The sequence below is a fragment of the Desmodus rotundus genome, chromosome 9 (genome assembly GCF_022682495.2).
Source record: "Desmodus rotundus isolate HL8 chromosome 9, HLdesRot8A.1, whole genome shotgun sequence".
NCBI lineage: Eukaryota > Metazoa > Chordata > Mammalia > Chiroptera > Phyllostomidae > Desmodus > Desmodus rotundus.
The window spans coordinates 116,465-177,412 of NC_071395.1; the positions used below are offsets into that span (position 1 = coordinate 116,465).

The following is a 60,948-nucleotide window of genomic DNA, read 5'->3' on the forward strand; positions in this document are numbered from 1 at the left end:
CCGGTGAGGAGAGTTCCAACACCCGGCTGCCCGCGGCCTGCATGGGGACAGACGGACACGGTATTAACCATGGTGATTACGGGAGTTTGGGGGAGGCCCCGGGTAGGGAGGGTTGGTCACTGTATCGTTTCCTGGTGTCGGCCCTGGTGCCATTCTGTCTAGCATCACGAGTGCTCGCTTGGTAGGGCCAGTCCACTTCCATGGGTCTGGGGTTGAAACACAGCTGAAGTCAAGGTCCGATCTTTCACTTGACTGGAATTCTCTGTTTCTGTGGTCAGCAGACTGTGGGTGCTGACCAGAGTCTAATGATTAAGGAAGGGCGGGGACGGCCAGTATGTGCCCAGGTGGGAGGGGACCAGAGAAAGGAGGCGAGGTGGCCGTGGTGCCGTAGCCCGGACAAGGCCAGTTTGAATGAAGAAAGCAGGACGGAGGAAGGGTTGTGTTAAAGACAGGGAGTTTCTGTGCAGTCACTTTTACTACATTTTTGTCAGGAGAGGCCCATTTATTTCTAATAAATGTAATAGATGCTGTATGAACATAGGATGAAGTGTGGATGACACTCTGTCTATTTTCTTTATCTTTCTAATGAAATTAGTTGATGGCTCCAACAGAAGCCTAAGCCTTATGATACCTCAGAAAACCTTTTCTAATCACCCTTGGATTGTTCTTGGACTATTCTCATTCAGAATTCTGTGTCCTTAATAAGAACCTCCAGATTTTGGAAACATTTACCAACCAAAACACTGATTTCTCACCATCTTTCAGTGAAACCTTGGGTGACCTTCAGAAGGGAACGGAGTAAGCACCAGAAGGTGAGTATTTCCCAAATCCTGTTGACAAGAAAATTTTCCTCATAGATAGAAATGCAGGTAGGAGTAGGAAAATGCAGAAAGTACCCTGGGAACTTCTGCCTTCCTTTCCTGGTCTGTTCAACACATTGTCCAACATTATCCTTTTTTAAAGATTTTTTTAATTGATTTGTTTAGAGAGGGGAATGGAGGCAGAAAGAAGGAGAGAAACATGTGCGAAAGAAACATGAATAGGTTGCCTCTTGCACGTCGCCAACTGGGGGGCCTGGTCCGCAACCCAGGCATGTGCCCTGACGGGGAATGGAACTGGTGACCTTTCAGTCTGCAGGCAGCGCTCGATCCACTGAGCCACACCAGCCAGGGCTCATCATCAGCTTAACAGTTAACAACGACAGCAACAATAGTAACTGCCAGTTGTTTCATTCTCACAATGTTTCAGACTTTAAACATTCTACGTGAATAAATTCACTTACATTACAACAACCTGAGGAGGTAGGTACTATAACTGTCACCATTTACGATGAGGAAAGTGAGCTTTCAGAGATACAGAAATGTTTGACTATATGTCTAAGATCACGGTATCAGGTAATGCAATCTAATCCATAGTGTCTTCTCTAAACCACTTACACACTCATTACAACGCTCATGGTTTTGCCCTGGCCAGCATGACCAGTTGGGTGTCTTCTTGCAAAGCGAAAGATCACCGGTTTGATTCCTGGTCAGGGCACATGCCTGGGTTGTGGGCCAGGTTCCCGGTTGGGGGGCATGTGAAAGGTGACTGATCGATGTTTCTCTCTCACATCAATGTTTCTCTCCCTCTCTTTCTCCCTCCCTTCCCCTCTCTCAAGAAGATAAAATCTTTTTTAAAAACTAGAAAAATAAACTCTCATAGTTTCTAGAGTTTACATTGTCTTATCCATATGTCATTACATCATTCATCTGACTGATGGTTTCAACCGAAGTTCTTTTCTGCTCCAGTGAGAGGTGCACTGAGACCCTCTGAGTAAGGAAAGCGTATGATATGTAGGCAGTTTGTACAGTGTATGCCCAGATGAAGAAGAATGTAAAATGTCCAGGATCACAGCCTCCCACTCTAATCAAAGAAAGCATCTCCTACCCCTGAGGAGCTTCAGGTTTGGTGATTGAGAAACAACAAATAATAACATGACTTGAGGACTTCACATAGGTTACACACTCTTCAACAGAAACTCATCCGTCGGGAACTGATTTCAAATGCCGTTTCTTGTAAGGTGAAGTAACAGCTTCTTTCTCTGAATTCTAATGAGGCCACTCTCATCCTATTTAGAATTGTTTGTTCAGCCTGCCTACCTCTGCACCGTGAGCTCTTTGAGAGGCTAGTCCATACCTGAGACTTCTCAGAAGTCACAGGCCCAGATCAGGGCCCCCAAATGTTTGCCGAATGAATGATTTCACAATTACAAATTAAACTAGAAGATGATCAATGAACACGGAAGGTAATTTCTGTGAGATTTGAAATATGGAGAGAGCTGAGGGGTAAATTGATGGCAGGACTGTAACCTCACATTCATACTGTATCACACAATTCACAGAACGCTTCACTGAACATTATTTCATGTTTACTATAACATTAAAAATTAGCTTGTTTTATAGATCATGAAACTGAAGACAACTAGCTACTGATACAGCCTTATCCAAACAGAATTGGTGGGAACCAGCTAATCTAAGTACAAATATTCTTTCCAAGGTATTGCAGATTTTACCACCATTTTATTTACTGCCTAGATGTTTCTGCCAACGATTTCTCTATTCTCTTCCCAATATCCTTCACTCTCAATATCACAGAGACAGTTGAAAGAAAAGAGCCATAAGGCAAGGGTTCTAATCTTGGGTTCACTACCCGCATTGGCCCTGTCCCCTCTAATATTCATACTCCCTAGGTATTTCCAAGGGTTGAAGTTTTAAAGACATGCATGTAAAATGTATCATAGGCCTTAAAAAATTAAATACATGCTATCTTTTAATATGTGACTCTTATATTGAAGGCAACATCCAGGGTGCCGTTAAGCAATGAGTACAGTTTGAAGGAATTGTCAGGAACAGCAAATTTGATAACTGCAAGTGACTCAGAGCAGGCCCAGAATCCAGCGTCCCCTCCTGGAGAAGCGTGTGCCTTTGGACAGCACACTAGACAAAAATCAGGTAAGAGAACATAGTTTGGAAACATTAGTTCCTCTCCGTCCTACAGAAGGGCTGATAACTATGGCCTGGGTCTGGGGGGCGGGCTTCGGATGGACTCGGATTCAAGCTGGGCTGAGCTGAGGCTGAAGTTAGCACTGGAGCTGTGGGCAAATCCTGTAAATGCTCTGAGCTCCTGAATGCTAATGTGTAGAGTGAAGAGAAGGAGACATCGCTCGTGTATTGTTTGAAAGGTTAAGTTAAATTTTTTTTTAATTATATTTTATTGATTATGCTAATACAGTTGTCCCCCCAATTTTTCCCCTTTTGCCCCCCTCCACCCAGCATCCCCCACTCCAGCAGGCAATCCCCACACCATTGTTCATGTTGATGAATCATGCATATAGGTTCTTTGGCTACTCCATTTTCTATACTGTAGCCTACATTCCCGTGACTGTTCTGGAACTACCTTTTTTTTTTTAAAAAATATATGTATTGATTATGCTATTACGGTTGTCCCATTCCCCCTCCACTCCACTCCATCCTGCCCACCCCCATCCCTCCCACATTCCCCCCCCATAGTTCATGTCCATGGGTCATACTTATAAGTTCTTTGGCTTCTACATTTCCTACACTATTTTTGCCCTCCCCCTGTCTATTTTCCACCTATCATCTATGCTACCTATTCTCTGTACCTTTACCCCCCTCTCCCCTTCCCACTCCCTTATTGACAACCCTCATGTTCTAGTTGTTTGCCTAGTTTGCTCTCGTTTTTGTTTTATGTGTGGTCGTTAATAACTGTGAGTTTGCTGTCATTTTTACTGTTCCTATTTTTGATCTTCTTTTTCTTAGGTAACTCCCTTTAACATTTCATATAATAAGGGCTTGGTGATGATGAGCTTCTTTAACTTGACCTTATCTGAGAAGCACTTTATCTTCCCTTCCATTCTAAATGATAGCTTTGCTGGATATAGTAATCTTGAATGTAGGTCCTTGCGTTTAATCTTGGGTAATGTAATTATGATGTGCCTTGTTGTGTTCCTCCTTGGGTCCAGCTTCTTTGGGACTCTCTGAGCTTCCTGGACTTCCCGGAAGTCTATTTCCTTTGCCAGACTGGGGAAGTTCTCCATTATTTGTTCAAATAAGTTTTCAATTTTTTGTTCTTCCTCTTCTCCTTCTGGCACCCCTATAATTCGGATGTTGGAATGTTTCAAGGTGTCCTGGAGGTTCCTAAGCCTCTCCTCATTTTTCCAAGTTCTTGTTTCTTCATTCTTTTCTGGTTGGATGTTTGTTTCTTCCTTCTGGTCCACACCATTGATTTGAGTCCCAGTTTCCTTCGCATCACTATTGGTTCCCTGTACATTTTCCTTTGTTTCTCTTGGCATAGCCTTCATTTTTTCATCTACTTTTCGAACAAATTCAACCAATTCTGTGAGCATCCTGATTAACAATGTTTTGAAGTGTGCATCTAATAGGTTGGCTATCTCTTCCTCGCTTAGTTGTATTTTTTCTGGAGCTTTGAAGTGTTCTGTCATTTGAGCCATTTTTTGTTTGTTTGTTTGTTTGTCTTGGCACGTCTGTTACTTTAAGGGGCGGAGCCTTAGGTGTTCACGGGGCGGGGTAATGCTGGTCGCTGTGCTGTGACGCTGTACGTGGGGGAGGGGCCGAGTGGGAGCAATGGCGCCCGCCTCACTCTCCTCCGGATTTCAATCTCTCACTCCCATACCCACAATCAAACTGGGCCCCTCTGGTGCTGGTTCCCGAGTGGCTGGGCCTGTGCACACTCTAGGCCCCTGTGGGTCTCTCCAACAACCTCTCCTGTGAGGTTGGGAGTCTCTCCTGCTGCCGCCCCAACCCCCAGGGGCGCTTTCAGTCAGAGGTTTGAGGCTTTATTTCCCGGAGCTGGAGCCCTGGGTTGCGCGGTCTGCTTCGCTGCCCACCATTCAACCGGTTTATCTGTGTGCGAATGTGGGGACGTGGGGTGCTACCCGCCACTCTGCCTGCCCCACTCTCCGCCACTCTGAGTCCGGCCCTCTGGGTTTATCTGTGCAAATGTGGGGCCGCAGGGTCTGCTAGTGCTCGGACTGCCTGCGCCATTCGTCCCACACTCCGCCAGTCTCAGTCCCGCCACAGCCACTTGAGTCCTCCACCCCGGTGCCCGTCTGCGCCCCTCCTACCAGTCTGGATGAATGTTTATTTTCTATTTCCTTGGTGTTGGTCCCCCTTGCTGTTCGATTCTCTCTCAGTTCTGGTTGTGCGAGGAGTCGCAGTGTGTCTACCTACGCCGCCATCTTGGTTCCTCTCTAAGTTAAATTTAAAATAATCGATACACGCAAGATGTCCAACAAATGCATCTGTGATAATAGCAACCACACTTTATTGGTGTTGGGTGCCCAGGCCTTTACTCAAGGCCTAACGCATAATGTGCACTCCATGAATACTTTATGAATGGTTACAGGTTGGCAAGTTACACCTGGTAATGGGAAGATCTAGAAACTAAAACTGAAGCAGTCATCTCTAGTTAATGTGGAGTCTTAGTCTTCTGAACCAATAGTTAACAGTAAAATGCCAGAATATGCAAAAGGACGGGTAATAATTTGATGGGAGGAGATTGTGTGTTATATGACAAAATGGGAACTAACACTCCACACCCCACCAACCTCGCTCACCTGGCCTTCTCCAACTTAGAACTCAGGAGAAAGGAGATTGAAGTGAAGATGTACAGCCTACAAGAAGAGATCGGCGAGCCCCAGGATGATGACTACCTCTGTAAGTGACCCTCACTGAGAAGCGTGTTATAATACAGTAATTTCATCCAGTCCTTTGGTCCCCAAATCATTCCCTCCCTCTAGTGACCTGGAGTACAGCATTGAGTCTCAGTGATGTCAGTGCTGGATGCCCTCTGAAGCTCTTTGTGTCCAGGAACATGCGCTGTACCTTTCCTAACCCCTGTTGCTCTCGCCTCCAGATTGTGAGAAGTGTCAGAACTTCTTCATCGACAGCTGTGCTGTGCATGGGCCCCCTGCATTTGTAAAGGACAGTGCAGTGGACAAGGGGCATCCCAACCGCTCGGCCCTCACCCTGCCCCCTGGGTTGAGAATCGGGCCATCGGGCATCCCTGAGGCTGGGCTTGGAGTGTGGAATGAGGCAGCTGATTTGCCAGTGGGTCTGCACTTTGGCCCTTATGAAGGACACATCACAGAAGATGAAGAGGCAGCCAAGAGCAGATACTCCTGGCTGGTGAGAAGTATTTGCCTCTTCCACTGTCCTCTGGCTTCCCACATTCCTTCTGAGGCCTGGAGGGACCTCACCTCCTACATGCTAGACATGGAGGGACAACATGGTTAGCTGTGTGTACTGAAGGGACTTCACATGAACACAGAGCTCCTGTTTAAGGATCAGAGCGTAAGTGGGAGCAAAGTGGTGCAGACACAAAGGAGTGGCTCCTCCCTTGTGGGGCTCCTGCTCTGATTGGACAGCCAGACTCAGATGTGTAGATGATGAGTAAGGAAAATATCGTGTGGTCACAACTGGCAGTGGAATCCCCATGCAGGCTGCAAGAGCTTTGATGACAGTAGAGTAAAATAATTCTGACTATTACCTCCACATGAAAAAAATAAAAGGTCTTTAACTTCTTTTCTGAAATGCAGATCACCAAAGGGAGAAACTGCTATGGGTATGTGGATGGAAAGGACAAATCCTGGGCCAACTGGATGAGGTGAGGTCAACGGGTCTCTGGGTGCCAGAGGGGACACTCATTCCCCCACAAGCCCATATGTCTCTCCCTCTCATCATGCCTCGCTCAGCGGTCTCCCTTAATCCTTTTTCCTCTTTTTCTCCATACAGTATTCTTTCATTTCAGGGGACATTTAGGAAAAAAGTACAGCATATGTCCTCAAAATGTAAAGCTCTCTGCTAGACACAGTCTGGGCACTGGAAAGGACCTTGAAGAGCCTAGATTCACCAGGGACACTGGATTACACTTTAATGTATCAAATGAGCATTAATTAAGCACTCACTATATTCCAGGTTAGATGAAGGAATACATTACTTGAACAGGTCACACAACCCATGTCCTTATGGAGGACTTCTTGCAGACAGACATAAAACATTGCTTTTAGAAACATTTAAGTATAATTTCCAAGAAGTGCACAGTGTCAAGATAGCACAAACCAAGGACGGCCTAAACCTGGGAGGGCAGCAAACCGGCCCAGCCTCACTTCTAACTAGAGCTGGTCTCTGAGGCCTGCAGAGGAGTGGTCACGGGCCCCTTTCCTGAGAGGGGCTCTCTTTTATCATGGATAACAGAATGGGAATCAACTACTATTGTTCTGTTTTATTCTACTAAGACAAAAAGACCTCTAATTTTCTATGGTATCCTTGGGAAGGCAAGTGAATGGTACCCTAAATAAAGTGTAGGGGGGCTGGAGAAAGGCCTCTCAAGAGAAAACACGTGGGCTGAGTACTGAATAATTAGTGAGCTAATTTAGAAGCAGGCCCTAGATCAAGCACCAGGTTCTGTGGTGTGAGACAACTTGATTTAGAGTTTGGAGAAGCCAGAGAGCACTGGATATTATGGCCAGTCAGGGTGCAGGTTAAGTCTGGAACTGGGTTTTACATAATGGTATTAGGCAGCATTAGCACTGCAAGCAGGACTTGGAGGTAGGAGTTCACATGACACGCTGACAGACGCTCAGACGCTGAACAGAAGGTCCCCAGGGGCAGTAGGGGCTGTGAGCAACACCAGAGCCTGAGGGCCGAAAGAGTCAGTGAGGAGCTGGACATGGACTTTGCTTTGCTGGAGGGGACAGTGCGGTGTGGCAGGTGGTCCGGGAAGGGCTTTTCAGGTAGTGGGAATGCATTGCTGTGCTTTTCTTTCCCTTCATCTGCCTCAATCCCAGGTATGTGAACTGCGCCCGGGATGATGAAGAGCAGAACCTGGTGGCCTTTCAATACCACAGGCAGATTTTCTACCGAACATGCCGGGTCGTCAGGCCGGGCTGTGAGCTGCTGGTCTGGTGCGGGGACGAGTATGGCCAGGAGCTGGGCAGCAAGTGGGGCAGCAAGTGGAAGAGAGAGCTCGTAGCCGGGAGAGGTGGGCACCATTGTTCTTCAAAACAGAAAGAGAAGAGAGAATTCTCCATAGAAATATTCCTGATCCAACTCCTAAGTAGAGTAAAATCCAATCTAAAGTCAGTAAAGTTTCAAATCAGATGCTTCAGAAATTCACAATTCATTCATATGCCTTTGACTCTTAGGCAAAATTTTTGTTTTTTATTTTTAAAGTATTTCATGCGCAAAATATACAGCTGCATATAGTGCTGAAAGGCTGAGAGGCAAAAAAAAAAAAAAAAGTTCTCAAGCACTAACCAGCTCTCTCACCAAGGCAGTTTTTCTGATACTTATAGCTGTTTCTTCTTAAATGTCCTCCATACTTCTAAATAAAACGTTTTTGTTTATAGGCATTCATCATTTTTTAAAGATCTTGCCCTGGCTGGGGTGGCTCAGTGGATTCAGCACCGGCCTGGGAACCAAAGGGTCGCCAGTTAGATTCCCGTTTGGGGCACATGCCTGGGTTGTGGGCCAGGTCCCCAGTAGGGGGCGTGTGACAGGCAACCACACATTGATGTTTCTCTCCCTCTCCCTCTCTCCCCCCATTTTCTGAAAATAAATCTTTTTTTAGAGTGGAAAGGAGGGAGAAAAAGATCAGTGTGCAAGGGAAGCATTAATCGGTTGTCTGGCACGCCCCAGCTACCCACAACCCTGGCATGTGCCCTGACGAAATCGAACTTGTAGCCTTTCAGTTTGTGGGACAACACCCAACCCACCGAGCCACACCCTTCAGGCAGGGCACATTCGTCCGTCATTTCAGTGAATCGTCAGGTGAGATCCTACTCTGGCGCACAGGGTCCTGGGACCAGGAAGTACAGCTTAACATGAGGACGAGAATCACTGCTCTGGAGGGGCTGACGGTGGAGGAGGGAAACCCAGGCACACGTGTTTGCATGTACATAACACTGCACAGCGGTTAGTGCTTTGAAGAAAACATCCACGACGAGAGCCTAGGGATCAGTGTGAGGGGAGGTGCGGTGTGGCAGGTGGTCCCAGAAGGGCTCTCTAGGGAGATAACATTTACAACAATACCTGCGGGCAGAGGGAGCAGCTAGTGCAGGGAAGAAAAGAGGTGGGGTCACTCGGGTCTCAGCACAGAGGGTAAGAACGGAGATCAGACAGATGCTCCGCAGCCCGGAAATGCGGCGCCAATGATCCAAGTTGAGACACTGGGGGCTCTCCTGAGTGAAAGCGCGCAGTCGTCAGCTGCAGAGTGCTGTGTTCTCTGTTCTGATTGGGCTTTGTTAATTTGTAGAAAATAAACTCCACGGGGGAATCCCCTCAGAGATTGTTTCATCTCCAAGTGAGAGAGCGTGGCAGTGGGTCAGAGAGGAACAGGAGTCGGGCGTGGAAGAAGTGTGGTCGGAGAAATATTTTGAAACGACTTCTCGGTGTATTTGAAATGGGCTAACACCGAATGAAATGAAGCATAAATGTCTGGTGTGAGGCTTGAGGAAGGATTTTTTTTTTTAAGATTTTATTTATTTATTTTTAGAGGGGAAGAGGGAGAAAGAGGGAAACATCAATGTGTGGTTGCCTCTCGCATGCCCCCTACTGGGGACCTGGCCCACAACCTAGGCATGTGCCCTGACTGGGAGTCAAACTTGCGACTCTTTGCTTCGCAGGCTGGCACTCAACCCACTGAGCCACACAAGCAAGGTCAGGGAGGACATTTTATTTTACTGTTTAGGAAAACAGAGAAGCAATTCCTAGTTGGGGCCTGCGGTTTGCTCTTTAACACGACTTAGAAGATACGTATAGAAGGGAAAGGTCACTGCAGTCCCATCCACACAGAGGAGTGAAATGGCCTCTCGTGCTCCTTGAAAGCCCCTAGTCTGGGCAATATTAGAACAGACCCTCCTGATGGGGGCTTTCTGGATTTCTGAAGAAGGTGCACTGCACAAAACTAAAAAGGAAAATAGGCTGCGAGTGGACACTTTGTGGGAGACGGAGCTTGCGTTGTCACCACAGTAAGAAAGACTCATGGGGCAGGTCTCACCAGCAGCCAAGTCGTGCAGCCCAGGCATTCTCGTCAACATATGCCCTGACCAAACCTTTCTCTTTCAGCGGAACCAAAGCCAGAGATCCACCCATGTCCCTCCTGCCCTCTGGCCTTCTCCAGTCAGAAGTTCCTCAGCCAGCACATGGAACTCAATCATCCCTGTCAGAGTCTCTCAGGAACATCTGCAAGAAAACACCTCCAAGTAGAGGAACCCTGCCCAGAGGATCAGAATCAGCAGCACCGACATACTAATACACACAGCTGGAATGATAAAGCTGAAGGTCAAGAAGTCAAAGAAACGTCCAAACCTTTGCTTAAAAGGATCAGTCAGAGGAGAATCTCAAGACCCTTTTTCCAACCTTCCACAGAATGGATGAGGAGCTCCAGCGAGCATGAGAGAATGATGGAGGAAGAGCCCCGTAGAGGCCAGAAAGAGAGACCAGAGGACACAGGCAAGTTGTTTGTGAAAGTAGGAATGTCAAGAACTGTAACGATCGAGCATGGAGGGTGTTCGCAAAGCTTCAGTGATGGGTCACATCTCATTAGAGGCCAGAGGACACACTCAGGGGAGAAGCCCCATGTTTGCAGGGAATGTGGCCGAGGCTTTACCTGGAAGTCACATCTCATCAAACATCAGAGGACACACTCAGGGGAGAAGCCCTATGTTTGCAGGGAGTGTGGGAGAGGCTTTACACGGCAGTCACATCTCATCACACACCAGAGGACACACTCAGGGGAGAAGCCCTATGTCTGCAGGGAGTGTGGGCGAGGCTTTACACGGAAGTCAGTTCTCATCAGACACCAGAGGACACACTCAGGGGAGAAGCCCTATGTCTGCAGGGAGTGTGGGAGAGGCTTTACCTGGAAGTCAAATCTCATCACACATCAGAGGACACACTCAGGGGAGAAGCCCTATGTTTGCAGGGAGTGTGGGCGAGGCTTTACACGGAAGTCAGTTCTCATCAGACACCAGAGGACACACTCAGGGGAGAAGCCCTATGTCTGCAGGGAGTGTGGGCGAGGCTTTACCTGGAAGTCAAATCTCATCACACACCAGAGGACACACTCAGGGGAGAAGCCCTATGTTTGCAGGGAGTGCAGGCGAGGCTTTACACGCAAGTCAAATCTCATCACACACCAGAGGACACACTCAGGGAAGAAGCCCTATGTCTGCAGGGAATGTGGGCGAGGCTTTACCTGGAAGTCAAATCTCATCACACACCAGAGGACACACTCAGGGGAGAAGCCCTATGTTTGCAGGGAGTGCGGGCGAGGCTTTACACGCAAGTCAAATCTCATCACACACCAGGGGACACACTCAGGGGAGAAGCCCTATGTCTGCAGGGAGTGTGGGCGAGGCTTTACACAGCAGTCATATCTCATCACACACCAGGGGACACACTCAGGGGAGAAGCCCTATGTTTGCAGGGAGTGTGGGCGAGGCTTGACATACAAATCAGTTCTCATCACACACCAAAGGACACACTCAGGGGAGAAGCCCTATGTTTGCAGGGAGTGCGGGCGAGGCTTTACACGCAAGTCAAATCTCATCACACACCAGGGGACACACTCAGGGGAGAAGCCCTATGTCTGCAGGGAGTGTGGGCGAGGCTTTACACAGAAGTCATATCTCATCACACACCAGGGGACACACTCAGGGGAGAAGCCCTATGTTTGTAGGGAGTGTGGGCGAGGCTTTACACGAAAGTCAGTTCTCATAAGACACGAGAGGATACACTCAGGGGAGAAGCCCTATGTTTGCAGGGAGTGTGGGCGAGGCTTTACATACAAATCAGTTCTCATCACACACCAAAGGACACACTCAGGGGAGAAGCCCTATGTTTGCAGGGAGTGTGGGAGAGGCTTTACACGAAAGTCAGTTCTCATAAGACACGAGAGGATACACTCAGGGGAGAAGCCCTATGTTTGCAGGGAGTGTGGGAGAGGCTTTACACGTAAGTCACATCTCATCACACACCAGGGGACACACTCAGGGGAGAAGGCCTATGTTTGCAGGTGGACTGAGTGAGTCATTAGCAGTAAGTTGCATATCAATAGCCATAGGAAGTCTACGGCCCCTTACTATCCCCAAGATTGTAATTAGTACAGAAGTAACTGGTTAAACAAACCCTCCAGTTTCATGACAAAAGACGAGATGGACAAACAGTTCCATAGTGATATGGGGATGTCAGCACCAATCTCATTCATAGTTTTTGATGTCCTATTCTAACAAGTTTTGTCTCCATACAAATATGAAGCCCACATCCCTCACTCCCCTCACCACTGAAAGCAGAGAGTTTGGGAAGAGTCACAAAGAACTCATACTCTCAGCTACAGAAATTCAACTCCTGCAAATGCATAAGTCTTTAGTCAATCTACTTTGGTTACTGCCCAGAGAGCTAGAGGGATTTGAGACAGACTCACCAGGGAAGGGAATTCCCCAGACTCCTGGGAAGGGGGCCTTTTCTCCTAATCATCCCCCTACCCTCCTCACTTGGCTTCTCTGGGCTCTTCTCCGGTTTCCTACAACATCTGAAGCCTCAGAGGTGATTGGTAGGGAGGAACATACACTTGTGCACAGATGTGAGCCTGGCTCAGTCTGGGCACCTGGTCTTCCTCACTCTCCTTGCTGCCCCTTCAGGGTCAGCGTTTCCTGGTTGGTGCACAGCATACAGATTCCATATCAGTCTGTAGTGGGTGTGAGTCTCAGCTCTGTCTTCTCCAGCTGTGTGATGTAAGGCAAGATTCTCAGCTTCTCTCTGCCTGCTTCCTAGTCTGTACAGTGGAAATGGGAACTCCAGCCTTTCGGGTTGACATTCAAAGTTGAGTCAGTACAGAGAATCGCTGAGATCACAAGTCCTGCTGAACAGCCTTCAGTGCCCATGTCTCCCGGGTCTTTAGTGCTGGACAGAGGAAGATAAGGACAGTGTAGGGGTCTGTAGACAAATTCAGACTTTGAGCAGACCCCACTGCTTTCCTCACATAGACTCAGCGGCCCTGAGGTGGGGGATGCACTTCCCTCCGGGTCACCACCCTCCCACTGAGCCCACGCACCCTCAGAGCCTCCTCAACACAGGCAGGTGCTACTGCGTGATCTGTGAAGCAAGACCCTTGCCCACCCCCTGCTGAGGACTGACACTGGGAAGAGCATGTCCCTGCACTGGTGTGTTAGGTGGGATAGATGGTAAGCCAGGGCAGGGAGGCCGAGGAAGACATGTCTCCCACTAACTCAGCAGTCCTGAGCCTGGTCCAGTTCTATTGCCAGATGTTCCAGCGTCACAAGAAACACCATGCTAACACGCTGAGATTCTAGGTATCGTTTCCACTATTTGGCAAAGGCTTTCAAACTATTCATCCCAAGGCCTAGAAGATGGGAGGGCGTCCACAGCGCTCAAGGGAAGGACCCAGAAAACAAACTTGGCTAATCGCTTTCCTCTGGCCACTATCTGCTTTACGAGAGGGTCCCCAGTGCTTACAGAAAGAGCCCTTAGGTAACTGGGTAACTGCCTCAACTTTAACTCTCATGTATCTGCTTTACAAGATGACCAACGGGGGTCTGAAGCGAGATAAGGATTCAGGCTAACAGACCCCCCACACACATACCTAGGTGTGGGTAGGCACGGCCCCTGTGGAGGCTGGCCCCGCTTTTACCCACCAGTCAATATGTGATTTCTTTGCCCCCATCCCACCAAATACATGAGTCTTCAGGACGAAGGACCTGGTGCTCTTGCCTTTCACCCCCACCTCGGCAAGGCCTGTCCTCGTCCATGAGAGCGTATCACGAACACACCCTGCTTGCACGCTAGTACACTTGCTGATCTGTGATCCTTTACTGCATCGGCAAGAAGAACCGAGTTTCTCCTGTGGCAGGTGCGCCCCATCTGCGTATGGCGTTCATGAAGCCCACACATGGCAGCTTCTGTGATGCACTTTCCTCGTACCTGGGCCCCACAGGGCTTCATGCACCACTGACACCATCTCGAAATTAGTACTTACTGCATCTTTAAGCTTTTGTTTGTGAAGTGAAGTCTGATGGGATAATGGACATGCACAATGGTGGTCATTCCTGGCCACCCATTCCTAGATGATGTCCACAATGGTCCAAGAGCACAAAATTCCCGTGAACCCAATGGCTGGGAGTCCAGCAAGACTCAGGGTGAGAACAGGGTAAACATCCCCATCTGCATAATCATAGCGAGGGTGCTAACAGCTCCCAGAGGTCACACTTTTCTTAGAACCAGAGCCGAGTTCAATACAGAGAGATGGCGAACAATCAGTGAGGACCCCATCACACCCTCTCCTGCATGAGGGAGACCTAAGCACAACCCACCCTGTTCCTGCTGGGGTGGGTTCCCCAAAGGAGGACACCCAAGTCCCATGACCTGGACGATGACCTTTCTGTCCTCCCAGTGCCAGGCTTGTGAAGAGTGTCTACATGAACTGTGTGGATTCCAGTAATAGCCACTATTATTTTCTTTTATGCTTTTTTAAAGGAAGGTGTGTGTCTTGGGTTTTGTTTCCCTTCCCTGTTTCTCCCCCCACCAGCACAGCCCAGAGAGAACACCATAAACTCAATATTCTGTGGCTTTCAGCATGGGCATGGGAGAGGGGCAGAGTCCTGGTGTGACGCTGGCAGAGGGGCCGCACTGCAAAAGGCATTCACCTGAGGTGAACCTGGGCCCAGGCGAGCAGGACCAGGCCCCATGGCAGGAGCCTGGGGAGGCAACAGGAGCCTCTGCACCAGGGCTCGGGCTTTCCTGGGGGGCTCTCTTGGGGCCCTGGCACCCTCTCTCGCCTGGAGAGTGCCCATGCCATCCCTTGATCCCCCGAAGGACACCTGTAGACCTCGGGGAGTGGTCCTCTGCCTCCCCAGAGCTCGGACCCCGAGGCCAGGGTGCACGACACTCACCTAACTTGCGGGAAACGTGTGGGCTCCTACAGTTCAGGCCTCCCCACTGTGAAGATCCCCCTGTCTTTCCATCCATAAGGGGATCCCCCCTTAGGGATGGAGAAACAGAGGAGCATCCAGGAGATGGCTTATTCAGAGACTTGGCTAGCTCATTTCAGGGCAGGCCTGGGGCCAGGTATGTGCAGGGACCCTCGTTCCAGAAGCCTCCCCAGAGGCAATGCCTCCCTTCTCCAGGGCAATGCCCCCCACTCCTGAGTCATCATCACAGGGTCACTGTGACTGTGTTCATAGAACTGTATGTGGGGTAGCTTTGCTCACAGATACCCCATTCTGCCAGGGATAAAAATAAGTCTACCAAGACATGATCTGCTGGGGGAGGAAAAGTGGTTTATCTATCAAAGGGGAAGGGTAAGAGCCTTTTCCTCAATGGGCTTTTATTGGGTTCAATTTGCACAGGAATATAGGTAAAGCTCATCAGTCATTGTCAGGCAGTCAGGATCAAACAATAGATAACATACAAAGAACTTTGAGGGCTTATTCTCAGTCAGGGTCAGTAGCTAAAGGGCTGTAAAACTTTGGGAAACAAACTCATCTCATGCTTGGACCCTTATGAGAAACCTGAGGGCATTCTTAGCAAAGCAGGTCACAGGGTTTTGTGTATTCTCTCTTAGGCCTGATCAGGCCACCAGGGAACCACCCTTTCCAGCACAGGGTTGCACCGCCCTCTGTCATTGTTTCAGGCTTCAGTCAGGCAGGGGAAGTAAGGCAGCCAAGAGATTAGGAGACTTCTTGCAGACAGAATGAGCGCTCAGTCTATGTCAAAGCTGAGGGGCGAGGGTCCATCCCCCTTTTTCTATAGCCCCCCAAGTCCTTCCCTGAGGACCTCTTCCTGACCATGCCTGTCTTAGGTCATCCCTCCCTTGAGGAATCTTACCCGTCATTGGCTAACTGGTCAGGCTCAGGGCCAAGCAGGGTAAAGTAAATAGGGCAGGGGCTGTGCCCCTGCCAGGGAGATAAGCTTTGTCTCCTTAATGGCTCATGGTCCCAAGGTCTTTCATTCAGCCTTAGCCATAGGGGTTTACAGCTTCTGAAACTAGGCAGGGTGCTTCCTGCCACGTCCAGTTCCAGTACGGTCAACCGTGTTGTTTGACAAAGTCCAGACATGGGGGATATGTCTTCAAAGAAGCGTATCCTGGCCTGGAGGACGTGGCATTACTTGGGATTTGCGTGTGATTTTGTTCTTTCTCTTTAATGGAATCTGCATTTTTACTGGTTTAATCATCTGGAACCTCCTGGAAATGATCACCACTCTTAGAATTTACCAGCAGCTGACACAAACAGGATATAATCAGACCAATACGTTTCTAGTCAACAAGCCCCTCCTTTACCTTAAATAAGAATATATATCAATTAGACAGCCATAGAAATAAGAAAAGCTGGTTAGCTATTAGGTATACAGAAACAGTTACTATGAAGCTAAAGTTTATAGTACACAGAGAAACATTTTAGACAGAAAAGATAGATAGCTAAGTTAGATATCACAAAAGCCTTATTGCCTCTGCTCAATCTACTGTATACTTTTGCCCTATGAACAATTTCTGAAAATGTCTAATCGTCTGATTTATAACTCTCCTAGTTAAAATAATCTTTGTTCACTATAACTGAATCTATGGAAACTTTGGTCAAAACAATCTTTGTTTAATATACTTAAATCCATGGAAACTTTCGTACTTTTCCTGGTTACCTTTGTATTGATGTTTCTGCTTAACTGATCATGTTATGCACTTGCAAATGTTAATCTATGCCAAAAAGGAAAATATAAAAATCCATTTGTGCTTGCAATAAACGGAACAGAGCTTCACTGTCCTCTGAGGCGTGATGTCGTCTGTCTCCCATGGCTGACGCCTCATAGCACCTTCGGGACCCCCTGGACTCTGCTGCGGCTGGACCGCGGCAGCTTCCCAACAAATGCATGCTTTCCCTACTGTCCAGAGGACCACACATTTTTCTGGAGACCACATTTCCAAGCATGTCTCCCACCCACATAAAGGCAGAGTGCAAAAGGGTAGAACCAGGGACTGCCGGCCAAGATGGAGTATAGGGAACTGTTCCACGTGGGGGAAATGTAGCCCAGCTCCCACTCGGAAAAGCCAGTGGGAATGAGGTCCGGCAGGCAGGACCCACACCCATGGACAGCTACTTCTGTGGGGAATCAGGCCTGCCCTGTACCTAGGTTCCTCTGAGACTTGCTTTTCCTGAAACTCCCTCACCCTGGATTGAGGCAGCAAATGTTTACTGAGTATCTTTAACTTCCTAAAGCCTGTGCTAAACCACCCAAGTATGGAGTGTAACCAGTTCAACCACTTTCCCCATGGAACTGTAACATTCTTCTCTTTGGTGTAATAAGCAGCATTCTGTCCTTAGTTGTGTGTAAAAGGTAATCACCTACAGTGAACATGGGCACAGTAAATGTGGACCATCCTCTATGTAAACTGCCCAGAAAAGCAGTAAAAGCCTGTCCAGGCAGGGATCGGGCTTTCTCAGGGGCTCTCTCTGGCCCTCACACCCTCTCTCACTTTGAGAGTGGCCATGCCATCCCTTTTTCCCCACAGGATTTTTGTAGTCTGTGTGAATTTGTCTATTCCTGCCACAGCACACAGATCCCGTGGGCTGGGATCTGCATCAAGTTCACAGAGACCCTATACCAAAACATACACAGGCCCTGGAGTCTAGAACCTGGACCCTGGAGAAGAGCCAGAACCAATAGCTGAATGCCAGATCTCCGCCCCAATCCTAAAACTGTCCCCACGACCCAGGACAGACCATGTACACTGAATGCCAGTCACTGGACACCAGAGACTGACAGAGAACCCTGGACACCAGATTCCATCCATCAGACCCTAGAGCCAGAGCTGCCTGTGGATCCCACACACCAACCCAGCATGCAAAGCCACACTAAAGAGACTCCACATCCCAGACACACAGCCCCAGGCCACAGACCCTGGAGACAGAACCTAGATCTGTAACCAGGACCCCACAGCCACACTCCAGAGTCGGAGCTGGGCAATGGAGCCCAGTTGCCAGATGCCAATGCAGGAGCAGAACCGAGTCCTCCCAATGTAAACAGAGCCAGCGGTCAATGAAGAACTTTCCTAAGTCCAAGCAACTGGCCTCACAAATACTTTTCATGCCAGTGTAAACGTACAAGAGAAGAAAGTGACTCTCAGCACTACTAAATTGTACCAAGCCCTGCAGAAATAGACCATAAAGGCTGACAGAGCAAAATATAATATTAATGCTTACTTTTGCCAGGAGATGTCCATACTCTCTCAGAGGCTGCACTTTCTAGAAGTTAGTGTCCCAGCCATGCTTGTCACACGGCCAGCTCACCAACACTGTGGAGTTTAAAACATTATTTTTGCCATACCTTCTAAATTCTGAGAACTGGGATAACAATCAAATTAACATAATCTAATTAACGGGAGGTATTCAATGGCAAGGGGAATTCATATTCAAATGAATACCAAACATAAGGAGGTGATATTGGGTATATAGGGTACTTTGGAGAATGGAAGAACAGAGTCTTAGATTTCAAAGGTAAATGGGGAACATGCAGGTAATTTAGAAAAAAGGGCAGCATACCTGGCAGGTTGATTTCTGTTGGGCAACTCCCAAAACTTTAACACACAAGGAGACAGTAAGAGGGTCAACAAGCTCTTGCTAGGAGTGTCACTGTCTGAAGCTGAGGTGATTGTCCTGAAGCTCTCTTCCTAAACCAAACTGTGGCAACTAAACCTCTTAGGAAGAAATGAGATGACAATCCTATATAATTTCTCAGTCTTCCCTTTCTTAACAGCCAGTTTAAAATCAACGTGCCAAGTGCAAAATGTTGTCCATCTTCATTGCCACCTTGGAAACATTAAATAGAAGTTTTATATCCACAAGCTACATTAGTACATTGTTCCACATTTCACTGACATAATCGTTCAGTTTTGAGAATAAGTTACTTTACTTAAGTTGTTAAACCTTCCTTAAGTGAGTGGTGACGTACATGTACTCTCCAAATTCACCTCATATTAAACATCTGACTGCTTGCTTACATGGTGGGGAAACAACCTTTCCTGTGACCTCAGGAATCTTTGGGCTGGTCTAATAATCCAACAGGTATGACACAGATTAGCAAATGAAAATGGCCAAATGTAAAATATGCATAGGCGGGAGAACCTAACTCACAGGAGAGAGTCAGAAACCCCACGCGCAGAAGAGCATAAATGAGACAGTGATGTGAGGTGCCATGGTTATTTTCTAGGATAAAGATATCTCTTTACATATGTGGGAAAATATTTGTGATAAATAAAAGGTGTTAGAACAACCAAATGGGAAAAATATTGGGCCCCCTACATGACATCCTCCACCCAAATCAATTCTTTAATTGATTTTGATAGCCACTCATAACGAACATAAAACACTGAGAGCTATCTGAAACATACCAAGAGATCTAAAGTGAAAGAATGGAGAGAACCAAGATGGCGGTGTAGGTAGACACACTGCGCCGCCTCGCACAACCAGAACTGACGGAAAATCGAACAGCAAGGGGGACCAACACCAAGTAAATAAAAAATAAACATTCATCCAGACCGGTAGGAGGGGCGGAGAGGACTCACGTTGCTGTGGCGGGACCGAGACTGGCGGAGTGTGGGACGAACAGGGCAGGCAGTCTGACCACTAGCAGACCCTGCATCCCCACATTCGCCCACAGATAAACCGAGAGGGCCGGACTCAGAGTAGCGGAGAACGGGGCAGGCAGAGCGGCGGGTAGTACCCCTCGGCCCCACACTCGAGCACAGATAAACCTGGACGAACGGCGGGAGCGAAGCAGACCTCGTAACCCAGGGCTCCAGTGCGGGGAAATAAAGCCTCAAACCTCTGATTGAAAACACCCGTGGGGGTTGGGGCGGCAGCAGGAGAGACTCCCAGCCTCACAGGAGAGGTCGCTGGAGAGACCCACCCACTCGGGAACCAGCACCAGGGGGACCCAATTTGATTGTGGGTAGCGAAGGTGGTGACGAGGTCCGGTGGAGAGTGGAGCAGGCGCCATTGATCCCTCTCGGACCCTCCCACATACAGCGTCACAGCACAGCGACCAGCGTTACTCCGCCCCAGTGAACACCTAAGACTCCACCCCTTAAAGTAACAGACGCGCCAAGACAAAAAAAAAAAAAAAAATGGCCCAAATGACAGAACACTTCAAAGCTCCAGAAAAAATACAACTAAGCGAGGAAGAGATAGCCAACCTATCGGATGCACAGTTCAAAACACTGGTTATTAAGACACTCACAGAATTGGTTGAATTTGTTCGAAAAGTAGATGAAAAAATGAAGGCTATGCCAAGAGAAACAAAGGAAAATGTACAGGGAACCAATAGTGATGCGAAGGAAACTGGGACTCAAATCAATGGTGTGGACCAGAAGGAAAAAGAAACATCCAACCAGAAAAGAATGAAGAAACAAGAATTCGGAAAAATGAGGAGAGGCTTAGGAACCTCCAGGACATCTTGAAACATTCCAACATCCGAATTCTAGGGGTGCCAGAAGGAGAAGAGGAAGAACAACAAATTGAAAACTTATTTGAACAAATAATGAAGGAGAACTTCCCCAGTCTGGCTAGACTTCCAGGAAGTCCAGGAAGCTCAGACAGTCCCAAAGAAGCTGGACCCAAGGAAGAACACACCAAGGCACATCATAATTACATTACCCAAGATGAAACAGAAGGAGAGAATCTTAGAAGCAGCAAGAGAAAAGGAGACAGTTACCTACAAAGGGGTTCCCATAAGACTGTCAGCTGATTTCTCAAAAGAGACCTTACAGGCAAGAAGGGACTGGCAAGAAGTATTCCAAGTCATGAAAGGCAAGGACCTACATCCAAGATTACTGTATCCAGCAAAGCTATCATTTAGAATGGAAGGGCAGATAAAGTGCTTCTCAGATAAGGTCAAGTTAAAGGAGTTCATCATCATCAAGCCATTATTAAATGAAACGTCAAAGGGACTTACCTAAGAAAAAGAAGATAAAAAATATGAACAGTAAAAATGACAGCAAACTCACAGTTATTAACAACCACACCTAAAACCAAAACAAAAGAAAACTAAGCAAACAACTAGAACAGAAACAGAACCACAGAAATGGAGATCACATGGAGGGTTATCAATAGGGGATTGGGAGGGGGAGAGAGGGGGGAAAGGTACAGAGAACAAATAGCATAAATGATAGGTGGAAAATAGACAGGGGGAGGGTAAGAATAGTGTAGGAAATGTAGAAGCCAAAGAACTTATAAGTATGACCCATGGACATGAACTATAGGGTGGGGAATGTGGGAGGGAGGGGGTGGGCAGGATGGAGTTGTGTGAAGGGGCAGAAATGGGACAACTAATAGCATAATAAATATATCAAAAAAAAATAAAGTGAAAGAATGGGAAAAATATACTACACGAACATTAACCAAATGAAAATTACATAACCTATAGTAGACTTGAAGGCAAAAAAAAAAAAAACCCACTACTACAAATAAAGAGGAGTATTTCATATCGGCAAATTCAATTTACCAGATAGTTCCAAATTTTTATTCACTTAATAACATAAATTCAAAATTATATAGAACAGAGCTATATGGAAAAATACACAAAATAATAATCACAATAGGAGATTTAACAAACCTCTATCATTCAGGTTCTGTTTCAATACAGCCCACAAAAATTGGTAAAAATACAACAAAAATAACATGAGAAACAAATTGCATTCAATGTGCATAAGTACTTCACTACACCACAAAACTGCAAATACGCCTCAGATGCTTTCCAAGCACCCTGGGAACTTTTAAAAAAAGTGACCATATAGTGATATAAAGCAAGTTCCAACACACATCAAAGGACTGACATTTATTTACAATTATATATATTTCTTGCTTTCACTACCATTAATCAAGAAATCAGTAACAGCAGATAACTACAAAGTACTTATATTTATAAATTATGAAATAGACTTCTAAATAACCACCTCAAAATAAATCACAATTGGAGTCAGAAAATAATTTGCGTGGTTGACAGTAAAAACACTTCTTACCAAGGCCAGATCACTCAGGTTCCAAAGATGATCCATCTTTAAGATCAGTGGTTTTCACCTGAGGTTGACTTTCCCCCCAAGGGGACATTTGGCACATTGTGTGGACACCTTTCAGACTGTCATTAGGGTGGGGTTAAGGTGGGAGTTACTGGCATGCACAGAACAGAGGTAAGGACTGCGAATAAGCACCTACAATGCAGAGAAAAATCTCCCAGGAGAAAGAATGATCCGTAGCCATGAGAAACCCTCCTCTGTATGGAGCAGGATGAAGAGTCCATTAGAATACAAACAGCATGTGACTTTGCACCCTGGATCTGAAATCACGCCTCTCTCTGGACAGGCAGCCTGGAGGCTGAGAGCTAAAGAGCAACAACAAAAAATAAATAACAATGCCAGCCATCTTGCAAAGACTGGGGATGAATGTCCTTGGCTAAGAAGACACCCACGAAAGATCAGAAGCCAAGGAAGATATGACACCTTAAGAGACTGAACCACACATGATAAACCACAGCACTGGGGCTCACTGTCTCTTTTCATTGCCCATAAATCACTCTTCAGTAATTGTTTCTTAAAATAACTTAGAATCTACAATCTTACTCTTTTATTTTCCAGAATTCACCATCAAACGTTCTCTTCTTTGAAAATGTGGACATTTGTCATATTGTGAGTTCCTCAGATAACCTATAGGGGGCACAATTTTACTTACAAAATACTTCTGATTTCTAGTACACCATTGCTCCAGACCCTGAACTCATTTATAATGCTAAGATTCATGTTACTATATTATTTAATTACTAATGAACTTATAACTAACACATTTTAAATTCTTCATGTTTCATGTTTTAGTCAAGCTTTAACTATTTTTTCATATTTTGTACAACTAAAGTAATGTAATTTTATTTTTGCATGATATCTTATTTACCTTGACAACTCATGAAGATCAACTTGAAGTTATTATAAATAATACAATTTAGTAAATTATGTGATAAATAACATACAGAAATAAATAACTTCTATATATACAAAGAATAATTTAAAGATATAATAGAAGAAAAGAACCTATGGGACAGCCCCAAATCGTTGCTGGTCCAGATGATGTGCTCGTACAAAGAGGTCCCAAGGAACTGGTGAGTAACATTGGGATCTGAGACTTGTACCTCAAAACAGTCTTAAAAAAAAATCAACAGTCACTGATACTCCCGTATAATCAACCGCTTTTCCTGCTGACCTGCACTAAGGTGTCATTCCCAAAATGGCCACGTGATGGCAGCAGAGACTGACACAGGCAACGCACATCCCACTAATGCCTTGACTGAAAGGTTCCTTTGCTTTTTACTGTAAGATGCAATGAACGGCACACTTTTCATTTTCCCCAAAATTACAACTGCACAACATCATCACCATTCAGTTCCACTGCCCTCTGCTATCTTTCAGGCAACTTCCCATTCCATCGTTCCATAGCACTGTTACTTTTAGCAGCAGAGAGCTCTTCCAGGTGCCTTCTGCAGTCTTCCAGGGTACAGAAATTTCTCCCCACTGAGAAATTCGGAATACTGAACTAAACGGCCATGCAAAGGAGCACTTTCTGGTGAGTACTGCTGATGAATCACGACTGCGCGGCCAGGCTGGAACCGTTTTTCCCTGGTCACCAAACAGAAACGTGCGCTCCCACCTCATCCTGAAGCTTTCGCATCTTCTTCTTGGACTCTTTCCCTCAGACGATACTTGCAGTTGGTCTGATGCGGCAGCATGTGTTGCGAATATCCCACTGGTTTTCCACAAGGAGCTCCTCCTACAGAACTCCCTACCATTTCACCACATAGGCAACATCACCTCCTCTGGATGAAGACCGCCCTGCGGAGGGGCTGCTGGTGGTGGTTCCTTCATTTGCCCACAGTCTCTCCTGTTCCACATTATTCTCAAACTTCAACGATTCATACCCTCTCACAATTTGCTTGCAAGCAGAACGGTTTCCTTACTTTCCACAGAGAACCACCTGGTGGAATGAGGTCAAGAAAGTGCCCCCCCATCCCTTTAACTTCTGTGGAACCCAAACATCAAAGCGATTCGCGTAATCATGCAGGTGCAAATGATTTTCAGTGCTCGATTTGGATACTTTGAGTATGTCACCTGTCTCCCACATGGCATAACCTGGTCTGTCCTCAGTTAAGGTCTGGACTCGATGGCCGTGAACTGCTAATGGTCTGCAAGACTCGTGGGGCACCTTTGTGCAAGACATCTTGGGCATGAAACTTCGCAAACCACTTCTGACACATTTCATCACCTAAGGGTGCCTTCTCCATGCACACTACAAATCTTTATTTTGGCATTCCAGATGTGCTTTCACCTTTCTTGAAATGACAGAGCCTAATGTGCCAAAATTGTTCCTTATGTTCACCCATCTTTATCATCAACATCACTGGACAGTTTTGATGAGTTTTTTCTTGAAATGCATGCTGGTATGACATCTGTCAGGATATACTCTAACAGAATATTTTCACATGCAACCCAGAGTCACATGAAGGGGCAGGATGGCAGAAGGGTGGTGGGGGCCGTACTTACTTTTGGGCCAACCCGGTATAAAGACAGCTTCAGCCAGAATCGCACGATTGAAATCAATACAGTATGTGATTTGCTCTCACAGCACTAAAGCTAGAGTTCACTGAAAATGGGTGACTGGAAAGTTCTCCTGCTTGGTACTTCTGAAACAGACTCCTACAGAACCTCCAAAATGAACCACATTGTGAGTTACAGAATAATTTAAACTGAATGATGCTAAACATACTACATACTTACACTTGAGAACAAAATCTGCACCCTTAAACACACGTGTTAGGCACAAGACCTCAAATTGTACAAGAGTGGCACTCATTTGAGGAACCGAAAAGAGTAAATGAAGCCAAGACACACTCTAGGAAACAGGCCTCTAGACGTGTCTGGAAGGGCACGTACATAAAATGATAGCGATTTGATTTGATTTTTCCTCTGAGTAGAGAATTTTGAATACTTTTTATTTTCCCCTTGTTTAAAGAAGCTGCAACACACAAGACAAATTACAAAAAAATTCAAACAACTTAGACCTAGTAAAAACCTGACTCTATCATGCTAAAAGCCAGTCCCAACAAATGTCATATAACACACATTTAGTGCTTCCTTTGCCCTTAATCTAGAAGCCAATCGGAAAGTAACCTGACAATCCTTACATTTAGATGTCTTGAAATGCACTTGTAATTAACATTGCTGTCAAAAGTCATTGATATTCCACTGGAATCAACCAATTCTCCTGGGGACACGCACTAAGGTGTCATTCCCCCAAACGGCCACGAGATGGCAGCAGAATGCACATTTGGAACACGGGTACTTTGATCTTTGCCGAAGGGTTCCTTTGGTTTTTACTGGGAGTCGCAATGACAGGCACATTCTTCATTTTCCCCCAACAACGTGACTGAACAATGGTTTCACCGTTTTCTTCAACCTCCCTCTGCCATCTCTCAGGCAACCTCACCATTCCATCTTCCCAAAATATTGTTATCTGTTGGAACAGAGAACTCTTCCAGGTGCCTTCTGCAGTCTTCCAGGGAATGGAAACTTCTCTCCATTAAGAGAAATTAAGAAAGACTGAACTAAACAGCCATGCACAGTTGCCAGATCTGCTGGGTACTGTGGACAAATCACGAACGACTGTGCAGCCAGCCTGAGAACACTTTGGCCTGGTCACCAAAGGAAAATAACACTCTCACCTCATCCAGAAGCTTCCGTGTCTTCTGATGACAAACTGCAGTGGTGCTTTCAGTTGGTCTAATCGGGAGCCACACCTGTTGCAAGTAACCCACTGGTTTTCCACAGGCATATTCTACGAAAGTACTCTCTTGAACCCACCACGTACACACTACCACATTCTTTGGATGAAGATGCTCCTTTTCTTTTTTTAATATCCACTTTTTATTTTTTTTTAAGATTGTATTTATTTGTTTTTAGAGGGAAGGGTAGGGAGGGAGAGAGAGAGAAACATCAATGAGTCATTGCCTCTTGTGTACCCCCTACTGGGGACCTGGCCTGAATCGAACCTGACTGGGATGTGTCCTGACTGGGATGTGTCCTGACTGGGAATTGAACCCGTAACCCTGTAGCTTGCCAGCAGGCACTCAATCCACTGAGCCACACCAGCCAAGGCTGAAGATCCTCCTTTGGAGGGGCTGGTGGTGGTTCCCTTCATATGCCCATGATCTCTTCCATTCCACATTATTGTAAAATATCAACAGTTCTTCCTCCTCCTCACAATTTGTCTTGGAAATGAAACATTTTCCTTGTGTTTCATTAGAGGATCTCATGTGGAAATGTGATCAAGAAGGGTTTAATCCAACCTCCACCCACCCCACTTAACTTCTGTGAAACCCAGACTTAAAACAGACTAATGTAACTGTGCTGGTACAAATGATTTCCCACGCATGATTCGGATACTTTGAGTACGTCACCTGAATTCCATGTGCCATAACGTGGTTTGTCCTCAGTTCACGTATGCGCTGGATGGCTCTCCACTGCAAGTAGTCCACCTACCCATGCAGCCACTGCACCCGAGAAACCTCCAGCATCCAACTTCCCAATCCACTTCAGACACGTCCCATCAGTCACAGCATCTTCTCCATAAATCTTTTCTTGCCTTACACTCGTGCATGTACCCTTCTTGACATGACCAGCCTAAGTGGCCAAAGATGTTGCTTCTGTTCACCTGTGTTCACTGTGAAAAGAAGCACACACACAATCACCAGTTGTGATGAGTTTTATCACACGTTGATGTAATAGCTGTCACAATACCATCTAATAAAATGGTTTTGAATGATGTTAAGGGCAAGTATGGGTGACCAGAGACAGGTGATGGAGTGGGGGTGTGGGAGTGGGGTTGCAGGCTGAACTGACTTGTGGCTGAACTGACTTTTTAGCCAAACAGACTTATTGGCCAAATGGACTTTTTGCCGAACAGGCTTTTAGGCCGAACAGGCCTTTTGGCTGACCCGATTTAAGGAAAGGTTCAACCAGCATTGCAGATGCAAAATCATATACAGTACATTGTTTGCTCTTGTAGCATTTAACCTAGTATTCACAGAGAGAATAGATGAATAGAGTTCTGTTGTTCAGGACTTCCGAAAGAGACTCCTACAGAAGCTCCAAAATGAACCACCGTATGAATTACGTGATAACTGGACCCGAATGACGCTAAAGATGCTAGTTACCAATTCTTGATAAAGAATCCTTCATCTGTCAATGCAGAGGTCAGAAGCAGAAACTGGAAATGTACAAGCTTTGCACATGTAGGAGGAACCGAAAATGGAAAAGGAAGTCCAGGCAAAGTTGAGGAAATAAGAGTACATACACTTATAGCGCCGATATTTTACTTTGCTTTTTTTCCTGCACCTCTTGGTGCAGAATTATGTATAAATTTTACCTCGACATTGTTTAAGGAAGCTGCAACAAAGCAAAGACAAACGAATTTCGAGCACACCTTCAGCTTGTCAAAGACTGACGCTACTACGCTACAGAGCCAGTTCTGAGAAACGTCACATAAAATGTATAAATGGCTCCTTTGCCCTTGACCTGAAAACCAGTCACAAGGTAACTGGACACCCCTGAAATTTAGATGTTTTAGAATACACTTGTAAATACCACTGCCACCCAAAGTCATTGACATTCCACTGGAATCAACCACTTTTCCTGCTGACCTGCACTGAGGTGTCATTCCTTAAAGCAGCCACAAGATGGAAGCAAAGACCAACATTTGGAACACATAGCACACTATTGGCTTGACCAAAAATTTTGTTCACTTTTCACCATCAGATGCCATGACAGAGACAATTTTCATTTTCCCCCAAACAACGGGATTGAACAACTACTGGACAACGTTGTCAGCATTTTTTTCCACAGCCCTCTGCCACCTTTCATGCAATTTCACTGTTCCATTGTCCCACAACATTGTCCTCTTTCAGACCAGGGAACTCTTCCAGGTGTCTTCTGCAGTCTTCCAGGGAAGGAAAATTTCTCTCCAATAAGAGAAATTCACAAAGACCAAACTAAAGGCGCAAAGGCGCAAGCTCTGGTGAGGACTGCAGATGAATCATGACTGCCCAGCCAGGCTGGAACAGTTTTCCCCTGGTCACCAAAGAGAAATGTGTGCACTCCTGCCTTATCCTGAAGCTCCCCTGTCTTTCCTGACAAATTCTGGACATTTTCCCTCAGGTGGCTTTCACTTGGTCTAACAGAGATCAGTACTTGTTGGGAGAAGCCCGCTGGGTTTCTGCAAGGAGCTCCCACTGCAGGACATCACTTCCTTCAGATGAAGACTGCCCTTTGGAGGGGCTGCTGGTGGTTCCTGGACTTCCCTCAATATCTCCTGTTCCACATTATTCTCAAATATCAACGGTTCATCCCCTCACACTTTGTCTTGGAAATGGAATGTTTCCTTCCATTTCCGTAAAGAACCACCTGTGGAAATTCAGTCAGGATGGGACCCCCACGACCCTGCTTAACTTCTGTGGAACCCAAACGTCAAAGAGATTAACATAACGAAGCTGCTGCAAATGCTTTTCAACGCTTGATTGGGACACTTGGAGTATGTTGCCTGTCTCCCGCGGGCCATAACATGGTCTGTCCTCTGTTACCGTCTGCCCTGGATGGCTCTCCACTGCTCCTGGTCTGCCTACCCGTGAGACAACTGCACATGAGAAATCTCCCGCGTGAATCTTTGCAATGCACTTCTCACAGCATCTGCAGACACTCTCAGCATATCTCAGACTCAGTATCTTGTCTGTACACACCACACATCTTTTCTTGCCTTCCCCTTGCGCTTGTACCTTTCTGGAAATGACACAGACTGAGGGGCCAAAAATGTTCCTATGTTCATGCATCTTCAGTGGGAAGAGGGCCACACACACATTCACCAGTTGTCATGAGGTTTGTCATCCCACAGGGATAGGACAGCTGTCACGATACTGTCTAAAAAAGTTTCAAATGACATTAAAGGCAAGTATGCGGGACCGGTGCCAGGTGATGTGCTGGGGGGGACGCAGAGGTGGTGCAGTTGTGGGGGGCCGAACTGACTTTTTGGACAATCCCATTTAAAGCAAGTTTCAACCACCATCACAGCCTCGAAAGCCTGTACAATGTGTTTTCTGCTCTAATGGCACTTGAGCTGGCATTCACATGGAGTGGATGAGGATAAAGTTCTGCTGTACAGACCTTCTCAAATAGACTCCTACAGAACCTCCAAAATGAACCACTATTTGAATTACAAAGTAACTTGACCTGAATTATGCTATGGACCAAAACCCGAGAAAGAAATTCTCACCCTTGAATGCACACATTAGAAACAGAGGCTTAAAATGCACAAGTTTTGCACCCATACAAGGAATCTGAAATGGTAAACAAAGTCCAGGCAGAGTGGAGGAAACGAGCCTGTAGACATGTCCAGAAGGGCAGATACATACAACGATGGCGCTTATATTTTACTCTTTCTTTTCATGTACCTCTTAGTGCAAAATTATGAATAAATTTTCCCTCCACGTTGTTTAAGGAAGCTGCAACAGACAAAGCCAATGACAAGTGATTTTGAAGCACACCTTGAAGTTGTAACAACTTGATTACACTAAAAAGCCAGTTCCAACAATGTCACATAAATCACGTTTATCGTTCCTTGGCCATTATTCTGGAAACCAGTCTCGAGGTAACTGGAAAGTACTTACACTTAGATGTTTTGAAGTGCACTTGTAAATACCACTGCCGTCAACACTCATTGATATTCCACTGGAATCAACCACTTTTCCTGACTCAACTCAGATGTTATTCCCCAGAATTCCCACGAGATGGCAGCAGAGATGCACACTTGGAACACTGTACTATTTGCTTTGTCAAAAGGTTCATCCAGTTTTTATGTGAAGACGCAAAGGAACAGACGTTTTTCGTTTTCACCAATAACTGTATTAAACAATGTATTCACCGTTTTGTTCCACTGCTTTCTGCAATATTGCAGGCATCTTCATAATTCCATCTTCCCAAAAGGTTTTAGCGTTTGGCCAAGCCAATATAAAGCCAGTTTCAACAAGCATCGCAGCATTGAAATTATATACAATGTTTCTGAAGTGCTCTCATTGCACTTCAGCCAGGATTCACGACAAATGGGACTCTGGAAACTCCTTATATTTGGTAGTTATGTAATACACTTGTAAACAACCTCAAAAGTAAAACACAATTTCAATTACAAAATAATTGAAAATGAATGGTGATAAAGATACCACGTACCAAAACTTATGAAAAACATGTTCGCCTTTAAATTCACATTATCAGAAATAAAAGCTGAAAATTTACAATTTTTGTACCCATATTAGGAAGGGGTACAAACAGAGGGGTAAAACAAACGCTCCTCAGCAGTTCCACAGCCAGCCAGCCAACCCTGGGGATGACAACAAGGGTATTGTTAGTTATTGTTTATTATTATTACCATTATTACTATTACTGCAATAGGACAAACCCAGGGCCCCAAAGCTCAGGCGACCCGGCCTCCTTCAGCCCAGGGGAGAGACCTGCTGTGTGTGCACCCCGTTCTGCAGGGGGCTCTGGGGAGGCGCCCTGGACAGGACAGGCCCCAGCAGACCCTCTCAGCATGCTCTCTCCAATGCTGTCCTCCCCACGTGGTGGCAACTCACTGCTTAAAAAAAACCAAAAAACATCCCCAATCCCGGATGTTTTGGGGGGGCAGCGGGGTGAAGGGTCAGCCTGGCCCTGAGCATGGGTGCAGGTCCCTCACAGACGCTGTACTGGTACAAACCAGAATGCTGTCTGCTCAAGTTCACTACCGTTTCTCCTACACGCAAACCCAACCACAAAAGGCCTATTTCATTGTCTTAACCCTTCTTGCTCCCAGAGACTGGTCCCCTGGGCTTTAACAGACAGAAGTTCTTAGAGCCATCCAAGCAGAGAGACAACCACTGGGGAGAAAACCAGGGTTGGGGGGGGGGTCCTACAGGAATATGTTCCAAATGGATGCAGGTCTCCTTGTCATCCAGAGGCTGGGTCTGCATCAGGGCCTTAGCTGCACCCTGGGCATGGGGAGGGGCAGATGCTGCCCAAGAAGGGGGATGGGGGGCACTTCAGTGTCACTACGAGCTACCAGGGTGGGAGAGGGCCTCCGTGGTGCCAAACAGCAGACACTGCCTTCCCCGGTGACTCTGCCTGGAGGGAGGGAAGAGACGGAGATAATTAGGGTTTTTTCATGTAAATCAGCATTTATCAGAAATCAAAGACCGAGGGTTCTGCACCATCTAAATGGGCTTCGGCAGAGAACTAAAACATAAAAGACCATTGGTCCCCACAGCCCCCCGCAAAAGCAATTAAATTGTTCACCAAAGGGCTGTGGGCCATCAACGCCACCTGCCTCCTGGGTTAACCAGCGTGGTGCAGATGCCTGAAACTGGGCCAAGACATGGAGTTCTGGGGCCACCCCACAGGCCATGGAAACTGGCTGAGCCCTGGTGTGCCTCCTGGGTGCCAGACCTCTGAGGGGATCACAGACCAGGTGGGAGTGGCGTTTCATCCCAGCTCTGCCACAGTTTGCGTAGCTGCACCGTGGAGCCAGGGAGTGAATGCCCTGAGCTTTTCACTCTGGGGTGGGAGAGTTTAAGGAAAATGCTGTGGGGGTGGGTTGAAGTCGGAGATAAAACGGGCTTGTGTTTTAAAAAATCCTCAGCTCTGTCCAGTGGGGAGAAAGAGGCAGACTAGCCCCAAGGAGCACCCCAGTCCCTGTGTTTATACCGGTCCTGGGGAGCAGCAGGGTCCCCGAGAAGGGGAAGAGCCAGCACACCAGGGCTGCAGTTCCTGAGCCTGAAGACTGGCTCCTGCGGTGATAAGCCCTCACCAAGAGTCTACCGGAACCTCAGACCCGGTGTCCAGAGACCATGGTCCACCTCAGACTGTCCGCTGAAGGTAAGGCTGTGGCAGGAGAGGCCTGGGGAAAGTGAGAACTCACAGGGGCCTGGAGGGGACCTGTCCCACCTTCTCCCACAGGCTGGGAGTTTCCACATCATTTCCAAGTAAAAGCTCAGAAGTATGACCTGTGTCCATTCTCCTTGTGAATTCTGATCGTCCAGAGAAAGGGGAGCCCTCCTTGCTGTAACCCCACAAAGGACCCCCACAACCAGCTGCATCACTGATCCAGGAAGTCCCTCACGGGAGCCGTCCCCAGAGAAGGACTAATTGCTGACCTCCCCTTCTTCCTCTGGCCCCACGTGCGTACCTGGTGTGTCTGAGAGCCCTGGCCACACGGGTCGTGCACTCGAGTCAGGGACTGACTTTTCCCATTATGCTGCCCTGTGTGCTGAGGCACCTGCAGGGCATCTGGTCCCCCACGCACTCGGAGCTGCAGGCTCACCTGTGGGAGGGTCGTCCTCCCTGCAAGGACAAGCAACAACCCGACTCCTGCACACCCAGGTTTCGGATGGTGATTTAGGGGTGAGTGAGTGCGGGCCGCATGGTCCAGAGTGTGAGCCCTGGGCTCTCGTCTCGGGGCTGCATGTGGCTGGAAGGTGAGGCGGGCGCAGGGCTGCCCACAGGGAGTCAGGCCTGCTGGAGCCAGCGCAGGCACCTCAGAGCCTGTGGTACCTGCCACAAAAGGACTCCGGGGGCCTGGACCTGAGCACAGCAGCAGCAGGCCTCCCTTCTGCGGCCTGGGCCCCACAGGTTGAGGTTCAGTCTCCATGTCACCTTCATTTCCCACCTGTCCCCCAGGCAGAGCCACGTCCAGTGGCCTGAAGCGGGCGGGCTCAGAGAGGCGGCCTGGCCAAGGCGGGGGACACCTCACGTGACGCAGGTTGAGAACTGGTCCTGCCCCGGAGGCGGGGGTTCCTGAAGACAGCTCCCCAGAGCAGGGATAGGCTCCATCTTCCGTTTAAAAAGGACAGATCACCCCCTCCCCGCCGCCGCCGCCGCCGCTGCCGCCGTTGCGGGGGAAGGCCACTGACCTCAGGGACACAGGGAGGGAGAGAGAGGACAGGCCTCCTCCCAGTGCCGTGGCCTGGGTCTGGCCCAGGCACCCCTGCGCCCTTGCTGGGCAATCACACAACATTATAAATAGCAGCAGCAGCTCACTAGGCCGAGGTGAGCATCCAGCAGCCAGGCCTTCTGGCTTGTCACAGTGCCTGTGCTGTTGCTGCCTGTGGCCTCCCCTACCTAGTCCTCAGGGTACCAGAGGCTGTGCACTCAATCTTGTTAGCATATCTGTCCCCAGGAGCCCCCTGGCCCGGTCCAAAGGGGCTGCAGGGACAGCCAGGGCCTCGCCACTTGTGCACCCATCTGAGCTGCGGCCACCCTGCCTGGCAGTGTGTGTGCCCAGCGCTCTCTGGCAAGGCCATGGAGCAGCTTGCTGTCGACTCACTGTCCCTTTTCCTGGGAGACCAGCTGCTCCGGCTGAGGCCGCGTTCTCCACGGCAGATGGAGAATGGAGGGCAGAGTTTTCCTAGGATTGTAGAGGCTCCCGCCCCGAAATGTCTTCCCATGCCTACACCCAGGCCTCAGCCGTTCCCGTTTGTAAGGGCGGGGGTGCCCGTGTGCCCTCAGAGACCCCACCCTCAGCCCACACAGGCCACACCCTTCCTGAGCCTTCAGGTCCAGGGTGCCTCCCAGGCTCAGACTCCCCAGGACTGGACACTGTCACTGCCTGGTCCGACTTGGCTGCTGCAGCCTCAGAAAGTGGGAGGTGGGGCATGGCTTTCATCCTCTGGTGTGAGGGTGGAAGTCCTGCCTGGGCTCAAGGGCTACACCCCCTTTATGCGGTGCCCCTAGTGGGGTCAGCCAGTCTTTCCCAAGGCTGTCCAGCTCCTGGTCCCTCCCACCAGCAGTCTGCCCACAGCCTTTCCTGCCCTGGGCTGTTCCTGGGACACCCCCACTTCTGTGCCCAAGTCTGTGTCTCCTGGGCCCCTGTCCTGCACAGGCTCTGCAGGCCTTGAGTGCCAGGTTTTCGGGAAGAAAAAGGAATCCTACCACCATGGATGAGCCTGTGGAGTGTGGCCTTCTAGACAGGTGAGCGTGTGCCAGCCCCCACTTTGGGTAAGTGGGGCTCAGGACGCCCCCTCGGGACTGGGTTCAGAGAACACCATGGGGTGAGGGGGTGTTGCCAACCGACCGGATTGAGGTGGAGGGATGATGCCCTCGTCCATCCATGCATTCTCTCATCCCTCCCACAATGGCGGCCCTGGGCAGCACCATGAGCATACTCTCCCTGCCTTGGAGGGCTGACAGGGTTCCAGGGACAGGGAAGTAGTAGCTCAAAATCACAGAACAGCGCTGGGTGTCGGGTGCAAACTTAGAGGGACCCAAAGACAACAAAAGGGCGGACAGAGAGACACAGAGATGGGTCCTCTCTGTGGGAAGGGTCCCCACAGCCCAGGGACGTGGGCACATGGGGCTGAGGGGCCATCTCAAGGGTTACAGGCTTTGCCACCGTACCAACCAGAAGCAGGAATGTTTACAAAAAGCCCAGGGTTGCCTGTGGGGTGGGGGCCTCCCTGGGTGTGGGCAAGGCGGGGCTGCGGTGCACATCTTGCCACCCTCGTCCTCCCAGCAGCATTCGTCCTGTGTCACGGGAGCGCCTTTGGGCATCGCCCGCACTCTCACCTAGGCTGCAATGTGCAGGGCGCTGCCCTGAGGGAAGGAGCTGAGCAGGGCTCTGGGGTTGGCCCAGCCCTGGAAGGGGAGGGGCTGAGGGTCATTCTTTGGAGCTGGGACTGCTGCGCTCTGCACCATGTGACCCCGAATCCCTCCGTGAATGGCAGCGCTCATGTCTTTCTGAACATCTGTCTCTTTTGCCGGCCGAGGTTCCTTCACTCATTCACATGCTCACTCATTCATTCACTCCAACACAGTCATCGCACCGCGCACCTGTCGGGCTCTGGCTCACCTGGCCCATTCCCACTTTCAACCTGGCGCCTTCCTACTCTCCCTGGAGGCCACACACGGACCATCCCTCATGCAGGAAGCTCCCACACGGCTCTCTTCTCCTTTGCTCTAGGAGCCCTTGGGAGTCCACCTCTTGGGATGAACTTGATCGTTTCTGTTTTTCCTGAAATCACATCCATTTATCAACTTGTCAGTTTACATTTCCAGTTGTACACAGTTCACCTTCTGGTTAGCGTTCCTAGGAATTTAACATTTTTAACCATGCAGCACAATGAATGCTTATAAAGTCTACTCTTTTCTAATCCATTTATTTCTTTTTTGTTCTTACTCTTCCCTGCCTCCTGATTTAGTCAGGATTTTTAATTATTTTTCTAAATTTCTCAGTTGAAATATTACCATTGGTTTTTAAGGCTACAGCTGTGCCTCGAAGAGCAGGTTTGGCCGAGCATCATGTCTCGCGCACCCTTCCTGCTGATGGACACTCAGCAGTCACTGACATGAGCAAATACACAACCTCCCAGGCCAGTTATTGGAACTAACGTCGGTGCCACGCACTTCCAGAACCCAGAGTTCTGCTGGTTTCTCTGTTTGGGGTTATTCCTCAACTCCAGGTTTATTTTCTGTTTGTCACACACATCCATTAATCTGTGGCTCAGGAACTCCTGAGCTTTCTTCACGGCCCGGCATAAACTTTGGTGAGCCTCCTGTCGTCATTTCTTTGGCAAATCGCCCTGTTTAGTCATGTGAGACTGCACCTGTGTGCATGTGTATGGCCCGTGTGTGTGCACATGGACACTTTCTTAGTCAGACACACGCGTTATGGAAGCATCCGTGTGATGGGCTGTACACCTTCGCTTCCGATGCCGCAGCTGCACTCAGGTGCCTGCGTTTTCTCTGCTGTCCCCTTCCCGTTGTTTTCCCAGGCGGTTCTGCGGTTGTTCTGGGTTCCAATGTTTTACACTACACTGCACAGAGGCGTTTTACTTTTCTAGAACACAGGTTCTGTCTCCTCTCAGTAGGAAGGGAGCCTGCTTTTCCTTTCTGCAGCTTTGCCCGAATCTACCCTGTCCTGCAAGTACAGGACCACAACATTCACCATAACTAACCTTCAGAACACAGCAGCGCATGGCTGCGCGGTGCCCCCACGTGCTGGCCCCAGCCATGCCCAGGTGCCCTCCAGGGTCACGGCTGCACCTATCCCAACAATGCAGGTGAGTCACACGGAGGCACGTGTGTCCCTGAAGCCACGGTCACGCCCCTCTCCTGTGGCTGCTGAAGCCTCCTGGCCCTGGGTCTGTGCTACAGACTCACATGTGCGACCCCCAGTTCCTAGGTTGAAATCTGAACCCCAGATGGGACGGCACCGGGAGGTGGGGCCCTCGGGGATGGGACCAGTGTGTTTATGAATGGGACCCCACGGAGCCCTCTCTGCGGCCATGCGGCCGGGGGCACCACGGGCCCTCAGCAACCTTGAAGAGGCCCCTCAGCGGAACCCGACCTTGCGGGCACTCCGACCTCGGACCTGCAGCCTCCAGACCCTGAGCCCTACACGTCTGCTGGCCACGCCCCTGCCTGTGGCTGGTGGTGTCTGTTGGAAGGCCCTGTCTGAGGTGTGTGTCTGTGGGTCAGAGAGCAGGAACTGTCAGCCCCTGGGCCTCATGGAGTTGAGATTGCCTCTCTCTAACTCCCTGCAGCACGTCCTGATGTGTGTGCTCGGGGAGCGAGGGCACTGGCGGACACCACCGCCCAATCCTGCAGACGTAGGGAGTGAAACCCTAACCCTAAAAGGACTGAACAGATATGGACAGGGCTTCATGGGGCCCTTGGATCCAGGGAGCCTCACACCTGCCCCATCCCAGCACCTGAGACGTGACATGTGGCCACAGAAGAATGATGGGGGTGGCAGGGGCGCTCAGAGACCTGCCGGCCTGAGCCTCAACAGAAAAACAGACAGGGAAGTGGGGGGCTCCGGTCTGCTCACCCTGGCACCCAAAAGCCCCTACTCCCTTCTCCAGATGCCTCCCCCAACCCCTTCCTGGTTTCTTTGCTTCTTCCTGTTTATCTGTGTTATACTCTCTGTTAAAGTTCACTGGGGACGTGTATAAAAAGACAACCTGCCCCCCGGAAGGGTCTGGCCTTACTGCTGAGGGGGTGCGGAGGAGTGAGCCCTGCCGGGGGGCACTGAGCAGGCCTCATCCTCGTGCTGCCGGCTCTACAAGCCTCCCCTCCTCACCACAATAAAATTCGGTCAGTGTCATCTGGTGGGAAGTGCGCCGGCTGTCCCGGGGCAGTGCCACCTGCGCTGCGTGCGCCAACCCGGTTTAAACGGCAGGGACACCAGGCTTACCCTGAGCGCCGGACAGACCGCCTCTGCCCTGCCTGCCCTCACCCTGCGCCGCCTTCATTCCCCAGCCACCCTCACTGCACAGGAGCCCCATCGCAATCAGCTCCCGACAGCCCTTGGGCCTCTGCCATCTCCCCAAACAAAAGCCACAGGACCCCACCCAGTCTGCTCCCTGTCAGACAGAGAGGCCCTGAGGAAGCTCTGGGGGGTCCCTTCTTTGGCATCAAATGCACGTGGTGGCGTGGTGTCTTGGGCCAGACACACCCAGCCCTGAGCACAGCCTAGCGGCCTCAGAGAGCTGGAGGACGGCCCTGAATCCCAGCCAAAACCCACATGATGCCTAAGCCTGGGGCCGAGGCAGGGGTAAGCCTGGACGGCTTGCAGATGCGAAAACGCTCACTCGCTCTCGGGCAAGATTCCCCTGCACAGCGCAGGGCTCTGTGAGGGCCGGTTCCCCTGGATCGGCCCAGGGTCCCCGCGCCCCACGCCCCACGCCCCACGCCCCACACTGTGGAGCGGGAAGGGGCGCTCTGCGCCAGGCTGTCTGGGCCGCAGCGCCCTGCTCCCGGGACCCACCTCCCAGTGAGAACGTGCCCAGCAGGCCTTGCGGACTGCCGGGCCGGTGCAGTGGGCCAGGCTGCTGGTGACCTCAGCCTGGGGCTGCCCTGGTCTGGACTCAGTTTCTTCCTCTGCTCACTGAAGGGGCTGGGCCTGCAACCTCAGGAACCCCGCCCAAACAGGAGTGCCCTCGGGAAGCCCAGGCTCTCTGTGGTCCGTGCACCCTGGGGAGGAGGTGGGGCGGCTGAGCCTCCCCGGGGCAGACAGGGGTGTGAGTATGGAAACAGGGCTGTAAAAAGGAAACACCTCCGCCTGCTCCCTGAGTAGGTGAGAGGGGCCAGAACAGCGAGGGACATCATCATTCCCAGAGAGAAGCCAAGGGTCTGGCAGCGGCAGCAGCGATTCTGGGGGGGGCTCTGCCCTGCTCCTCACAAGTGTGCGGTGCCCATGCCCACGCCTCCCCCGCCTCAGGCCCGAGGGACCCCGAGCTCGAGGGCCAGTGAGGAGGGGGCCGCGGAGCTGGGGGCTGGCCATGGTGTGACTGCCGTATTTGCCACCCTGACCCCATGGCCCTCGTCTGCTCCCCTGGGGTCTTTGGTTCAGATGAGCCCACCGTTTTCGAGGCACAACAGCCCACCGTTCCCAGCCTCGCAGGGAGGAGCTGCTCGTGTGGCAGCTGGGAGTCCAGGAGATTCATTCGTCGTCCCCAAATCACTGCAGCCAAGTCCATGTGAGCAAGCTGCTCCTGCCAGGGGAAGGGGCTGCTGCAGGACCCAAACGCCAGGGGATCGGCTCTTCTTCCGGAGGAAGCGAGAGAACAGGAGGAGCTAAACAGACAGCCCGCCCCCTGTAAGAGCGAAGCCACAGCAGGGGCCACACCAGCTGGTGCTGTCCCCTCCCTGGCCCTCAGGCCTGCTGGCAGCCCCGCCCCATGAGGCTCAGCCACCAGGCCCACTCAGCAGCTGGATTCTGGCCTGAGAGGGTCTCCATCTCCCCCCACCCCAGGGCACCTTTCCTCTTGACTGTGTCCCTTGGGTGTTTCCCTGGAACACAAAGGTCTGGATGCCTCCAACTTGTCCCCAGGGGGTAATCTTTACCAGTGCCCCAGGAGGTCAGCTGTTTTCCAGGAGCCAGGACAGGCCTTATCTATAGTTTCTGAAACAAAACCTTTAACATGTACATTACTTGCTAGGCTTATAACTTTTAACCTAAAACTAGAATTTTCCAACTCTTGAGTCCCCTGTCACTAGCAGTTTCTTTTTAACTCTTGGTGTACAATTTTGAATAAAATTTTTTCTCATTGTTTAAATAAGCGGCAACAAAAAAATAAATTACAAATGCTTTTTGAGCACACTTGGAACATTTTTAAAACTAACTATATTAAGCTAGAAAGCAGGTTCCAACAAATGTCTTATGTCTCATAAAGTATGTTTATTGCTCTCTTTCCATTCATCTGGAAACCAGTCACAAGGTAACTAGAAAGTCCCTACATTTAGATGTTTTAAAATACACTTTTAAATAACTGTTCAAAATAAATCACAGAGTTGGAAAATAATTAACATAGAAAAATAATAAAACGACTGCATACCAGAGCAAGTTCTGTTTTCCAAAATGTTAAAGGCTTCAAACTCAGTGGTTCTCAACCAAAGGTGATTTCTGCCCCCAAGGGGGCTTTAGGCAATGTGCTGAGCCATTTTAGACTGTCCTGAGGGGAAGGGAAGCCAGGGTGTTAGCAATGAATAGAGGTACCAGATGCTAATAAGCACCTACAATGCAGAGGACCATCCCCCAGGAGAATGAATTATGTGGCCAAAAAGGTCCATAGTGCTGAGAGTGACAAACCCTGCTCTGTATCCTGAAGAGTCCCTTAGAATACAAACAGCATGTCACTCTGCATCCTACATGGGAAATGCTGCCTTTCTTGCAACAGGAAGCATGGAAGCTAAAACTCAGAGAACAAAAAATGCCAGCCATGTTGCAAATATTGGGGAGAAGTGTCCCAGGTTGAGAAGACATCTGGAAAAGTTCAGGAGACAAAGGAAGATCTGATGACTTAAGAGACTGAGTCGTACTGTGACAAAACTGAGTCAGCATCTGAGGATCCCTGCTTCTTTTCATTCCTCATAAGTCGCATTAATAACCGTTTTATAAAGTCACTTAGAACAAAGAATCTTACTCTGTTAGATTGCAGAATTCACCATCTAAAGTCTTCCTCTTTGAAAATGTGAACATTTGCTACATTGTGTGTTCCTCAGATTACCAACCCAGGGGCACATTTCCTGTAAAAAAATACTTCTGATTTCTAGAACACCATGCATCCAGACTCTAAACTCATTTAAAATGCCAAGAATGATGCTACTCATTTATTTAGTCACTAATATATTTATGACTAACAAAGAATTTTTCTAGCTCCTCACATTACCTCACTTCCTTCTGTTTTCTTTCAAGCTTTAACTATCTCTGCGTCCCATACAGCACAGACATGAAAATGGAATGAGTATTGCACACAAGCAAGTTTACCTTGATAACTCATGAGAATCCACGGAAAAGTATCACAAATGGAATTTAGTGCAGTGATGGGGAAACAACATGCAAAAATAAATATGTAGAAATAGTAAATTAAAGATAAAGTTTTTTTAAAGGACTCAACAGCAAAAAAACAGGATTTAAAAAAAAACTTGGAATAAACTTAACAACACTGTACAGAATCTGTATGAGTGAAATTGGAAACTGCTCCCCAATAACAGAAACTTTAGCAAATGGAAAATACCATCTTATTCTTAGATTGAAAAATGGGTGTCATTGTATATCCATTTACCAAAGTTGTCTATAAATGTAATATAATCTAGATTAATATGGAAACGTGGTCCCATGGGAGTGGTCAAATAAACTGGAACCTGAGATGTGTACCCCAGAAACAGTCTGGCCCCCTTTTCTGCTCCCCACAGAGTGGCTATATCTGCCCCCCAACCCCCTCACCTCATAGCCCCGACGCAGCTCAGCTCCTGTCCCTGGATTGTGTTGCTTGCATCACGTCTGGCCGTGAGTATCACCTCGTGACTACACAGACCAGCGGAGAGAGCAGCGCCCAACCTCCAGTGTATGTAGTTGCTCACCTCTCGAACAGAGCTGCCCACTGCTCAGGCTTGCTGCTGCTATTTGCCTCCCACCCAGCCTCACCCATATCTGTGGCCCCCTGTCACCTCCAGCCTATTCCCGGTCTCTAACCTTAAGCTCCATCCTTCATCTGTAAATTTGATTTTTAGTGGTCCATTTAAACAAAACCAGCCAAGAATCAAGTATACTGTAGACATGCAGTTGAATGAAGAAATACATGAATAACATATACTTTATAAAATTAAAGACAATTCTGAAAAAGAACTTGTTCAGAGAATAAAAAGAAAAGACACAAACTGGGGGAAAACAGGAATTACTTAAAACATAGGGTGAAAAACGATTGAAAGTGAAAGAAGGGAAAGGATATCCAGGATGGTGCAAAAGTAGGTTTACAGTTATTCACATGGAAAATAATATCATAATTATTAAATAAGACAACAATAAACTTTGTTTCTCATACTCACAACTCTAAATCTACTTTTGCCCCACCTGGTATTATGCAAACATAAACCCCATGAAAATTATTATATAACCCTAATAATGGGTTATTATATAACCCTAATGCAGTGGGCTTCAAGGTAAAAAGCATGACTAGAAATGAGGAGCACTTCATATCAATAAGTTTAATTTACCAGTAAGATCCAAATTTACCATGTTCTTAATATCATAAACTTATATAGAACAGACACAAAGAAAAATTTATACTACTAATAGATTTAACAAATCTCTTTCATCATGTATAGTGCATACCTCCTTCAGAAACAAGAGATCACCTCAAAAAATTCAGTAAGGGTATAAGGAACTCCATGAACAGCAAATTGGATTCAGCATTCACAGATAACCAACCCACGACTATACACAACCTTTCCAGCGGATCTGCACTAAGGTGTTATTCCCAAAATGGACACGAGATGGCAGCAGAGATACATGCTTGGAACATTTTTTACATCGACCTTATTGTAATGAAGCAAGTTTCAAAAAAAATTCGAAGGATTGAAACTGCATGAAGTATGTTTCTTGCTCTCATTGTAGCTAATCTGGAAGTCAGTTGTAAAGGGTAACTAGAAAGTTCCTATGTTTAAAAGTTATGAAATACACTTCTAAATAACCCTCGAAATAATCACAATTGGAGTTAAAAAATCATTTGAACTGAATAAGATTTAAAATAATATATCAAAAACCGATGGGAAAATGTAGTGATAAATCTGCACATTAGGGGGAGACAGTTGAAAATTCACAGGTTTTGCATCCATATTACAAACCCAGAATAATAAATTCAATCCAGAGAAAGTAGAAGAATGGAAATAGGCAAGTAGAGATGTCTGGAAGGGAATATACTTAAAATAATAGTAGTTATTACCTGTTTGGATAGGATTTTTGAATTAATTTTTATTTTTCCATATAATTTAACTAAGCTGCCACAAAAAAGGCAGTCTCAAGTTGGGTAAAAAATAAAGTACGAGAGGAAAACTTGGCGTGCTTTAAGAACAATAATAATCTAGACTGCTGTGGTGACAAGGAACGCCAGAGGCCTTTTCTCTGATCACTGACTCAGAGGGGCCCCTTTTCCAAAGTGCACTTCTTTGTGTGCAAGTGCAGCCGAGCAGAGAGGAAGTGACAGGACCAGACCAGAATGAGCAGAGCAGCTAAGCAGCACACCCTGAGGGGGAACTTGCCCCGGGGCTGCCTCACCTCAGGGCCCCCTCAAGGCCATGATGCTTCACAACTAAAAAGCAGCACCATTGAGCTGACCCAAAGCAGTGCCACTTCATGATTCACCTGTAACAATACTGAGCTTCCTAACAGCCATGCTGCACTCACAGCCATTCTGTGTCAAAACTGTACTAAAGTTTCCTTCTTCCAATCAATGTTTCTCTCCAACATCAATGTTTCTCTTCTTGTCTTTCTCTTTCCCTTCCCCTCTCTCTAAAAATAAATAAATAAATCTTTAAAAAATAAAATGCTTATTTGTTGATTTTTAGAGAGAGGGAGGAAGAGAGAGAAAGAGATCAATTTGTAGATCCACTTATTTGTGCCTTCATTGGTTGCCCCCTGTATGTGCCCTGACTGGGGATTGAACCCACAACTTTGGTGTATTGGGAAGACAGTCCAACAGTTGAGCTACCTGGTCAGGTCTATTCTTTACTTCCCTATTGTTTAAAAAGAATCAACCTTGAGTATAAAATGTACATTCATCATTTACTTAGTTATTTTCCTCTTTGAAATGAAGATGATACTGGTGGTGATATGGGCAGTTCAAGTGTTTTTAAAAACGTGCTGGAGTTAAACTGTTATTGTAAAGTGGACCGTAAAGCAGGAAGGTGAATTTCCTCTACTGTGAGACACAAATTGCCTGTTAAATTATCTTCAGTGAAAGGAATGAGCAGGCCCTAGAAACTATGTCGTGGATGATACTGTACAGATGCACCCTCTCTGTTGCTATGCATAGCCACACTGTGGCTTGAAAATAAAACATTCTCGGGTAAGTGTGTAAAGTCATATCAAAATATTACTGTCGTTCATTTTGACAGAAGCGCAGATAGAAAGATCAAAATTGCCTTTCCATAGTCAAAAGACCATTGATTCCAGAAGTTGACCAAACTAGAAGAGCTTTGACGTGGTACTTCTTTTAATATTTCACAAGATTATAATGAAAAGATGACACCTATTTTGGAGAGATAATCTGATATACACCCAGTAGGAGAGACAAGAAGTCATTTGCACATCTCTTTATTATTTGATACATTTCATTCTAAATGTACCAAAACATTACTACCCATGGTAACTAATAAACTTACACGGCAGGAATACACCTAGCTTAATGGTCCCAAACCACTACTTGAACTCTGGTGTTATTTACAAGTTGAACACTAGATGGCAGCAGAGAATAACATTTTATGATGATGACATACATTCCAGTGTTATATCACAGATGCATACGAGATAGTAGCAGAGAATATCATTTTGTGATTACATGCACCCAGCTGTTATTTTCAAGATATACACTAGATTTCAGCAGATAAATACTTTTTCTAGTGACCTTCAATCAAGTGTTATTCCCAAGGTGCCCACGAGGTGGCAGAAAAAAGTTTTTCCTAGTCACATCCACTGTATTATTCCAAAAATCCCCACGAGATGGCAGCAAAGAGCATATTCCTGACTGAAGGGCTCTGCCCTCTCTGCATTAAAATGAGAATCTGGATCCCTGTAACAAGCTCACTTCGATATGCTTCATATTTTAAACCCCTCACGTGTCTAATTTTACATCTTCAATCCACATAGATGAGGCAGGGACATTTGTAAATTCCATATTATGGGTATTTAAACTCAAGACTAACTCTAACATAGTTCAAAGTCCAGAACTGAGACCGAAATGAGCCAAGATGGGCCAGAAGCGCAGACAGTATTTGGGACAAATAGAGGAACCCCACAGTCCTTATAGGTTTGGGTTGGATCTTGGCCATTCTATTTGAAGAAACTGAGCACACCTAATGGTCCACCTTGCCACACACCCACCCCAGCTGGTGTTTGGGGTGGGACTTGGTCAGGCAGCTGGGAAGGGGACAGGTAGGGGGGGAAGAGGTGATTTGGCCCTTCGCAGGAACCAGCACGAGACCCCTGTCAAAATGACTTCCCCACTTCTACTCCCTGCCTGGCCTCCTGCTGTTTAAAATCTGTTCTTTGGTCCAGAGCACATGCCTGTTTCTGCCTGTGCTCCCTTCCTCTACTGTGTCACCTGACAAGAGCTTCCTGGTTGCCCAGAATGGAGTCTAGGGTGGTAGTTTCCTTATAGGGAAGAGCCTGAGCCCCAGACAAGCACAGAGCTGACTTCTGGCCCCACTACCCACTAGTTGTGTGACTTTAGTGGGTGGCAAAGAAAGGGAAACTCAGTCTTGTCCTCTGCCAGATGGGGTAGCCACTCCCTATCAGGGTGGCTGGGAGGGTTCAGCGAAGCTCCTGCCCAACACTTGCTCTCCCTCCCTCTTCCCTACTTTCCTACCTTGTCCTTTCCTACCTTGCATGGGCTGAACAAACCAAGAATTTAGCAAGTAGTCTCCTTTCAGTAAAATGAGCTCTCCTACTGGTGTTCAGATAACCAAAGTCCCCCTAGGTAGCAACTCCTGCACCTGTCTGGCTCCACCCTCAGGACAGCAATGACCACAGCCTCTGGTCCCCACGCCCATGCTCCCCAACAAACTCAGGGTCCCGCCTCAGCTCTGGCCAGCACTTCCTCTCACCAGTCTTCTCATTGTTCTCTCTGTCCCTTTGTCATCGAGTCCAACCTCCACACTGACCAGCCTGATCTGTCAAAATTAGGGATCTAATCCTGGCACTTCCCATGCATGAGAACTAGCAACAGCTTCCACCACCCCAGCCCAGAGAATACAGTGTATACCACAGGCACAGTGTTGAGACTCTTCATCAGACCTCACTTTATTTTTTTCTTTTTTTTAGATTTTATTCATTTATTTATTTTCAGAGAGAGGGGAGAGCAGAGAAAGAGAGGGGGAAAAGCATCAATGCACAAGAGAAACATTGATCAGTTGCCTCTCATGTGGCCCCAAATGGGGACCTGGCCCTCAACCCAGGCATGCCATGACTGGGAATCAAACTCACAACATTTCAGTTCTCAGGCCAGCACTCAATCACCGAACCACAGCAGCCACACCAGCCCCACTTTCTTTTCCTGGTTTTAATTCAGACCACACCACCCCATCATTCACAAGAAAGCCCAGATGTCAACATCAACCTCTCTGGTTGGAAGATCAGTGAGAACTTGAACAGGTAGAGGGCAGCACTGAGACTGAGCCTTGAATGTGGGAAACTGAAAAGAGTTTAATTAATAACAATGTATCAATATTTATTAATTTTAACAATTCTGTACAAAAATAGAAAAAATTAAGACTCAAATAAGAAAAACCTATTGCATCAAACTGGAAACCTTGAGAAAATGGGTGATTTCTTAGTAAAAATACACTTTAATAAGATGCTCCACATTCTTTTTGTTTTCTATGTTCCCCCCATTTTCATTCTCTTCATTATCTGCCCTCTCTCTCTCCATTCTCTCCTCCTTCTCTCTGCTTTCTCCTCTCTCTCCGTTTTCTGCATTCTCTCCATTTTCTGCGTCATATCATCCTCTCCGCATTCTCTCCATTCTTTTCTTATTTCCTCCCTTCCCTGCATTCTGTCTGTGCTCTCTTCATTCCTTTCATTTTCTCCGTTCTATTTTCCTCTTGTTCTCTGTTATCTGCCTTCGCTCCGTTTGCTGCGTCTTCCATGTTCTCTCCTCATTTTCCCCATTTTATTCATTCTCTCCATTCTCTTCTAGTTCTCTGCATTTTCTGTGTTCTCTGTTTTCTCCTTGTTCTGTTTTCTGCATTCTCTGCATTCTCCTTTCATGTTTTTGTTGTTGTTTTCTACATTCTCTCCATTCTTTCCTCATGCTCTGTTTTCTATGTTCTCTTCATTCTCTCCTCGTCTTTGTTTTCTGCATTCTATGTGCCATTGCATATAATTCTAAAGTATTTTAAATGTGTGTGTGTGTATATATATATATATATATATATATATATATATAGCCCCTTTGTATAAGAAAAACTACTAAGGGCCAAAGCAAAACTTCAAGGATGAGAATGCTGACATATTAGAGGAAAGCAATGAGGCAAATGAGGGAATGTTTTCAGATCCCCACTGTAATATTCATTTCTGAAATGTTTATATATATAATCACTTTTCTCTGGGTGCAAGAAGGCTTATAACAAAGGAAATAAACCAGAATCTCTTTCTTTCTAATTTGTAAGAGCAAAAGGCATATTTTCTAGGTTTTACTTGTCTGACTACCAAAAACAGGAAATAGTTATTTAAAACAAGTCTTACAGTTCCCTCGTTTTAATTCCCTGTCTGGGCCTGAAGATATTTTAATAGAAGATCCAAAATAACTTTGGGGGGTGCTGGGTAGAATGAGCTTTATTGATGGTGCATGACAAGTTAGGGCTCTGGAGGCCCCTCCCTTTTCTGAGGGGGTATCACCCACAAGGAAACTACGGGTCAGGAGAGTCTCAGGGTCGATTTGGGGCAAGGACTCCCCAGTACCTTAGGGACTCTGTTCCTCTCCCCAGAATTTCCCAGGTGTTGGTGGTCCAGGGGGCTCTTGCTCCTGGAGGCCATGTGGACCATAAGGCCCACCACCCTGCTGCTGTAGCCAAATGCATTGTTGTGCCAGGAAACGGGATTGACAGTGGTCGCTGAGGACAGTGCCAGCCCGGCATCAAAGGTACAGGAGGCCACCTGGTCCTCAGCGTGGCCCAACTTGCCCCGGAGGGGGCCTTTCGATGCCTGCTTCACCACCTGATTGATGTCATTGTATTTGGTGGCTTTCTCCAGGTGGCAGATCAGATCCACAACCAACACATTAGGGGTGGGGACACAGGAGGCCATGCCAGTGAACTTCCTGTGCAACTCAGGGGTGACGTTGCTCAGAGCCTTGGCAGCTCCACTAGAAGTGGGACGATCTTCTGGGCGGCCCCTGGGCCACCACAGCTTCTCAGACATGGGCCCATAGTCATCTGGGTGGCAGTGGTCCCTCCTCACTGTCAAAGTTATCATGGTGACCTTGGGCAGGAGGTGCAGGAAGCTTTGCTACAGTCTCATTGCCATACTTGCCATGGTTCACACCCACCACACACAGGGGCGCCCACAGAAGGGGCGGAGAGGATGACCCCCTTGGGTCCACCCTTAAGCGAGCCAGCCTTGCCCCAGACAGTGAGGACACCAGTGGGCTACACGGCATGTTCTGTACCAGCATCACCGCGTTCCTGGTGGGGGGGTCTCGCTGCTGGAAGATGGGGACGGGCTTTCCACTGACGACAACCTTTCTGTTCTCAGCCTTGCCTGAGCCTTCAACGTGCCATGAGTGGGCTCAGACTGGAGCACGCAGACCATGTAGCTGAGGTCAGCGAAGGGGCCGTTGATGTCGACAGCAGCCACTTTGCCAGAGTTAAAGCAGCCCTGGGGACCAGACACTCAACAGGCCAAATCTGCTCCCTCCACCTGCAGCATCCCCTCCCGTCCCGTCTCCAGGGCACCGCTGGCTTGGTGCGGGGAGATGCAGTGGTCTGTCACACTCGGGGCGCCTAAAGCCAAGATCCCAGAGAACTGCTCTTCTTCTCCATAGCCAGGCACACAGTTACTTTCCATTGACGAAGAGCCTGGCGCTTTATCTACATAATAGTCTATCATTTCATTTTCTCAAAGTACAGATAAGAGATACAGAAAATTTAATGTTTTGTTAAAGTGCTCCTCAACCTCCGTTTAGGGCAGGGTAGTTTGATGTGGGTTTTCGAACACCACCAAGAAATCACCTCAGTTCTCATACTATCCACCTGGAGATTGATCACAGATGTCACAGGTTAAGGGCTCTGCTCCACAAGACGTCTGCCTGCCCCCAACACTTTAGATGCCAGTCACAAGGCTGGGTTGTTACCTGTGCTTCTGATGGACTGGCTATAAATTGGAGGTTCCACAACCCCACCGCCTCGGGGTCCATCGCAATTTCCCACAACGGCTCGCAGACCTCAGAGAAACATTTACTTACGTTTGCCAATCACTTATGAAGGACACGGGTGGCAGGCAGATTGGACCAGGTGTGTGGAAAGGTGCACAGAGCTCCCAGGTCCTCTCTCCCCACACTCGGGGGCTTTACCACCCTGGAAGCTCTGAATCCTTGGGGTTTTGTGAAGGCTTCCTTACCTAGGTGTGATTGATGAACACGCTGACCACCGGTGATGGGCTCACCTTCCAGCCCCTGGGCCCCCCAGAGAGGTGAGAGGTGGGAGGCGGGAGGTGGGAGGTTGGGACTGAAAGTTCAAACCCTCTGATCCATGGGCTGGCTCCATCCCATCAGCCCCACCTGAGGTGGGTCCAAATGTCATTCGCAGAGAGACCTTTGTCACTTTTAATACTTGGGAAATTCCAAGAGTTTCAGCAGCTCTGAGCCAGGAATATAGGATGAAGACCAAATATATATATATAAATAAGATCACAATATTACAGGTAGTGAGAAAATGAATTATAAATTACATGTGTCCTCCTTAACAGCCTCTGAGAGACACATCCTCACCCATTTATAGAAGTGTACAGAAAGGCAGCTACACTCCCACGCCGGACAACCAACCCATCGTAGGGAAGCACCGGGCTGGGCGACGGGGCACTTCGCTGAGACACTGGAGCGCAGACAAAGGAACAAAAGAGGCGGAGAGCCCGCGTTCCCGGCAGGGTTGGACGCTCCCACTGACGGGCGGCCAGCAGCACCCCGCACGCCCCAGCGCCAGGCAGCCTCCGAGCGGCCACACTGGACCGCGACTCCGTGTGCAGGTGTCCGTCACTCGCACCGGGTCACACAGACACGCCGCCGCGCCCGCCCCGCGGCCCCGCCCCAGGTGCGCCCTCCCCGAGGCCGCGGGGCGGGCGCGGCGGAGCTCGGGGCGGCCCTCGGCAGCGAGATGTGCTCGGCCCGGGAGCTGAGAGGCGGCGGGGCGCGCGGCGCCGACTGGGACGCGCTGGCGGAGCGGGCAGCGGCGGGGGCCGCGCGGGGCCGCGGGGCGAGCGCGAGGCGGCGGCCGCCGGAGGAGCGCGAGCAGGTGCGCGGGGGGCCGGGGGCGCGGCGGGGCGGGGGCGCGCAGGGCCCGCGGGGGCGCGCGAGTCGCCTTGGCCGCCTGGGGGCTTCCGCGCACGTGGCTCGGCGCGCGCGCGCGGCGCACAGGTGCGCGGGGGCACATGTGGGCGCGGAGCCCGAGGCCCGGGTCCCAGCGGGCGTCTAGCAGGGACTCCCGGCGGCGGGTGCTGCGCAGGAACGCGCAGGACACCTCAGTTTCCTTTTCAAAGTGAAAACGCAAAGCAGTTGCTTTCAGTTCGCGGGGAGGCGGAGAAACGCGCGAGGCCCGAGCGGCTGCGGGGAGAGCGGGGTCGGGAGTGTCTGGAAGGACGGGTTTGCTCTCACTAAAAGCAGCGCGAGGTCTCCGGGGTCGGGCAGGACTTTTGATAAAAGAAACGGGATGGTTGCGGGGTGCCTTTCCCGCGGCGGCGCAAGGACGAGGCCCCACAGACCCCACCGCAGCCCCCACCGCAGCCCCCGCCGCCCCCAGCTCGGCCCGAGGAGCCAGAACCCCCGGTTCGCCCCGCAGCGCCCGAGGCACAGTCCGGCCACGCGAGCCTCCTCTCGGTGCCTTCTCGTCACGTTTCACAAACTCCTGTGTCGCCAGGACAGGAAGGCACTGACAGCTGAAGTGTCACTTTTATTTTCAACGTCTGATTTAGGAAACAGAGAGATTAGGCTCACTCGCCCTGTGGACTAGTTTTGCACCCTGTAGTTGGGACAACGGAGGGAATCACTGGCAGGTGGCAGATTCCTGATTCTCTTCTTGCTGGGTTTTTCCAGTTACCTCCACCGTGACTCGGCAGCTAAAGGGCTTAGTTTCCTCTTATTATAGTTGTTCAACTGGAAAAGTGAAGGGAAAAGGCAACAGGAACTCACAGGGCGGTGGGGTGTGCGGGGCCATTTGAGGTTCCCAAGGTAAATTTTCAAGTATTTGTAAGGCAGCGTGTAAAACTCCTCATCTAAACTGCTGTGGATTTTGCATCATCAGTAGCTCTGGCCTTATTAAAGTTGCTTATGGTAAAAAGAAACGGGACGAAACAAATAAAAATAAAAAGGAAACCTATATCCTAGGAGACATCACTCTGCGAATCTACTTCTTTCATTGCATGTCATGGAAATTCATATTCCTGGACTCCTGTGAAAATGTTATTTTTTTATCGCATTTATTTATGTAATCTAAGTTTACACACACAATAATTGAAGATTATACCTAAGATATGTGTTTCCTCCTATATTAGCACGAAAGAAAAACTTTTTATAAGGAGTGCCGCCCCCAAAGAAAAACAAAAACTTGCTACAACCCCACCCCTTGTTGTAAGAAGCAAGCTTTTGTGGTTAAGTCGCTTCTTAGTAACAGACTCTCTTCCAAGTTCTGCAAATGAAGTTGAAAATTGTTATGCACTGCCTTGCATTTATTCTAGAGACAACTACAGATACAAAGATATTCGAGGTAGAAGTGAATGGAATTACAATTATAAAACACATGCTAAGAGGTTGCTTTATTGAGTTTTTCTTAGGGGGATATGTGTGTGTTTCATTGTTTTAAGGACACACAGACTGCAAATTACAAATGGAATCGTTTTGAAAACTTAGTTGGTAAACGAGGTATTTGGAACTGAAACTGAATTTTTCAAAAGAAGCGTGATATAAACGGAAACAGAACCAACGCTGACCAGCTGGAGAGGAGGCGGAGGTCACCTCTGCTCAGCCCCAGACCCGGAGGGAGGACCTGAGGCTCCTGCAAATGCAGGAGCTCCAGCCAGAGCTGCTGTTCTGCGTTCATCCCTTCGCAGTTCTTTCCTTCGCAGAGCTTTGCCTGACCCGATAATTTTGGGGGGCAGGTTTCCTCCCCAGACTACAGGCTCCTCCACACACATCCTCTCCTTCACCGACTTTTCTTTCCACTCCTATCTGAAAGGCTTGTGCTGGTCCCGCAACCTGAAGACTCTTGCCTCATCTTTGACTATACACACCTGTTTTGGGCTCATTGCTACTATGATACCAGATCAAAATGCACCTGCATTTTGGAATTTATTTTCAGTAATACCGAAATACCGGTGTCAATACAGTTGTTTCTTTAATGACCGAGATACTGTCAGTAGTTTGCTGGCCACGTGGAAGCATCTAAGTTTGCAATTTGTCTGTAGAGGCTCCTCTGTCCTTTGGCCTGATTCTTTCCAGGTGGGATGATTGACAGAGGCGTCCTAGCTAAAATCATGTATCCTGGGAAGGGACCTGGAAGAATGGCTCCAGTCCTCTGGGTGGAAGAACTGTGTGAAGTTGGCGGAGGGGGTCCGGCCTCTCCGAGAGATAAGCCAGGGGGGAGACAAGAGGCCCAAGGAGCTGCAGCGACAGGCACAGTCCCCTCGCGCCTGTGGGTGTCTGGTGCTTGCGTGATGACCCATCCTCATCCTGTCCGTGACTGTGGATGCCGGGTGGCTTTGTGCAGGACTGTCTGCCCGGCTGACGGCTGGGCGCTGACCGTCTGCGGCCCCCTCTCTCAAGTGTCTTCCACGTGAATTGCATGCGCTCTGGCGCAGGAGTCCACAGGCTGGAGAGCCTGAGGTGGCCCTGTGTACCCGGAGCTGGGAGAGGCCCCACCTACCTTAGGTTGACTAGAATCATCATCTTCAGCTTTAAGCCCTTTCTTTATGATTATAAAAGTAACGTGTGCTTTGGAAAATGTAAAATATAGACAGATCCAAGAAGGAAAACAAAAGCATTTGGAATCTCACTTTGAGTCATATTTTTAAATAAAATAACAAACATTTAGTAATAGTACATTCATATACCTCTCTGTAGGCACGTATATGCACATACTGTATTTTTAACATATTTTAATATAATATTTGAATTTGGTATCTTGTTTTATCGACTTTTCATAAAGTGGTATTATTCTCCCAAGTTATCAAAAATTCAGTTAAAAATTATTTTTAGGGCTGCCTTATTGTCCATTCCCCCGACATGGCACATTTCAGTTGCCCTACGTTTTCTTTTATAAATACTGCTCTAATGAAAATCTTTGCTTGTAAACCCTCAAGCTCCACCTTGGAATTGATTCCTAGAAGTGGAACTAGGTCAGTGAGCCACACTCTGAAATCGGAAACATCTGAGAGACTCGCACCCGAGAAAGGATGCGCCACTGCGCGTTCCGCGGTGGGAGGCGAGGGGAGCCATCCGCGCCGGCTACGGCAGTGCGCTGCAGGCTAATCTTCCTCGTTTGGTAGGCACAGCTGCCTCGTTATGGTCAGATACTGCATTCATACACGTGTCGAGCCTTCGTATCTCTTTTCAGATCATGTTCTTTGACCATTTTTTCTGACATCATTGTATTTATCCATTATTTCACATATTTGCCTGCTTGCTATTCACTTTATACTTTTGCTTATGATGTTTTTGATTAAGAAATGCTTTACACTTTTATTGGCCAGAGGATTTTTGGTGATTTCATGCACACGCACACGCACACATATTTGTTTAGAACAGTCTTTCTAATTCTACAATCAAATATCCATCCATAGTTTCTCGTGTGTGTGTGTTTTTTTATGGTTTTCGTTTTTCACTCTATGCATCTAATCTCTTTTGAATAACTCCGTGTATAATGTGAGGTGTGGAGCTAATCTTTTTTTCCTCCTAGTCATCGAATAATCCAGTTTCTGCCTAGCTTTAAAACTGTTATTAAACTTTTACACTGTTGTTGGTGTTGTGAGACAGATTTTCTTTCCATCTTGTGTTTTTGCTGCTGGTTTCTAGCTATTGGTTCTTATATATTTAGTTTTTAACTAGCTACTTTTCTGAACTCTTTTATTAATTCTAATACTAATAAATACCAGTATCTCTTAGATTTGTTTATTTTGCATCGTCCGGGTATGTGATCATCCACTCTATGTGGAAGGTTGGTTTTTCTTCCTTTCAAATGGTAATACTGCCTTTCTGTTTCTTGCCTCTGTAGTCTGGAATGTTCAGACCAGTACTGGCCCCTAGATATTTAAGTAAATACATGGAGGAACTTCTGGAAACAGCACTTACTAAAATATGTTCCACAAGATCATCTTTTTAAGAAAAAAATGGTAGTGCAGGAAGGCCTTATGCTTTCCGTTTGACCAAGCATCAAGCATGTGATTAACAGTGTGGATTCTAGGTTCAGAATACCTAGGTTTGACTCTTAACGCTGCCGCATAGTGACTGTAACTGCGACCTCTCAGGCTTCAGTTTCTCCATCTGCATAAAGGGAAGAGCAGCTGTAGCGACCCCACAAGGCTTGGGGGAGGGTTATGAGTTCCTGCCGTGTGTACAGTGCTTGCAGCAGACCCGGCGGCTGGTGTGTGTTTTCTTTTGGACCTGATTTCCAGGCAGGACCCTAACTGAAAAGAAATGTGAAGCAATGCGGTTTCTGGGTTTCCCAGACTCTGCAGCTAAAAAGTCACCCAGGGAGGAACGTGGACTGGAACCGTGCCCCCCAGCATTAATGTGCCTAGGCGTCATCTCTTGTTAAGCTGTCTGGCGTGAGGCCTGGCAAGTGATGCTGACGCTGCCCACGGGCCTCACTTGGAGTGCGCCGGGCACAGAGAATAAATAAGTCACTCCACTTGCCCTTCCGTGCAGGATCAGTGATGACACATACGTATAAGACATTGATTTACCTGTTTTCCCTAGATGTTGTACTTGAACTCTTGGTAAAGTATGGGAAGCCAACACTTGTCCCTGGCCGAGTGGCTTGTTCTAGGTCCTACACCCAGCTCCTTGGGGAGCAGACCAGAGCCCAGGTGTGCCTGAGTACACGGAGAGCCCTCCCGCAGGGCCTCCCTCAGGTTGTGTAGTTCACCCACTTCCTGTCATGTCTGCTCAAACGGTTATAAGCCTCCCTCCAGCCAGTGCTCTGAGTCTAGATGAATTCAGGCCTGAACTTCATCTCATCCTATCCACCGGCCAGTTGCCAGGGTCACCCAGGGAACGATATTTGCACATCACAGGCATCCTTTGTTCTCTTTAAAGCATTATTCACAGCGGAATCTCTGAATCATTCCTCTCAACTAACTACATACTAGAAACGTATTTCAGTACATGTAATTTTCAGATCTCTACACAATAAATATTATGGACTTACTGAATAAACAATTACAACTTCCTGATCATTTCTCTAAAAAGACAATAACCCCCAAACCAAAGTCATGTTGCTTTCTGTAGCTCTTCCGTTCCTTCTGCTGTTGCTGTGGGTCAGGGATCCATCCTGGGAGAAAGAAGGCCCACCCTCCTCTGTGCCACGTGCTCCCAATTTCCTGCTCAGGAGAAGTGGTCAAGCAACGGCACAGGGAGTACGAGGCACCGGCCGTGCCCTTCGAGGCTGGCGGTGAAACTGTATCTACAGTCACAGCTCTGCCCGGCCCTGGCTTCGCTGTCTTCGGTTACCATCTTCTCTGTGGGGCAGGCCCCGTCTTCACACACCTCGAGTCCCCGGGAGTCACATTTCAGTTCGTGAAGAGGGTTGTATATTCGTGTGTGTGTACTTCAGGGAACTGATAAGACAAGCAAACAGTAGTTTTATTAGAGCAAAGAAATTGAATTTCTAATTAACTTAATTGAAAAGGTGCTTCCTATCTCCCGATCTAATTGTTCCAATACCTAGTGTGTTTTTCCGTGCAGCCGTGTTAGCAGCTGCGCCTTACCTTGGCAAAGGGAGGGGAAACCACTGGCTGTGTGGTCACTGCTGTTTCTTAGGGCGACAGCTCTGTCGGAGCTCCATTCGGGGGAGGCTTGGCACCAATGCTTGAAGTTTATGGAGAATGAAGGATAAAGTTGTTATTAATGTTTAACATCTGAGCACAGTGGTAAGAAATTTCTATTTGCAGGTTTTCTGTATTGTCTTTGATACTATGTTTTTCTAACATCTGTTTGAGACTTTTTTATTCCCTCTTCCCACGAAATTTTAAAAACTGGTTTTATTTTCATCCTCTTGATCAGAATTTTACTTGGACTTATGCAGACTACCTTCAGAATCAAGGAATGTAATTTTGGTTTCCGGTGACCAGCAAAGGCCATGGGTCTGACTGATGTACTCTCCGGTTCTCAAAGCACGGAGCAGAAGCTCTTGTCGCTGCCATGGCCGAGAATTGAGAAGGAAGGTCATTTTTAAGGACACATGTCTGATTGTGGCTACTTACAATGGTGGTTAGAACTAAAATGAATATAAATTTTAGTATTTTTCAGCTTACGATAATTTCAAAGTCTAATTCGAGAACTAGCTGATATTCTCATTGATTTTTATCTATCTCCTTAAAAATAGTTTTTCTTTATTTGTTCAATGTAGTTTAGAGGGAGTTCACTGTAAAAGGGTGCTGTAATTTTGCATTTAATTGTAAATGACACAAGTTATAAATATAACACATTATAAATTATATCACCTCTAATGCTGCAGTTAGGTGAAGCTTTTCATAGTTAATAAATTTTATATTTTAGTAAATGTTTACATTTAACATATCTTACACGTATATGAAACATATTTATTTAACATAATTTAGTAAATTTTTACATTGAACATGTATGGCATGCTTTGTAGTGACTGAAGCTGCAGTTCCGTGGAGTACCCAGTGGGCAGGAAGCACACCCAGCCTCGCTAGCATAAAAGAAGCCTGAATTAAACTGTTAGGGATGATTTTTTACCCATCCATTCATTAAAGATTAAAAAGACGAACAGTGTGAGTTTTGAGAAACAGTATATGAAATAAGAATACGTTAAAGTTAGAGGATAAATCAGCTTAGTTTTCCTGGAGGGAAACCTGGTACCAAACCCCATGAAGGGATTCTCTTACTGTCCCCACTTGGAAGCTGCAGCATAAAACTGCAGCACAGGGAGGTCAAGCAACACACTAAAAGCATCGCAGTTAGTACATTGCAGAATTGAGATTCAAACTCACACTGAAAGTCTGGGCTCTCAGCCACCCACTAGTGTCAGCTGTGACGTCCACTCAGGGGACTGAGCAGGGCGCCTCACACGTGCTGTGAGTGTCCTGTCGTGGAACTGCAGCTTCTGGGTTCTGGGTCACGAAAGGAACTGGATTTCTCACTGTGGATCACAGTCAAAATCACGGCACCAGCCCAGTCAGCTCAATCCTGTCTGCAGCCCTTGCCTGGACTCCCGCCCCAGACCTTGCCTTTGCAGAGCTTCCTGTCCTCACCTTGCCTGTAACCTCTGCAAGATCCCAGCTCTGCCTCCTCTGCAGAAAGACCTCCAGTCTCCCCATCTGCCTCTAAGCACTGTTTTATTTTTCTCGGAGCTCTCAGAGTAGTTGAAATTACCTTGTTTGTTAACGTGTTTATTCTTCACCGCTTCCCACTGGTCCTTCCCAGGCTGCTCTACAATATAATCTCCATGGGCACCGAGAGCGCATTACATGGCAAATGCTTCAGACAACTGTTTCGGCATCTTTGAGGTCATAGAGAGTCTGTAAAATGCCTATCCAAAATGACACCGCTGGCAAAAACTCAACTGATACTTTTGCTGAAGCGATGTGTCTTCCCAGGGAAAACACTCTGACAGAAAGTTCTGTTTTGAAGAGAGAGAACTTTGCTTTTAACAGAAACATACTCTGTGTTCAGAATGTACAGCAAAGGAAACAGTGGTGTCAGCAGAGTGTGGAGCTGAAGAACCCTGCAATACCTTCAGCCAAGGATCATGCTCCTCCATACGCTGCATCTAAAAACCACCACAGTATCAATAAAGATAAAGACTAACGAACATAGAATTCGGGAATATTGAGTATTATTAATTTATAATATAACTGGTCTAAATTTGTGATTTTGTTTTTAATTTTTCTTGAGCTGAACATAGGAAAGATAGTAAATGAAACCCAAAACTAACACAAGTTAAAATTCAGACCAGCCATTTCAATAATGGCAAAGATAGAGGATAATTTTCAAAAAGAGGTAAAATTATAGCACTCGTTACATATAAAATGAATGTGTTAAGGATTTTATTTAACTCATTATTGAGGGGACTAGGCAAATGTTACAACCAATTCAAAGGAAAAATTAAAGAAACAAAAATGCATATGGAGAAAGGGTATATTGAAAATAACTTGCAAAGAGGCATGAAACTTACTGGGTTTTTTCATCGTCAAAGTGAGAAAAGACAGTTGAACCTCCACTAGAATGGATCTGTTTGCATATCTGCAGTTAAAAATAATTTGCATTGCTATCAGTCATCTGTAAAAGAACCCAAAAGCCACAAAAGCCAAACAGTGTTCTAAACAATGCTTAGTTTGCCAAAGAGACACCCTGGTTTTTGTTCTTGGTTTTTGGTTTTTTGCTTATTCTTAATTTCCTTCAACTAATAAAGAAAAAGGTTCTAAACTTTGCTACACAGAGTAGATTGTGAATGATCTCTCCCTTTATAGTAACTCATGCTACTAGAAAATATTAATTCTATTTCAATCTTCTTCCATGGTAACATTGTACACATACATTCAATGTATGTGTGAAAACGAATGATTTATGTGCCTGTGGAAAGCAAGGATCAATTGATATTTGAAGTTCTTTCTGCTGAGCTATGTAACTAAAATTCACCTGGTCCTAAGATAGCTACTGAAAAATGAATTTAATGAGAACGTGATCGGTGCCCGAAGGACTCCATAGCTACATATAACTTTCATATCGCACATAGTCCCCGATTGCTTATTCAGATCATCCCGGCATAATTTCTTCACGTGTTGAATGGCTGTTGGTTTCAGAGATGACTTTGTTCACGAGTTTCATGGGAGTATAGAATGACCTTTCATTTAAACTTTTAAATTTTAAGAAAGGCAAGAATGAAGTGATTTCTTCATAGACAATTAACCACCAGTTAGCATAACCATCCTTAGTATCAATAAAAATACCAGGTGTAAAAACCTTAAGAATAAATATATTAAGAAAAATTTAAAGAAAACACCAAACTTCTTTCTTCCTTATTCTGAATGTACACACAGTTTATTTAACAGTAATATAATGAAAAGGGTATAATAATTCTGTCATTTCCAGATGACAGTATTTTTCCTTCGCAGTTTAAATGATTAACTATTTGGAACTCTGTCTTCAGGCACTCAGTATTTAGCCATATTTTAAGACTTCAGTTACTCTAACTTCCTGGCCACGTACTAAAGATACTTGTTATGTCCTTTGTATCATTGAACCTCAATTGCTTTAGCCACTAATTATGCACATTGTACTAGAGGCAGTTTTTTGTATTAATTATTTGTTCTTTATTTGTCTGGCTAGCATACACTTTCTTGATAGCTTTTCACTCATTCATTCAAAAAATATATTGCACTCTGACCACTTTGCAGGTACTGCTCTAAAGCACAGAGAAACAGGCCCACATTTCTTCCCTTGTTAATCTTGCACTGTGGTAGAGAGATGGTGAAGAAATCAGCAATACTTCAGTGGGTTCGCAGGGCTATGGAAAAAATAAAAATGGATTGGGAGTGTGGGTGGAATACAGGGCTGCTCTTTCAGTCAGTGGTCTCAAAGGCTCACTGAGGTGAGTCTGAGCAGAGGCTTGGGGTGGGGGTGGGGGGGCACCTCGGGGAAGATCCCTGAGCCACAGGCCCCTTGGCTCTGACTCCTGGGCCGGGCAGACCTGGAGGCTCAGTCTCAGTAACTGTGGTCACATGTCTGCCGTGGTCTAGAGTCTCAGTTCTTTCTCACTCGTCCCCCTGTTCTCACTCGTCCCGGTTCTCTATGTTTTATTATTATGTTTCTCATTTGTTGCTACTATAAGCAAATTCAAATTCTTTGTGGAAAAATGAGAGGAAAATGTAAGTTAATTATAGACCTCAGTGAGCAATTTTTATCTTTTAAAGGTACGTATCTTAAGGAGTATCATCATTTAATCACACCTTAGAATGAATTTGTTTAAATATTTGATTTTTTAAAAATACCTGCTTCTGTTTCTTTTCAATAAGGGGTTCAGAGGTGTGCAGTGCAGCTTCTCAGGAAGGGCTCCGATGTCATGGTCAAAGACTCCTGCATCTGGACCCTGGCGGCCGTCCCTGTCCGACTCTGGGCCCAGCAGTCCACCTCTAATGTCTAACGGCAGCCGCCTCACGGCGTTTCTGTGAGGAGCAAATGCTTGCAATACGTGTGTTTAAAGGGCTTGTTGAACAAATAGCTAATAAGCAAATAATATGGGGGAGTTATATTTAAAAATGGAAAAAGTCAAATGAAACCTGCAGGGATTTTTTTCTTTCTGAAGAGATTAAAATATTTCACTAATAATTTTCTCTGGGCCAGGGTAATTCAAAAGGTGAGTGTCTTCAGGACACAAAGCATGTAAGCATTAACAACGTGATTGGAGTACAGGAAAGCTCCCTCAGGAGAGACTTTGGGGTCAGGAGACACGTCCCGTGGAGCCTCCCACGAGCTCGGAGGGAAGTGAGCCACTGAAGTTGACAACGAGGACAGAGCAGGTGGTGTGTCTGGAGCGACGAGCAGGCTTCGTGCACAACTCTGGTCGTGCCGCTCAGGAAGCAGGACCACTTTTAGGGCGGGTGATAAGTAGTTGGGTACAGAGCATGTTGACTTGAGGTTCCTAGAAGACACCCATGTGGAAATTTTTAATGTGCAACATCCAAGTCCAGAAATCTGAGGAGGTTCCTGAGCTGAGAAGGATGAGAAGAAAACTATGAATCTTGTATAAAGATCCAGGTCATGTTCACCAGGAACAGCACAGGCAGCAGCATCTTAATGTGCTGATTTGAGAACATACGTTTCTTAATATATTAAGCAATGAAATGTCAAACAGTTTGGGTTATTTCATGTCCCCCACAGCACTCACCTTGCTCTCGATAGGCATTCCATTATTATTTATTGAATTGAGGTGAGTTAACTGAAGGGTTTGTTTTGTAAGCCAGACTGTTCTGTGATTCAAGGACTCTGAGTTCCTGGAGTTCAGTGATCACTGAAGAGCGTTCTCAGGCAGGATGTGACAGACACCAGACTGTGGTTTCCTGAGAGTGTGAGCTGCTGCGCTGGCAAATCAGTCGTCTGCGCAGCTTGCCTCAGCCCGCAGGGTGCCTCTCGCAAAAATGCAGCTGCAAACCAGCTGAGCGGAGAGGCTGGTGACTTCGCAATGTAGCTATAGACGCAGGACAAAGGCAGACACTTGTGGTCATTTTCAGTGATCACCTAGAATCACCACAACTACCGCGCTGTGTCACAACACAAGGGAGTTTACGTAGGTGCACTGGCTTCAGAG

The 60,948-nt window shown here is 47.4% G+C and overlaps 1 protein-coding gene and 1 pseudogene across 1 annotated transcript in view; one reads left to right on the forward strand and one right to left on the reverse strand.

The window, feature by feature from the left end:
* The window catches only part of LOC128779203 (histone-lysine N-methyltransferase PRDM9), a 17,896-nt gene extending 1,041 nt beyond the window's left edge, over positions 1-16,855 (forward strand). The window contains exons 3-9 of the mRNA XM_053910878.2: positions 766-812; positions 2,834-2,990; positions 5,655-5,735; positions 5,935-6,206; positions 6,617-6,684; positions 7,868-8,061; positions 10,146-16,855. Of these exons, the coding sequence (XP_053766853.2) occupies positions 766-812; positions 2,834-2,990; positions 5,655-5,735; positions 5,935-6,206; positions 6,617-6,684; positions 7,868-8,061; positions 10,146-12,109 (2,783 nt within the window). The 3' untranslated portion in view covers positions 12,110-16,855. The remainder of the gene's footprint in view (positions 1-765; positions 813-2,833; positions 2,991-5,654; positions 5,736-5,934; positions 6,207-6,616; positions 6,685-7,867; positions 8,062-10,145) is intronic.
* A 30,255-nt stretch (positions 16,856-47,110) lies between these two features.
* Positions 47,111-48,259, reverse strand: LOC139441147 (glyceraldehyde-3-phosphate dehydrogenase pseudogene; annotated as a pseudogene).
* Positions 48,260-60,948: the final 12,689 nt, after the last annotated feature.